Below are 72089 nucleotides of genomic sequence, written 5' to 3' on the forward strand. Positions count from 1 at the left end.
TAAAAGCTGTGCTAGAGGGATGCTCTGGGTGATGTTGGCACCTGAATGGATGAGGGGTATTCAAATAGGACAAAGAGGGCCCTTATTGCTTAAGGAAGGCTAGATAAGGGCTGTCGGAAGGAAGACTCCCAGGAAATTGTGGAAGGCATGAGGGGCAGAGAGTGAGTGTACCCAGCCTCATCCTTGGGTGAGGGAGGTGGGAGCTCCCTGAGGCAAGGGATACAAGGGTTAACAGCACAAAAGCTCCAAAACAAAACACAGGGAGATAAGTACTGCTATGTTCACAAGAGAAGACACATTCCTACAGGGCTTTCTAAAATATGGATGTGCCAGAACTGCTAATCTTGCCCTCTATTCTCTCCAAATTAAGTAAAGAAATGATTAAAACTCTGAAGTCAGCTTTTTCCATTTTGTAAGTAGGCATCATCTGCCGTGGGGGGAAGCACTGTGCATTCCCCTTTCTGGTTCCTGTGAGGAAGGAGAGAATGATCCCTTCAAGCCAATTCAGAAATGCGCACAATTATCATTATGGGGGTACCTACCATAGGAAGAAACTTGCACGGGTTCTGAATGGATTCTCTCTGAGCCTCAGAACATGCAGACACCCCTTGGGTGCTCCTCAGCACAAGGCAGTTTGGGAGACCTGTGGAGAAGTGGTTTTGTGTATGTTCCCAGCAGGTTTGTGAGGGTGTGCATTGGAGCACAGAGATGAGTGCCTGCTTTTTCCTTGGAGATTAAAATAGGGGTGGTTCATGTGTGTTTGAAACCAACATAAGAGTATATATCAATGACACTTTAATACAAAAAAATATGGGTGGTTCACAATGTCAGAGAAAGAAGGGAAAACATGAGGCTGTGTACACACTCACCATTTGGTGGGCTGTATGGAGTGTTCCATAAACCCTGTGGATAGATGGGTTCCAGCTGTCATGTGTAACCCCACCAAGAAGGCTGCCTGCAGGGAACTCAGATCTATGTATAAGAGACAAAGGGACAGGCTGTTGAGGCAGAGATGAGAGCAAGTTGCTGGAGATTAGTCTTCATCAAAGGACTATGCAGAACTAGGTCCCTGTGCATGACAGAGAAGAATGCACAAAATGTGCTCTACAAGCCAGTCACTGATTGGACATCTGCCACCCAAGTGATGTCAGTGACTGATGACTGCAATCCCTCTTACCTAAGGGTTTTGCTCCTCCCATTACTTCTTTGGGCACCAACACATTGGAGATAAAAGGAAGACCAAGAAGAAATGGAATGTGATGGGGAGACGGTGCAGAAAGAAAAGAGATGATGTCCCCTTTGCCATTGTAAATTCCTGAGCCACTGGGCAGGCTTTTGTTGAGGACAGCCTCAACAAAAGAAGTTGTGAGATGAAAATGTTAATTTAGAATGGGTGAGGACTTATTACTTATGAAATGTAAGACAATTACAAGAAAACTTCTGGTCGTTAAAAATTTGTTATTAGAGTTTTACATAAATGCAGCATGGTATACAGATTTTAAATGAATATTTCTAAGAAGTATCACAAAGAGAAAGCATCAATGTTACCACCAGCCAGGGCAGAAATTGTATTTAAGAACCCAGAAACTCCTCACTGTACTCCTTCCCTTCAGACCAAAGGAAGCCAACTTCCTGATTTCTTACACATAGACAAGTGTTTATCTCTGTTAAATGGAATAATATTATATAAATATATGTACTTTTTGCATCTTTATTTTTTTTTAACTTGGTATTTTTGTGAGACTCATGCATATTGGATCTAGCAACAGTTTATTTTCTTGGCTGTATGTTAATCCATTGTGTGAATATGACACACCTTTTCATCCATTCTCCAATTATTGGCATTTGGCTTTTTTCTAGTTTGAAGGTTATCACAAACAATTTTGCTGTGAATATCCCTGTACATCTAAAAGTACACATGTGTATACTGTGTATATGTGTGAGATAAATATACCTAAGAATAAAATATTTTTCCTTTTTTTTTTTTAAGTATCATTGATATACAGTCTTCCATTGGTTTCAAATATACAACACTGTGGTTCATCAGTTACCCATACTATTAAATCCTTACCCCCTCTTAGTGAGGTCACTATCTATAAATGTACTAAAATGTTACAGAATCATTAACTATATTCTCCATGCTGTACTATCGTCCCCATTACCAACTTATATTGTGATTGTGAATTATTGTGCCCCTTAACCCCCTTCACCTCCCCACCACCAACCCCAGCCCCTCTGCCATGGTAGCCACTTGTCCCTTCTCAGTGTCTATGAGTCCACTGCTATTTTGTTCCTTCTGTTTTGCTTTGTTGCTAAACTCCATAAATGAGTGAAATCATTTGGAACTTGTCTTTCTCCACCTAGCTTATTTCACTGAGCATAATACCCTCTAGCTCCATCCATGTTGTGGCAAACAGTAGAATTTGTTTTCTTCTTATGGCTGAATAATATTCTATTATTTATATGTACCACATCTTCTTTATCCATTCATCTGTTGATGGACACTTAGGTTGCTTCCATGTCTTGGCTATTGTAAATTGTGCTGCAAAAAACATAGATGTGCATATGTCTTTTTGTATCTGGGATCTTGTTTTCTTTGGGTAAATTCCTAGGAGTGGAATTCCCAGGTCAAATGTTATTTCTAGTTTGAGTTTTTTGAGAAACCTCCATACTGCTTTCCAAAATGGTTGAACTAATTTATATTCCCACCAGCAGTGTAGGAGGGTGCCCCTTTCTCCACATCCTCATCAGCATTTGTTGTTTGTTATCTTTGGATGTTGGCCATCCTAACTGGTGTGAGGTGATATCTCACTGTAGTTTTAATTTGCATTTCCCTGATGATTAGCAAAGTGGAGCATCTTTTCATGTGCCTCCTGGCCATTTGTATTTCTTCTTTGGAGAGGTGTCTGTTCAGGTTCTCTGCCCATTATTTTATTTTATTTATTTATTTTTTAATTGGGTTATTTGTTTTATGAAGATGTGTCCAGGAAAAAGTTGCTCATGCTTATATTCAAGAGATTTTTGCCTATGTTATCTTCTAAGAGCTTTGTGGTTTCATGACTTACGTTCAGGTCTTTGATCCATTTTGAGTTTACTTTTGTATATGGAGTTAGACAGTGATCCAGTTTCATTCTCTTACATGTAGCTGTTCAGTTTTGCCAACACCAGGTGTGGAAGAGGCTGTTATTTCCCTATTGTATAGCCATGGCTCCTTTATCGTATTTAACCATATATGGTTGGGTTTATATCTGGGCTCTCTAGTCAGTTTCATTGGTCTATGGGTCTGTTCTTGTGCCAGTACCAAATTGTTTTCATTACTGTGGCTTTGTAGTAGGGCTTGAAGTCAGGGAGTGTAATCTCCCAAGCTTTGTTCTTCTTTCTCAGGATTGCTTTGGCTATTCAAGGTCTTTTGTGGTTCCATATGAATTTTAGAACTATTTTTTCTAGTTCATTGAAGATTGCTCTTGGTATTTTGATATGGATTGCATTGAATCTGTAGATTGCTTTGGGCAGGATGGCCATTTTGACAATATTAATTATTCCTGCCCATGAACATGAGATAGATTTCCATTTATTGGTATCTTCTTTAATTTCTCTCATGAGTGCCATAGTTTTCAGAGTGAGGTCTTTTACCTCCTTGGTTAGGTTTATTTCTAGGTATTTTATTCTTTTTGATGCAATTACAAATGGAGTTGTTTTCCTGATTTCTCTTTCTGCTAGTTCATTGTTAGTATATAGGAATGAGACAGATTTCTGTGTATTTATTTTATTTTATTTTATTTTTTTTTTTTCAGTGGTCAATAATGTTTATTAAATTAATTTAGTCCTCATTTTTAAAGATCTATTTCACAATCTAGAAAAGAGAATTATATAAACAAGCAAAACAGAAGTCATTTTCTTCAACTCTTTTTGGGTTAATGGTTGTGTTAATGTTGGTTAAATATAGGAGTCATAAAAATAATTTTAACCTATATTGAACATTTTATTTCAACCTAAAACTTTTATATATAATGTATTCATCATTGTTTCATATAGAGTTGGGATCTTTAATGTAGTTATACAACCTGGAAATCCATATTATCTTTCTTTCATAAACAATATATTTAAAACACTATATAAAATTTCCATTATAATAATTATATTGATAGGGAAAAAACAAATAGCATATAGTTCCCTTACTGGGGGCAATGAAGACCTACTAATTGGCGAATGAGTTATGAGTGTCCAATTGGCTTGTAGAATTGGTCAGTATGTTTTTCAGAGGGAATAAATATTACTGGTAATTTAGCAAGTTTATTCAGTAGAACTTGAATAGAAATCTTTTTTTCTTGAGCCTCTTTATTGAGGTATGATTGACATAAAAATCTGCATATATTTACTGTATACAATTTGATAAGTTTGGGGACAAGTATACAACAGTGAAACCATCACCATCAAGGCCCAAACATATCCATCACCTCCCAAAGTTTCCTGACATCCCTTTTATTATTTTGTGAGTGTGTGTATAGCATAATATCTACCCTCTTAGCAAATTTTATGCATAAAATACAGAATTGCTATCTATAGGCCACCAACAGGTTATGAAAATGTGCTGAACATCAAAAATCTCCAAGAAAATGGAAATCCACAATGACATATCACCTCATACTTCTTAGGATACAGAGCCTTAAAAAAAAACCTAAAATAACAAATATTGGCAAGGATGTGGAGAAAAGGGAGACTTAATACACTGTTGGTGGCAATTTCAATTGGTACAGCACAGAAAAAATATGGAGCTTCCTCAAAAAATTAAAAATAGAATCACTATATGACCCAGCAATTCTACTTCTGGGTAGGATTTATTCAAATTAATTGAATTCAGGATCTCAAAGATGTATCTGCTTTCCCATGTTCATTGTACAGAAGTCTGTATACTTACAATTTTATTATATAGTTTTACAAAGTGGAAAAATGGGGGTGAGGAGGTAGAAAGAGACTCATCAATGATGGTAGGCAATAGTTGAAACATTTCCATTGTTGAGAAAAGCAGCACAGTAGAGTTGCAAGAATCCTGTGTTATGCAGTCAGGAAGCCTGAAAACTTTGTTCTGCTAGTAACTGTGTGTCTCAAGACAAGACACCATAGCTAAGGCATTAATTTCTTTATCTACAGAATAAAATGATGAACTAAGTATACTCAAAATTTTAAAGAACGGTACCCAGGATTAGGATTTAATGTTTTCTTGGCTGGTGGAGTCTGTTCAATTTGGACTTCAAGAGAAGCCACTGAAGGTTATTTTAAGAAATGGTTAGATTCTTTTATAAGATTAATCTGACATTTGCACAGAGGATACGTTAGAATAAGGAGAGGTTGAAGGTAGGGTCACCTGATAAAATGTACCTATCTACAGAAAAGAGAGATTCTGAAGGCACAGAAGAGTGCAGCTGGAAATGAGAAAGTATATTAAATGCAGCATCAGAGAAGTTACAGTTATGTTATATGGTACTGGTTTAAAAGTTGAAGATAGGTAGAAAGACCAAAGGTGACATCAGTAAATCAGGCTTGTGGCTGAAAGAAGGGTGGCATCACAAATAATTAGTTTTTTTTTCAATTTTGATCACATAGAAGTTTAAACAGAAAAATTTGTTGTCGGGGTCAAAGAAATGCTTGGTCAAGATTTTTCAAAGGAGGAGTCACCTTATATCCTTCATTATCAGGAGTAACTTCACTCCTCAACAGCAGAATCAGATTATAAAACAAACGAGGTAATTTGGTTTTGGACTTACTGATTTGAGGTGCTAATGAGTATATAGATTACTCAGGTAGGGAAACATGTTAGAAATGTTTCATGAGAGTATATGTCCTTTGAAAGCATGTTTTATTTATGTTTACACATAGTAGGTGTTAATAAATATTCACTGAGTGAATAATGAACAAATACATGTATAATTTTTTTTTTTTTTGAGAGGGCATCTCTCATATTTATTGATCAAATGGTTGTTAACAACAATAAAATTCAGTATAGGGGGGTCAACGCTCAATGTACAATCATTAATCCATCTCAAGCCTAATTCTCGTCAGTCTCCAATCTTCTGAAGCATAACGAACAAGTTCTTACATGGTGAACGAATTCTTACATAGTGAATAAATTCTTACATGGTGAACAGTACAAGGGCAGTCATCACAGAAACTTTCGGTTTTGATCATGCAATATGACCTATAAACAATCAGGTCAAATATGAATATTCATTTGATTTTTGTACTTGATTTATATGTTGATCCCACATTTCTCCTATTATTATTATTATTTTTATTTTTAATAAAATGCTGAAGTGGTAAGTAGATGCAAGATAAAGGTAGAAAACATAGTTTAGTGCTGTAAGAAGGCAAATGTAGATGATCAGATGATCAGGTGTGTGCCTATGGACTAAGTATTAATCCAGGCTAGACAAGGGCAGCAAGACATCCACGGATGCAGAAGATTTCTCTCAAAGCAGGGGGGGTGAGGTTCTGAGCCTCACCTCTGTTGATCCCCAAATTCTCACCTGATGGCCCCCATGCGACTGTGCCTGTCTTAGGTTGTTCCTCCCTTGAGGAATCTTACCCGTCTCTGGCTAACCAGTCATCTTCCGGGGCCATACAGGGAAATGTAAAGTTGGTAAGTGAGAGAGAAGCCATATTGTTTGCAAAGGTTAGCTTTTTACTTCTTTGCAGATTTATGCCCTGTGGCTTCTATGCCCAGCACTTGTCTCGAGGTATCTTTACCACCTGGAGGAATTATGATACTCGGTAAATTCGATCTGAGGCACGAATTCTATTTAAGGGTTGTAATTAGGAAGGAAGAAGAAAAGCTATAGATGTAGCATATGAAGGAAACTTGGGAGGATTGATTATTTCTTTGACATATCTTCTTGTATAGTACCTTAAGTATGTATAGGTTTTAAACTACTAACTAATTTGCACACACATATTAACATAATAGGAATACGGTGACATAAACAAAGCAAATCTATAATTACCATCCATCTCCAGTGAAGCCAAGAAAACCATTTAGGCACCCTAGGCATTTGTGAAAATTTATCTATGATATGATGGATATTGTCCAACTGTACTTGAACCATCAGACAAATTAAAGCAGCCCATTTCTGGGATCTGTTCACATCCCATATGTTCTTTTAACCATAGATAGTCTATAGTCATGAGATTTTGGAGTGCTACAACTTGCACCCCTCCCAACTCCTGGTTGAGTTCCAACAGTACAGATCCGGTCAAATTCGTTGTCTCACTGTATGCACATGCCAGCCTAGACATCTCCCTCCTCATTCTTATGGCAAGTCCAGGAGACGGTGGGCTGGATGCAGCCACAACCGCAGCATCGTCCGGATCCCTGTGGAGGCTTTTTGATGATCATCCCCCGGCACAAGTCCTCCAGAGAGTGCTGATGCCGGAAGCTCCTCCTCATATCGTACCTTAGTTCATTTTCTGGGTATCCAAGCTAGGCCTTGATCTTCTGCATAGAAACAAAGAGACCCTTTGCCCACACTTTGACATGCCCTCTATACCACTGTGTAGAACTCATTGGATGTCAGCACACAGTAACTGCTTTTTTTTTTTTTTTTTTTAATTAAGAGAAAGGAATATTATCAGAAAAGAGTACCTCCATAGCTGATCATCTGACACCCTTTAAGTGATCAACATTAAGGATATTTAAAGCATGCGTTGATCTTTGATTTACCAATAGTTTTATCCTGTTAAGGAGTAATCCCCCTTTTCTTTCTTTCTTTCTTTCTTTCTTTTTTTTTTTTTTTTTAAATTTTTAATCTACACTTACATGAAGAATACTATGTTAACTATGCTCTCCCCTATATCAGGTCCCCCCTAACAACCACATTACGGTTACTGTCCATCAGCTTAGCAAAATGTTGTAGAGTCACTACTTGTCCTCTCTGTGTTGTGCAGCCCACCCTCCCCTTGCTCCCTCCCCCCCATGCATGCTAATCTTAATACCCCCTTCTTCTTCCCCCCCCTTATCCCTCCCTGCCCACCCATCCTCCCAGTTCCTTTCCCTTTGGTACCTGTTAGTCCATTTTTGGGTTCTGTAATTCCACTGCTGTTTTGTTCCTTCACTTTTTCCTTTGTTCCTATACTCCTCAGATGAGTGACATCATTTGGTATTTCTCTTTCTCCGCTTGGCTTATTTCACTGAGCATAATACTCTCCAGCTCCATCCATGTTGCTGCAAATGGTTGGATTTTTCCACTTCTTATGGCTGAGTAGTATTCCATTGTGTATATGTACCACATCTTCTTTATCCATTCATCTACCGATGGACATTTAGGTTGCTTCCAATTCTTGGCTATTGTAAATAGTGCTGCGATAAACATAGGAGTGCATCTGTCTTTCTCAAACTTGATTGCTGCGTTCTTAGGGTAAATTCCTAGGAGTGGAATTCCTGGGTCAAATGGTAGGTCTGTTTTGAGCATTTTGATGCACCTCCATACTGCTTTCCACAATGGTTGAACTAATTTACATTCCCACCAGCAGTGTAGGAGGGTTCCCCTTTCTCCACAGCCTCGCCAACATTTGTTGTTGTTTGTCTTTTGGATGGCAGCTATCCTTACTGGTGTGAGGTGATACCTCATTGTAGTTTTAATTTGCATTTCTCTGATAATTAGCGATGTGGAGCATCTTTTCATGTGTCTCTTGGCCATCTGTATTTCTTTTTTGGAGAACTGTCTGTTCAGTTCCTCTGCCCATTTTTTAATTGGGTTATTTGTTTTTTGTTTCTTGAGGCGTGTGAGCTCTTTATATATTCTGGACGTCAAGCCTTTATCGGATCTGTCATTTTCAAATATATTCTCCCATACTGTAGGGTTCCTTTTTGTTCTATTGATGGTGTCTTTCGCTGTACAGAAGCTTTTCAGCTTAATGTAGTCCCACTTGCTCATTTTTGCTGTTGTTTTCCTTGCCCGGGGAGATATGTTCAAGAAGAGATCACTCATGTTTATGTCTAAGAGGTTTTTGCCTATGTTTTTTTCCAAGAGTTTAATGGTTTCATGACTTACATTCAGGTCTTTGATCCATTTTGAGTTTACCTTTGTATATGGGGTTAGACAATGGTCCAGTTTCATTCTCCTACATGTAGCTGTCCAGTTTTGCCAGCACCATCTGTTGAAGAGACTGTCATTTTGCCATTGTATGTCCATGGCTCCTTTATCAAATATTAATTGACCATATATGTTTGGGTTAATTTCTGGGGTCTCTAATCTGTTCCACTGGTCTGTGGCTCTGTTCTTGTGCCAGTACCAAATTGTCTTGATTACTATGGCTTTGTAGTAGAGCTTGAAGTTGGGGAGTGAGATCCCCCCTACTTTATTCTTCTTTTTCAGGATTGCTTTGGCTATTCGGGGTCTTTGGTGTTTCCATATGAATTTTTGAATTATTTGTTCCAATTCATTGAAGAATGTTGCTGGTAATTTGAGAGGGATTGCATCAAATCTGTATATTGCTTTGGGCAGGATGGCCATTTTGACGATATTAATTCTTCCTAGCCATGAGCATGGGATGAGTTTCCATTTATTAGTGTCCCCTTTAATTTCTCTTAAGAGTGACTTGTAGTTTTCAGAGTATAAGTCTTTCACTTCTTTGGTTAGGTTTATTCCTAGGTATTTTATTCTTTTTGATGCAATGGTGAATGGAATTGTTTTCCTGATTTCTCTTTCTATTGATTCGTTGTTAGTGTATAGGAAAGCTACAGATTTCTGTGTGTTAATTTTGTATCCTGCAACTTTGCTGTATTCCCATATCAGTTCTAGTAGTTTTGGAGTGGAGTCTTTAGGGTTTTTTATGTACAGTATCATATCATCTGCAAATAGTGACAGTTTAACTTCTTCTTTACCAATCTGGATTCCTTGTATTTCTTTGTTTTGTCTGATTGCCGTGGCTAGGACCTCCAGTACTATGTTAAATAACAGTGGGGACAGTGGGCATCCCTGTCTGGTTCCCGATCTCAGTGGAAATGCTTTCAGCTTCTCGCTGCTCAGTATAATGCTGGCTGTGGGTTTATCATATATGGCCTTTATTATGTTGAGGTACTTGCCCTCTATTCCCATTTTGCTGAGAGTTTTTATCATGAATGGATGTTGAATTTTGTCAAATGCTTTTTCAGCGTCTATGGAGATGATCATGTGGTTTTTGTCTTTCTTTTTGTTGATGTGGTGGATGATGTTGATGGATTTTCGAATGTTGTACCATCCTTGCATCCCTGGGATGAACCCCACTTGGTCATGGTGTATGATCCTTTTGATATACTGTTGAATTCTGTTTGCTAATATTTTATTGAGTATTTTTGCATCTACATTCATCAGGGATATTGGTCTGTAATTTTCTTTTTTGGTGGGGTCTTTGCCTGGTTTTGGTATTAGGGTGATGTTGGCTTCATAGAATGAGTTTGGGAGTATTCCCTCTTCTTCTATTTTGTGGAACACTTTAAGGAGAATGGGTATTATGTCTTCTCTGTGTGTCTGATAAAATTCCGAGGTAAATCCGTCCGTCCCTGGGGTTTTGTTCTTGGGTAGTTTTTTGATTACTGTTTCAATTTCTTTGCTTGTAATTGGTTTGTTTAACTTTTGTGTTTCTTCCTTGGTCAGTCTTGGGAGGTTGTATTTTTCTAGGAAGTTGTCCATTTCTTCCAGGTTTTCCAGCTTGTTGGCATATAGGTTTTCATAGTAGTCTTTAATAATTCTTTGTATTTCTGTGGAGTCTGTCGTGATTTTTCCATTCTCATTTCTGATTATGTTGATTTGTGTTGACTCTCTTTTTCTCTTAATAAGTTGGGCTAGAGGCTTATCTATTTTGTTTATTTTCTCAAAGAACCAGCTCTTGGTTTCGTTGATTTTTGCTATTGTTTTATTCTTCTCAATTTTGTTTATTTCTTCTCTGATCTTTATTATGTCCCTCTTTCTGCTGACTTTAGGCCTCATTTGTTCTTCTTTTTCCAGTTTTAATAATTGTGATGTTAGACTATTCATTTGGGATTGTTCTTCCTTCTTCAAGTGTGCCTGGATTGCTATATACTTTCCTCTTAAGACTGCTTTCGCTGCATCCCACAGAAGTTGGGGCTTAGTGTTGTTGTTGTCATTTGTTTCTATATATTCCTTGATCTCTATTTTGATTTCTTCATTGATCCATTGATTATTTAGTAGCATGTTGTTAAGCCTCCATGTGTTTGTGAGCCTTTTTGTTTTCTTTGTAGAATTTATTTCTACTTTCATACCTTTGTGGTCTGAAAAATTGGTTGGTAGAATTTCAATATTTTGGAATTTACTGAGGCTCTTTTTGTGAGCTAGTATGTGGTCTATTCTGGAGAATGTTCCATGTGCACTTGGGAAGAATGTATATCCTGTTGCTTTTGAATGTAGAGTTCTATAGATGTCTATTAGGTCCATCTGTTCTAGTGTGTTGTTCAGTGCCTGTGTGTCTTTACTTATTTTCTGCCCGGTGGATCTATCCTTTGGGGTGAGTGGTGTGTTGAAGTCTCCTACAATGAATGCATTGCAGTCTATTTCCCTCTTTAATTCTGTTAGTATTTGCTTCACATATGCTGGTGCTCCTGCATTGGGTGCATATATATTTTGAATGGTTATATCCTCTTGTTGGACTGAGCCCTTTATCATTATGTAGTGTCCTTCTTTATCTCTTGTTACTTTGTTTGTTTTGAAGTCTATTTTGTCTGATATTAGTACTGCAACCCCTGCTTTCTTCTCACTGTTGTTTGCCTGAAATATGTTTTTCCATCCCTTGACTTTTAGTCTATGCTTATCTTTGGGTTTAAGGTGAGTTTCTTGTAAGCAGCATATGGATGGGTCTTGCTTTTTTATCCATTCTATTACTCTATGTCTTTTGATTGGTGCATTAAGTCCATTTACATTTAGGGTGTCTAGTGAGAGATATGTACTTATTGCCATTTCAGGCTTTAGATTCGTGGTTACCAAAGGTTCAAGGTTAGCTTCTTTAGTATCTTACTGCCTAACTTAGCTCGCTTATTGAGCTGTTATATACACTGTCTGGAGATTCTTTTCTTCTCTCCCTTCTTATTCCTCCTCCTCCATTCTTCATATGTTGTGTGTTTTGTTCTGTGCTCTTTTTAGGGGTGCTCCCATCTAGAGCAGTCCCTGTAGGATGCCCTGTAGAGGTGGTTTGTGGGAAGCAAATTCCCTCAGCTTTTGCTTGTCTGGGAATTGTTTAATCCCACCATCATATTTAAATGATAGTCGTGCTGGATACAGTATCCTTGGTTCAAGGCCCTTCTGTTTCATTGCATTAAGTATATCATGCCATTCTCTTCTGGCCTGTAGGGTTTCTGTTGAGAAGTCTGATGTTAGCCTGATTGGTTTTCCTTTATAGGTGACCTTTTTCTCTCTAGCTGCCTTTAAAACTCTTTCCTTGTCCTTGATCCTTGCCATTTTAATTATTATGTGTCTTGGTGTTGTCCTCCTTGGATCCTTTCTGTTGGGGGTTCTGTGTAATTCTATGGTCTGTTCGATTATTTCCTCCCCCAGTTTGGGGAAGTTTTCAGCAATTATTTCTTCAAAGACACTTTCTATCCCTTTTCCTCTTTCTTCCTCTTCTGGTATCCCTATAATACGAATGTTTTTCCTTTTGTATTGGTCACATATTTCTCTTAGTGTTGTTTCATTCCTGGAGATCCTTTTATCTCTCTCTATGTCAGCTTCTATACGTTCCTGTTCTCTGGCTTCTATTCCTTCAATGGCCTCTTGCATCTTATCCATTCTGCTTATAAATCCTTCCAGGGATTGTTTCACTTCTGTGATCTCTTTCCTGACATCTGTGATCTCCTTCCGGACTTCATCCCACTGCTCTTGCATTTTTCTCTGCATCTCATCCCACTGCTCTTGCATTTTTCTCTGCATCTCATCCCATTGCTCTTGCATTTTTCTCTGCATCTCTGTCAGCATGTTCATGATTTTTATTTTGAATTCTTTTTCAGGAGGACTAGTTAGGTCTGTCTCCTTCTCAGGTGTTGTCTCTGTGATCTTTGTCTGCCTGTAGTTTTGCCTTTTCGTGGTGATAGAGATAGTTTGCAGAGCTGGTACAAGTGACCGCTGGAAGAGCTTCCCTTCTTGTTAGTTTGTAGCCTTTTCCTGGGAGAATAGCGACCTCTAGTTGCTTGTGCTGGACAGCTGTGCGCAGACAGGGCTTCTGCTTCCCGCCCAGTTGCTTTGGGGTTTATCTCCGCTGTTGCTGTGGGCTTGGCCTGGCTGGGGCTGTTCCTCCAAAATGGTGGAGCCCCGTTGGATGGGGAGTGGCCAGGAGGCTATTTATCTCCGTAAGGGGCCTCTGTGCTCCCTGCTGCCCAGGGGGTTAGAGTGCCCAGAGATCCCCAGATTCCCTGCCTCTGGTCTAAGTGACCTGTCCTGCCCCTTTAAGACTTCCAAAAAGCACTCTCCAAACCAAAACAACAACAGCAACAATGAGAGAGGGAACAGAAAGAAAGGAAAAAACAAGCGATTTTTTTTTTTTTTTTTTTCCTCAGGTGCCGGTCCCAGGCACCCGCTCACTGGTCCTGCTGCCCTGTCTCCCTAGCACCAGGGTCCCTGTCCTTTCAAGGTTTCCAAAAAGCACCCACCCACCGGTCCCGCAGGGAAGCAACGCGCGATATTCTTTGTCCTCAGGCACTGGTCCCAGGCACCCGCTCACCAGTCCCGCCGCCCTGCCTCCCTAACACCGGGGTCCCTGTCCCTTCAAGGCTTCCAAAAAGCACTCGCCAAAAAGAGAGAAAAAAAGGGGAAAAACACGCGATTTCTTCCGTCCTCACGTGCCGGTCTCAGGCACCCACCCACCAGTCCCACAGGGAAAAACGCCGGATATTCTTTGTCCTCAGGTGCTGGTCCCAGGCACCCGCTCACCAGTCCCGCCGCCCTGCCTCCCTAGCACCGGGGTCCCTGTCCCTTTTAGGCTTCCAAAAAGCACTCGCAGAAAAGAGAAAAAAAAAAGGGGAAAAACGCGCGATTTCCTCTGTCCTCAAGTGCCGGCCTCAGGCACCCGCCCACCGGTCCCGCAGGGAAAAACGTGGGATATTCTTTGTCCTCAGGCGCCGGTCCCAGGCACCCGCTCACCAGTCCCGCCACCCTGCCTCCCTAGCACTGGGGTCCCCGTCCCTTCAAGGCTTCCAAAAAGCGCTCGCCAAAAAGAGAAAAAAAAAAAAAAGGAAAAACGCGCGACCTCCTCCGTCCTCAGGCACCGGTCTCAGGCACCCGCCCGTCGGTCCCGCAGGGAGAAACGCGGGATATTCTTTGTCCTCCGGCGCCGTTCCCAGGCACCTACTCACCGGTCCCGCCACCCTGCCTCCCCAGCAACGGGGGCCCGTCCCTCTAAGGCTTCCAAAAAGTGCTCGCCAAATAAAAAAAAAAAAAACCGCTCCGGTTTCTCTCCACCCGCCGGAGCCGGGGGGAGGGGCGCTCGGGTCCCGCCGGGCCGGGGCTTGTATCTTACCCCCTTCGCAAGGCGCTGGTTCCTTGCAGGTGTGGATGTGGTCTGGATGTTGTCCTGTGTCCTGTGGTCTCTATTTTAGGAAGATTTTTCTTTGTTATATTTTCATAGCTCTATGTGTTTTTGGGAGGAGATTTCCACTGCTCTACTCACGCCACCATCCTGGCTCCGCCCCTCTGTGTATTTATTTTGTATCCTGCAACTTTGCTAAATTCAGTTATTAGTTCTAATAGTTTTTTTGGTGGAGTCTTTAGGGTTTTCTATGTATAACTAAGAATGAAATTTTGTATCTTAAGTTATATGTACATACACATACAACTTTAGAATATATAGCCAAATGGTTTCCCAAAGCACTTGTCCCAATTTATGCTCCTTCAAGCAGTGTGAAGGAGTTCTAGTTATTCATACCTTTACCTGCACTTCATATTTTCTTTTTTATGTTAACTATTCTGGTAGGTTAATAGTAGTATTCCATTGTGTATCTGACTGCATTTCTCTGATGAGTTATGAAGATAAGCACATATTATCAAAACTTTTGCCATTTGGACATCCTCTTTTGTGAAATCCCCATTATTTTCTCTTGTTTTGCTTGTCTTTTTCATATTTATTTGCATTAGTTCTGTGGCTGCCTTTTCACTCCTTCCTGGTGTTTTTGGTAAATAGAAGTTTGGAGTTTTAATGCTTGAGTAGAATGTTTTCTGTTTCTTATTTTTTATTTTTTTTATATGGATACTGCTTTTTTTGGGGAGGGGGGCTGGTCTTGTTTAAGGTACCATCATTTTCCCAAATTTATTCTAGAAGTTTAATTTTTTCCCTTAACATTTGAATCACAAATCCATATGAATTGACTTCTTTATGCATGAGACAGATAAATATCATATGTAATTTTTTCCTGACCTAACCTTTTTCATGGCTCACTGTGAGTTTAAATTACAGGAATGCCACTGAAGTGATTGAAAATCTATAGGATCTGTCAAAAATGTTCTCAAGCTGAGGAGAGGGAGATCCAACACAGCATAAAGTTACAGTTTGAGAAAAATAAAGCCATTTTGTTTTAACCTGCACAGGGTTCAATTTGCTAAGTATATCAAATTCTTTTTTAAAAGAAAAAAAAGAAGATACGGTGACTTCAGATGAAAGCAGTTTTATTGTGAGAGCTTCTGTGATATTGAGATAGATTTGCTCTTAAAGTTAATAGAAGATACTTCCCAGTGACAGCTAGGAAGGCCTTGATTCTGGCTGAGCCTGGAAGTCCCGATTTCATAGCCTTATAGCCAGCAGTAGTCTGTGATGTCCTGTAACTGCTTTAAAAAACTTGGTGATGGACTGCTGTGTCATTTCCTTTGAGAATGGATCCTGTGTTCAGCAAAAAGATCGCAGTTAGCACTGAACTCCCAGCTACTAAGCTCAAGTAAAATATCACCTACAGAGGAGAAGCCCCTGTAATTTCTGCAACAGTCACTTATTTTACATATGTACAGCTAGATCCTTGCAATTTGAAATGACCACTCTGTAAATTTTGTAAAGATAAGTCTGCCTGAGTTATTGGTGGGGTTGTAGCTGGGCAGCTGTGTCTGGGGAGATCTCTCCCTTTGCACTAGATGAAACCTCTACCTGGATAGGGGAGATTACTTGACTCTTATCAAGAAGGAATTTATGAACAGGTCTGACAAGTGTAGGTAAGGAAGGAATTTATTAAAGCGAGAGTAGTAGTGGATGGCAGCAGCTGCTTAGGCAGTAGAGGGCAAGGAAGAGCACAGGGAGGAAAGGGAAGCTCACTGAACTCCTGCTCTGGGTGGGGCAGATCTCTTGCCAACTCCTGAAGCCATGGTCACCTGGTGTCCAGTACCTGCTTGAATCTGCATGGCATCAGAACTAAGCTCCTACCACCCCAGGATTTGGGGGAGTTGCAGAGCACTGGATGGAGTGAGATCATGTTCTGAGAACTTCCCAAGGCAAAGAAAGGAGATTTTCTGGCATGCTACTAAAGAGCATGATCTACAGCTGTAGTCCCGGCTGGGTCATCCAGGGTAGAGGAACTTGCAAGCCCAATTCAGATATCTTAGTAGCCATTCTCTACTTACTTGTCTGAAGTGAAACAGAGAGAGTGAAGATGTGTGCTTCAGTGGAGAAAATTGAAATGAAATAGCGAAGTAACAAAGACACATACCACTGGGAAAAGACATTTCTTATTAATCTCCCAAGAGGTTTGTAAAAGCACAGGCACAAAATGCAGTAAATTGAGCAGCAAAAAGGCTTTACTTAAGGCAAAGTACACACTTGAAGGGGAGTGCAGGCAGCTTCAGAGAGGAGGCATGCTTAAAGGCTTAGGATTTGTGTCTTTTAAGGATTTCAAAAATGGGAAAAAGGGCCGGGGAGCATAGGTTTGACATGTTGTCTCACAACGTCTATCTTTGGTGAGAGACGTTATGTCACCATCCATAGTCAATCTTGTAGATATATTTTAAGATAAATTTACAACAAGGAATATATTAATCCTATTCTTTTCCAGTGTAATGGTTACCCTAAAGGGGTGAGGACATATCACTTATGACTGTTTGCCCTACCTTGAGATAGGTTCAGTTGGTGGCTAATTACCATAAAATATGTTAGGAATCTTATCTCCTAACTCCCTGGTTTTTAAAATGGAATCTTAGCCTTAAGGTGGAGTCCCTCCTATTCTATTTATATCTTGGCATTTTTCATCATAGGCAGGAAAATTTAATCATGATGCTTATCCATGTCCCTACACTACCTCAGGGTGACTTCATACCTACTTGTAAATATAAAATGAACTCTGTCCATTTGAATACAGTTTTCACCTATCTCCTTTTTATATATTCATCTGTGATCTGGTTCTCTTAGAGATAACTGTTTGCTGACTGTTCTTTCTCTGGATTTCTCCTATTTATGCAAGTCCATAGATTAATCTTCCTAGAGAGTCTAAGAGGACTCTGAGTTTTTGAACTGCCTCCCTTTCTTTCTCTCATCTTTTAGTCAACTCTTGACTTGGCTAGTCCCTGGACATTGTATATATTTTACTTTGTACACACAAAATGCATAGTTTTTGTATTTTTATTCATAAAATACTTATATTGCAATTACTGTCACATGCTATGTCCTCAGTGTTTTACAAATACAAATTTTTGACTTTTCATAACAAACTCTGTGAAGTTGGTACTATTATTATTGTCATTACGCAGAAAAGGAAACTGAGCCACAGACAGTTAAGTAACTTAGATGCAAAGCAGTATCTCTGTATTATTATTAACAATGATAATCAATAATAACTGAATTCAGAAGATGTGAGGGATTATGACAGTGGTTTATATATGCCATTTCATTTCATTCTTCTAAAACCTGAGAAAGATTTGTTCAGAAAACTTAAGCAAATCATCCAAGATTACACAATTAATAGGTGGTTTGGTTAGAACTGGAATACTTTTTCACAAACCTGAAGCCCAAACTTTGCCCACAATATTAATCTGCCCTTTCACCCACTTCTTGTAATGACATTGACAAGTGAATCAAAAATGGTAAGAGAAGCTATAAGACATAATGTAATTCAGAACCCCCTTGTCTGTCTAAGGATAGAACACCTTATTCTCATTTTACAGGTGAAGAATGAGAAAGAATATAGTTTAGTAATTTGCCCATTAGTACGTGGCAAGGCTGGGATTTGAAGCCAGGCTTTCTGTCTTCTGAGATCATGATACTGCCTTCTGGTGTCTTGATTTATGTTTCCCCAGAAGCACTTAACAAGGATTCTAGGGAAACCACAGCAAAACCCCCAAATGTAAGAATACAGACAAGTGAGACAGGAAAAAGAAACCAACAAAGTGCAAGTTAACTACTGGGGCACCTGGAGTCAAACCCCCTTGGGGAAGGTTGGGAAACAATCTCCTTAGTAACTGCTTGAAAGCAGCTGCTGGGAGACATTAAAACCCCAGCCCTTGTGTCCTGCTGTGTGCAGCTTTAACAGCCAGAGAGAGCCCTCAGGCAAAGAGATGCAGCTGCTGGCTGGACGAAGTTAGGCAGGAATATTCTGGAATGAGAAAGACTGAAGAGATATAGGGGGCAACGATAGTGTGTGAAACCTGGAACTGTGACATCACCACAGGAAGTTTTCCACAATTTCCCTGAGACCTAAGAAGAAGAATAAATATCTGATTAAGGGACTGGGTACATTCAGACTCCAGTTCAAATGGTTTAAATACCATGCAAATACTTTATTTTATTTCCTATGATAGTAGAGCATCTATAGGATAAAGTACATATTATTGAAAACAGTCATTTGAGTAATAATTTTAAAGAGTTAATGGAAGTGTTCAACAACAGACTTTAAAATGTTTGCCCACCTGTTCTTACATGTCTTAGTAAACTTTTCTTCCACACGATCCATAAATGCACTGTACACATCTCGCTGCCTTCTATGTCTCTTAAGGAAGATGATACGAAGGGTGTTAGTGAAAGCAAACGTATTGATTTTAATTGTTGTTTATCATTTTTTACTTGCTCTTTAATCATCTTTGCTTTAAAAGCTTGCCCTTTAAAAGCTTTGCTTTAAAAATATGTCAAATGCACATCTTGTTCTGGTTGGACATTCAGGCCTACTAGCAGCCCAGGGTAGAATTTGAGCTGTTGGGGAGAATTTTCGTCTATTCTTCAAGGCTCTTCTAGTTGGTCTAAGAATCAAACATGAGACAGCTTAACAGGAAGAAAAAAAAAAACAACTAAAATTTAATTATGTATGTATGGGGAATCCACAGACATGAGATTCCAAAGACAATCAGGGCCCATGAGGTTCCCATGTCATTCTGAATTAAGGAGAGGTGGGTGGTGGCCTGGGATTTCAAAGGAAGGCAGGTAGTTCACAGCAATGTGAAAGAGTACATGCTTGGTAGATGAATGTTTACTGGGCCACACAAACAACAGGACAGAGAGAATTTTAACCAACAGACTTTGCCACATTCCTCCCCATCTACAACATCTAGTTCGTATTATAATGTAGTTACCAACAGCCCTAACTCTCTTTCCAGAGCAGCCCCTCCATCTAAACTCTTTTTACACTGTTGGTGGGGGAAGGTCAATGTTTCTTTATGAATCTTTTGGGCCTGGATTGTTTTCAACTCAACATAATCTACATAGCAAAATGTCACAACTTGGAGCTGCCTTCCTTGACCCCTACAGAGTGATGGTAAAAGTGTATTTTCTCAGTATCTTTTTATAAGAGTATAACAAGGTCTTACCAGAATGCAATTCATTCAAAATGGGCTACTCCAGATAGGTGGGAGCAAATTTGAGGAAAATCCCTCACAGTATTCAGGCCTTAGTCCACCATATCAATTATCTTTGTAATAAGAAAATCCAAAATTCTAGATAATCCACTATTTGCATTTTTAAAAAAAGCAGAGATATGTATGCTTTAAAGATGGGAATGTCTTTCACTATATATATTAACAAATGAAAAACTCCCACCTTAAAACAATAGTTAACAACAGTGCTGGAAACATTTCCCAACAGCTGTATAGTCGAGTTTACCGTATAGGAAGCAGATTTAATGGGCCATGGTGCTTTTGGTAAAATTAGCTTTGAATCCCACTTGCATTCACGAAGCTTGTAGGTGATGAATCTTTCTGTATTGTTCTTTTGTTTATCATCCTTCAGCCACTGGTCCTTATGTACTAGAGATAAGAAGACAAATGAGAAGCTTAGCAGCTACATGGGGCTCTTTGTTCATGATGCCTGTCAGAATATGGTTATTGTTTTTTGGAGATCAAGACCCAGGAGTAAAAAATTTATAAATGTAAATCTAAAATGCAATTTTGTTTATCCTGTCTGGCAATTTTGCTGAAATTCATGTCCTTCAAACTCCAGTTCAAATCCCATCTTTATTTATTTCCCTGGAAACTGTTTTTAAAACTTCTCAATAGTGCTCTGTGACTTGAATGACATAGTTTGCATTCTGCTTCATATTTTACTTAAACATTTCTTCAAATTAGAGGCTGGGTCTTATACAGTATCCTTGGCATTTTCTTCCATAGTGATTTACCCATAGTGCATGTAAGGAAAGTTAACATGTGAACATATCTGCAGATAAATTATCTTAATTTTACAATTATAAAACCACTCCTCATTTTTAGAAAATAGAATTCAACCCTTTTCCCACTACCCAGAGACAACCAGTGTTAACATCTTTTTATTTTGTTTATAATTTATATCTAATTATAATATGCAAATATAGCATGCATGTGTTACTCTTTTCCAAAGAAGGAGGAATGCTGGATAATACAGATTAACTCTAGGCAAACACTATTCAAATGACACCATAATAATAATAATGATAAATGATAATAATAATGATGTTTGCATGTTTACCATGTGCTGGATATGTGCTCCATATACATTAACTGATTTACATATGGTATAACAGATTTAATGCTCACAATAATTCTATGATATAAATTAAATTATTATCATTCCCATTTACAGATGGGGAAACAAGGGACAGACAGTTTAGGCAATATGGGGCAGTGATGCCAAGATTCATGGTTATGCAGCTTGCTTCCAGAATCCATTCTCTTATGCACTAACTATTGGCTCTCCATACAGAACACATTGAGTTAATAATTCAAACTTCAATAATATATTAAGAGTTATGGATAACAAAGTAAATGTACTGTTGTCAATAAATAATGGCATTTAAAAACTTACTATATTATTAAACATGCTAAGTTATAAAAATATATTTTAGTTATATGTCTTTATAAGTATTAATACTTAGATATAATGCAGAAATATTATTTCTTGCCATATTCATAACTTTATGATAAAGACTTACCTGTACTTAAGTGTTGTGACTTAAATTTTAATCCAAAAGGGTCCCTTTCACAAGTTGTCACAAAGTTTGGTAAATTAGGTTGGTACTGAATATGTAAAGAGAATATAGTACTATTACTAATAAGTATTGTTTTTATTTCGAACATTGTATTTGGAATTTGATTTTTCCAGATATTAAATATATCACTGGCGAAGTGCAATTTAGGGGATTTTGTTACAGCCTTTAAAACTTAAATATGAAAAATTTAAAGACTAATCTAGGATTCAAGGTATTATATGACCAATTCATCGCGTGGTGGGTCAGAATACTTCAACTATCCTCATGTGAACAAATCAGAAATAATATTTTAAACAGGATGAAAATAACAGAATCCATTCAAAATTTGGCAACTGAATTTTAAATGCAGATGGAGTTTCATGTTCTATTTCTTGAACTGAATTTATTTCAAGAACATAGATAAAATATTGAACAAAGCTAAAATAATTTGCCAAGACTGGAATAGAGTAACAGTTGATTGTTTTTAGTAAACTATAAAATTAGGTAGTTTTTTTTATGATGGTTTAAATGAACAAATATGAACTGAAGTTGAATTTGTACACTTCCAGAAACTAATCAAATAAAATATTGCCAATGGCTCTGTTTGAAAGTTGAATCAATATGGCACCAAGGAATTACCTTGGAGTATAAAGCAGAAGTTAGGGTTCACTTCTAGAGAAGTGATTCTAGGAGTTCTGCCACAAGAAAACAAGAAAATATTAGAAATCCCAAAGGAAACTCTGGAAAAATACAAGATTTTTCACTCTTTAATCATAAATACAATACGAGGCCAAGCTAATCTCAGTACTTCGTCAATTGAGTTTTAAATTGTAATAATACTGACATCTGGTGGTCACATAATTTATATCACTCTACCTCCAATTCACTTTTATTTATAAAAACAAATTAATTCAACTAAAATAAAAATGTCCCCCATTCCTTGAACTTTACTTACCTAAGTCTCATAATTCTAAGTATAACTAGTGATTATTTAAATAAACCAATGACACCTGCTATTTAATTGACCTCTCTTCCTCTCCAAAAGGTAATATATTTCATTTACTACAAATAGAGGTGTTGAGATGCCTTGAACAAGTAAAGAGGGTTATGGATCAAAGCTTCTTTAATTTCCAAACTTTTATCCTAATAGCTCCTAAGAAGTAGCATTCACTGAATATCAACATATTCCAGACCCTGTTTTAAGTGCTTTGTAAATAATTGTCTTCTTTGTTGCTTAAAATAACTATATAAAATAGGTAGTACTGTCGTCCCGTGTTAAACGTAAGGAAAGGGGCTTAATAACTTGTCTAAAATTGTTAGAGAGTAAGAGAGAAGAGGATTAATCTGATCTATAGGCCATGCTCTTAATTGCTTTCCTATATTTTCCACTGCAATAAATTTTTTCTAGCTTTTGTTTTATCAGTCCTGGTGCCTCTCTGTTTGCCTAGCAAGAGTCATATTTCTGTGTTAAATTATAGACCTAAGTATAGGACATATTCATACTCTAGAGGAATTATATTTTGACTTCATTTGTATCTCCTTTAATATATATTCCCCGCCACTATTTTAACCTATAAATCTAATTCTTTCCCATATATTATATAAATTATTAACCATTAGAAAGATTATTAAAAGTAATATAATACCTCTCTTTACCAATTTTCATTCATTCATCCATTCAGTCTATGAATTGATTTAATTACTACTGGATCATAAACTCCTGGCAACTGGTCTGTTCTCCAAGCCCATCTAAATCCAACTGCTCATCTCAAAACTAAGAAAAGCCATCCCAGAGTTGGCCATTCCCCCTGGCAGGTAAAACCCCACAAGAAACATTAACCAGGGTATTACCTCTCTCCTCTGTCATTTATTGCTGATCTGAATTGAGAAACAAAGATGCAGCTTTATATATATTATATTTACATACCTTTTGCTCATGTAACAGTTTCCAGAATAAATAAATGAATAAGAATAATACATATTTCCCCTTATCTACTTCAAGTTATTTAGAATCAAATGCTTTCTGTACCTGTCGAAAGTCATGTGGTTTCGGATTGAGGTATATGCCATTCGGATATTTTCCACTCTCCACATACAATAGCTTTGCTTTATATGAATCCAGATGTGGGAATGTAGTTATAAATTTAGGAGATCTGGCCTGCTTGGGGTGATTGCTCATGCTAGGCAAGTGAAACATTGTTTCTGGAAAATTGCTTTTTTTTTTCCTCCTTTGTTCTTCCTTCACAGTCCTTGATGGTTTTTCTGGAAAGCTCAAAGATGTATACAGTTTATAACTGAAATCAGGAGGCTTTATTGCCCTCGTGTCAACTTTCATTTCAGGTTGGGGAGGCTGCAGGACACTTTTTTCCCATTTGGAGCTGAAATCCTGGGTGGGATACTGCCACCTTTTTGCCGTGTCCCTGCTTCGGCCTTTCTGGGACTCAAGGTACCTTAGGTGGAGGGTGTTTGCGCATGTAGGAACCTGCAACAGATGTGGAAATTGGTGAGGTTTGCCACTATAGCAATGGTGTATTGAATATTTTCTCTCCAGGCCAGGGTAATTATTGAAAAATTTATGAAGCAGGAAAAAAACCCTCAGAAATGACAGGCAGTGTGTGTGGAGGAGAAGGAGGGTATCTCAGGTGTTCCAAGTATTTCGGGAGCACCAGTGTCACAGCAGAAGCTGTGCTGGGGGCTAAGAATTCAAAATGATTAGCTTAAAATTCATGTCCTTACATAGATGAGGGGTTACTTGGGAGAAAAACATGGAGACAACAAACAAAACCTTTGTAATGTGACGGATATCACAGTAGTGTTATGAGGAGCAAGGAGAGTGGTCAGCTAACTCTACGTGGAAATACAAGTGACCTTAAACCGAAAGTTGTCAATTGGACTGATCTTTAGGTATAAATGGAATTATTCCACGTCATAAAGCAAGGAAACATTGTACCAAGACAGAGAAAGTATGTAAAATTTGCCGTAAGCAGTTTCTAGGATAGCTATGGCCACCTAAACCATGATAAGTGCATTGTAGTGACTGCTACTGGGATCTGTGGATAAGATTCATGGATTTGCTTTTTGCCTGGTCATTCTCAAGAAAATTGTTGGCACGTTTCTAAGACTGAATGACTTTTTCAGTATGTTACTGGATGGTGCCAATGAATTTGAAATCTCCTTGAAAGAGGGCTATTACCAACTAAAATATATTTGGCTAAGTGGAAATAATATAATAGTTCTGGTTCCTGGGAAATAAAGACCTGAAGTAAGATGAATATCCATGACCTGTGCTAGAATGTTGTGTTGTTTGATAAAAACATCAAATAGAGGATCTTTAAAATTCTAAATTTTATCAAAAAAAAAAAAAAAAAAAAAAATATGGATATTCTAAAGAGATTCAAAGAGCAAAAGACCAGTGATAATAACCATGGTTTTCTTTAGCGGCACTTCTCAAACTGGGAAGCCTATGCTTTTGCAAATTCATCTCATAAATAACCTATACAGCTAGCTGAAATGCAAAGCTGGATTCCTTTTAATTATTTTTTAAAAGGTGATATATTTCAAAATCTAAGTATATATACTCTTAAGCTAAATATTTAAGAAATACATTGCTTACAGTGAAAAAAATAAATGCAGTAAGCTACAGTAGTAAATGAAGAGAAACTACTTTGGAAATACACTGAAAATGTCAACCATGAAAAATTAATAATACATATTTTGTAAAGTAAACTGATGAACTGTTTTTCAAATTCTAATAACAATATGCATTTTTAATGACTATGGCACTATAGCAATGGTGTACTGAACATTTTCTCTCCAGGCCAAGGTAATCTTTGAAAGATTTATAAAGGAGAAAAAAAAGCTCAGAAATGAAAGAAAAGCAAGAAGCTCAGTGTGGCAGGAGCATAGCCTAGTATGTAAGGAAGCAGTGGAAATGGTATGCTATAAAAGCTAGAAAATCGGTTGGGGTTATATTAGCAAAGGTCTTTTATGTCATACCAAGGAGTTTTAATGAATCAAAAAGATGATGCAAAATTTCTTAACCAGCATAAGAAATACAAGAAGAAGAACAGTTTATTGGAAAAGATCATCATAATGAATAGTTTTAAACAAAATATACATGCATCATATAACTGGAAGTATAGAGACCTGTGGCCAAGTCAGCTTTTGCTGCAATAATGCTATATAACAAACTATTTACATACCCAGTGGCTTAAAATAAAAACTACTTTATTTTTGTCAAAGGATATGGTTAAGAAAGAATTGGGCTTGACTGCTAAGAGGTACAAGATTTCCTTTTGTGGTGGTGGCCGTGTTCTGGAATTAGATAGTGGTGATAGTTGCACAAGACTGTGAGTATGATAAAAACCACTAAATGTAGACTTTATTTTATTTAAATGTTACTCTTTAAAAGAGTAAATAGTGAAATTATGTGAATGTTATCTCATACACGTTGTAATACTTGTACACTATTAGTGAAATATAAATTGGTGTAACCACTGTGGAAAACAGTATGGAGTTTCCTCAAAAAATTCAAAATGGAACTGCCATATGATCCAGTAATCACACTTTTGGATATTATCCAAAATAATTGAAATCAGGATCTCAAAGAAATACCTGTGCTCTCATGTTCATTGCAGCATTATTCGCAGTAGTTAAAATATGGAAACAACCTAAATGTCCATTGATAGATGAATGGATTTAAAAAAATGTGTTATATTCACAAAGCGGAATATTAATTAGCTTTAAAAAAAGAAGGAAATTCTGCCATATGCAACAACATAGATGACCTTGGAGAACATTATGCTGAGTGAAAGAAGCCAGTCACAGAGAGACAAATGCTGCATGATCCCATTTATTTGAGGGATCTAAAATAGTAAAACTCCAGGAATCAGAGAGCAGAATGATGGTTGCCAGGATCTGGGGAAGGGGGAAAAGGGAAGTTGCTGTTCAATGGGTATAAAGTTTCAGTTACACAGATGAATAATCTGTATGGATCTCTAAGCAACATTGTGCTTGTACTAATAATACTGTATTGTGAACTTAAAAATGTGTTAATATGGTAAATCTCATGTTAAGTATTCATGCTACAGTATAACAAAAAATCACTACATAGAAACCAAAACAATGACTGATGCTTAATCTCTGATTGGGGAATTTAGAAACGCCCCCAAGTGTTCAAAATATGTTATCCTCTATTGCCAAATAATGGATTGAAAAATGAAACAGATTCCATGAATAAGGAGCCACTTACAATCTCTTTAAAGTTGCTATAAAATAAGTTAAATTTAATCATTAACATACCACAGTAATTAACAAAGAATGTGGAAATAAGGATGTAGGTTTACTATTCTCTAAGCAATGCTAAAAATATAAAGGGAAATAATTTAAATAACAAAATATCTTAATTTAATGTTTCTGTGTTATACAGTGAACAGTAGGAATGTCTTCATAGAATTTAAAAGGGTTTATAAGTAAAAGATATTTTTAAGAAGGGATGGTGGGCTGGAAGTTTGAAGGTTCGCAGCACCCTTCAAAGGTTCTTTGAGAGGGAAGAGTACCTTGACACATATTTGAGATTTTTATTTCCCTTATCATATCAGCCTATACTCAGGGGATTGATACATGACTTCTCATAAGCTGAGGCCATATAACGTATAAAATACATAATTAATTCTCCTTATTCTGATTTTATTTTCACCAAATCACCCTCAGATGATAATTTGGCTTCACATGTACAGTAATCTACTGGAAGATAATGAGTGAGAAAGAAAATATGAGTTAGTATGGTTTCTTTTGCATGTAAGTGAAAAAATTTGCATGTTTGGTTTTCCTGCTGGACTCTTCTGAACCTGGTTAATGTAACTTCCACCCTGACCCACCCAACTCACTAGGAGTTGATGAAAATCAAGTCCTTGACTGTCAGTTAATTTGTGCCAGGTACTCTGTCTTCTTTTATAACACTCTTGCCTCACCCAAGACCCTACACATTTCTGTAGAAACATATCTGTAAACTTCTGAGGAACACTAAAGTCTCATCCTTGACCAAAATTGTGGATATACCTATCGCCTACGGGGCTCAGAAATCTGGTTACATGAGTAGAGAAAGCATATGAGTGGACTGATTCATGGTCAGAGTTTTGTAACCTGTTGCAATGAAAAGACATCGAGGTTGAGGATGTCAGTGAATGAGACAGTGATGTTTTTAACCAGGACATACAGCTGGAAAGAAATTGATGCCTAAAGGATGATAAACTGGAAGAATAAGAATAGATCAAGACCACAGAAGTGTAACTGATATACAAAACAAGTATTACAGCAGTAAGAGAATAGACAGCTGGCAAACTAAAAGGCTGTGGTTGGAGACTGTAGTGCTGATCCAGACCTCTTTTTGACTAAGTAGCTGGAGTAGACACACGCTTATCAGTCACCTGGTTGCCACTGAGGCACTGTTTGTGTCTGTATGTCTCAACACTTCCTGGCTGCCAAAAAGTTTTACTGTGTCACATTTAAAATGGTAATAAATTCTTTTCAATTTTGTATGATGCTTTATTTTGTCATTCAGTTATAAATTTTTTATTCTTTTGTGTAATGTGTATGTATTATTCTTTTGCATAATGTGTATGTAAAATTCAGATTCTGTAGAGTATGAATCATACATTAGCCTGTGTCATTGTAGTCCGTAGGTACTCAGCAGAAAAAAAATCAACTGGACATCTAGAGGAATGACTCAAGCTTGTGATGATGATAACCCATCACCATCCTTATTTTACATAGAAAAAACTAAGGCATAGAAAAATACAAAGTTACAAGAAGTGTGGTTGAGAAATTAAGAAAAACTACCAATATTCTCATTCAGTCAAAGATTTAGTGGTAAATGTTGATATTATAGAAGCTATATTTTGCCCAAAATGTCTTATTGCAAATGGTTATATTTAAAAATATATAAAAGAATGGCTTAATCTGCATTCAGCAAACACAATTATTCCCCATCTATGAAATTTTACCTATTTCTTAAGAAGCAATTTAAATGCCATCTCAAATAAAAGTATTCCCAGATCTCCCTGTCAAAATTCATCCTTCTTTCTGAATAGAGCAATGGAAGCTGAAGCTATATTTTGCTTTGTACCTTGTACTAAACTTAATTATTTACAAAATCTGCCCCCAAATTAGGTTATAAAATTATTGAGACCATATTTTTATCTTTAAAAACCCCACACAGGGTTCTGCATGTTTTAGGTTGAACTATGTGAAATTGCTGTTATTCTACCATTTTCAACCATACAAAAATGAAAATTTTACACTTTAACAATAAAAGGAATAATAGGAATTCTGTTTGCCAAATTCTGAAATATACAGATATTCCCTTTTTGAAAAGCTGTATCTAAAGCCCCAAATATCTAATTATACTTTTTTTCTAAATAATGAAAAGCCTCTTCAAAATGGTGGCAATATAAAAAACAAACTTTCATATAAATTGTTTCCTCAAGTATTTTCTACTGGAAAGCCACAAAATATTTTTATCTGCTTTTATAATCTGCTAATAAATACATTTCTTTGGTTAGCAAACGTATGCAAATTGAAGCTGCTTTTGCTTCCATATCCGAATTTAATTTTATAGCATTAAGAATTGAGGAGATATATAAACAGATTGACTGACTGATTGATATAATAAGTATCACTTATTATATCAATATGTTGACACTTAAGTGACAATATATGTTGACACTTAAGTGCTGTCAACATAAGAAACAAACATTATAAAATAGTCTGTGAACTATTAAGTGAACTCCTTAAGCCACAAATAACCTGCACAATTACAGTGTATAAAGAATTCAGCACCTTCTTCCAGCTGGCCTTTCTCCTTGTTAATGTATTTTTTTTATCATTTCCCACTTACAATATTATATATAAAGCAATTATTTCTCTCATAAATGAATTTATCTCATATACCTTAACTTATAAAATGTTTAGATTCCAAAGAGCTAGATAAATTGACAAACCAGAATAATTCAAAATAAACACAAAAGCAGGAACATTCATTTAGAAAATTGGTAACCACTCACCATTTGAAACAGAGAGCTTTATTATAAAAATTTCTATGGCAGTGTGTCTCAGCAAATCTTTTCTGCAAAGCCAAGTGGGACTACACAGTTTATAAAGGAAACATTGAGCCTTTGCTTTACAAAAGAACCCAAAGTGTATTTTAGCTATACTCATCTAGGTTGCTAAGAAACTGAATTAATTTTCTAAAAGGCTCAAGTCATAGTAGAAAAAAAAGTGAAAGCAGGACCTCCAACTGTTGCCTAAAACCTAGCAACAAAACAGTCACTCCTGTGCTCTTTTTTTAAGCTTAGAAAAGCAGCATACTAGAAAGTTCATTACTCAGTAGTAAATATTGAGAGAGAGAGAGAGAGAGAGAGAGAGAGAGAGAGAGAGAGAGAGAGAGAGAGCGCAGAATAATTGCAGTCCAGTACAGTTTTACTAAATAATAAGTCTCAACAATTCTCCTTAGGTGTTTGTTTAGTAATCCCTTTTATAAGTCAATGTGAGTTTGATATTGGGTATAAACTTGATTTAAGAAGCAGTTTCAATTCTTTTATTGCCTCGGGCTTCAGAAGGTTTGAGGTTAATTTCCTCCATGTTCATGTTATAAGGCAAATGAAGATTACAAGTTCTTCCTAGCCTATGGTGTAACCTACTCCTATCTGCCATGTAATGTATGGAGAAAGCACTCTGTTTTCACTAATGAAATTGTACACTCACTGGTAATAAATCATTTGATGAGATTTTTTTAAGTTGCTGGTTACAGAAAATTTCAAACATACAAAAGTAGACAAAATTGTACAATGAATCTCATGTAACCATCATCCAGCTTAACTATCAATTTACAGACCAAATTGCTTTGAATTAATCTCCAACTTATCTCCCTGTATTCCTCATATTATTTTGATGCATCACATCATTTTATCAGTAATCACTTTGGAATGTTTCCCCTAAAAAATAAACATGCTTTTATTTTTAAAGCAGAAGTACAGTACCACTATAACATCTAGATATATGAACATCGGTTCATTGATACTGAATATTCAGCAAAATTCAAGTTTCCACTTACCTTACAAGTATCAGAATAGTTTTGTTTTTGCTTTCTTCTTTAAAGTTTGTTTAATTTGGGCTAGTTATTTATTCTCATTTGGCCCAAAATTTCCTGAACTGAGTGTAAATTTCTCTTTCATCAATTTTTCTATTGGCATATAAAATTTCCTGAGCAAGGATCCCTAATGGTTGGTGTCTTGACTATCTTAAACCTTCAGAATATTACATTTAAAGTGAAAGTTTGCCACTGGGTGGCAGTGCATTATTTATAATTTATCCCAGTTTATAAACTGAGATGAAAAGATAAATTTGCCTGTGCTGTTTGCCCCAGTGTTCAATTGTATTTTGTTTTTTTCCTCATGGAAGTAACAGTAAAGTTGAGCTTACTCAATTTCTTAGAGCTTGGGAAATAAAATTAACCTATCTCTACGCTATATGATTTTAGTTTTCTCTCTTGTTTTTCATAAAGATGCATATGATTCTTTATCAAAAGCATATGTTCAAGTGCCTATTTAGTTCACTATGTTTAGTTAACTAATATTTGTTGTTTGGGATGTCAAAATACATATAATGTGGCTCCAGATTTAAAAAAATAATAAATAATGGACTAGAAAAGATACAAACCTATAAGAATACATCACAAAATAAGGTACTAAATGCCAAGCAGTCAGTCCTAACAATTTCTCTTGTAGGAATTAATGAAGGGTAGATCTTGAAGTTTGAAAACATCAATGAAGATTTCTTAGAACAACTCAAATTAATTCTGATCCTTGACAACAGCAGAGTTCTTAATTAAAAGGAGAGGAAGGGAAGGTGATTTGGATGAGCGAAGATCATAAAAACTACTGGAATTATCTTTAATGCTTTCATGAGTGCCTTTGCAGGATATTCTGAGAAGGAAATATTATTTTATAGTTAAGTGACTAAAGTTATATTATTTTATAGTTAAGTGACTAAAGTTATATGTAGGACCATACAAAAACCTGCTCTTTGGTAGGTAATTTTGCATGTATAATAAGTTTTTACTCCATATGAATATCTGTGGGATGTGCAAGAATCTGTTGCTTAGCTCCCACATTTTGGGAAAATAACATGTTGTGGCAATAAAACCTTCAACACTCTTGATATTTATGTTTCCAGGTACAAAGAAATACATACACTTCTGAAAAAGTTACTTGAATGACATATGTTTATAAAAATGAATTAACTTAAAATTCATTGTAATGATAATCTTGTCATATAAGCACTAACTTCACCTTGAAATACTCCCTAAATTAATAAGAAAGTAAAGTAGGTTTTAAATTATGCTCAAAATAAGATACTAGATTGAAGGTGTTTCTTGGGCAGAGGAATAATATTAACTGATAACATAATGTAACTAAACAGTTCAGCTTCTATTTTATCTCCTTCTTTACCAAAGAGAACAGTTGCCATACTAAAAATGAGAAACATGAAAAGGAAAGAATTGAAGCTTGAGAGAGATGAAGAGATAATAAAATAACATAGTGATTTATATGAATGCAGGTCCACAAAACCCCGAGTTACATGTCAGAACAGTGAGAGAACCAACAGAATTGAAGTGGTACCTTTTGAAAATTTGTTGAGAGGATAAGGTTGTAGAAGGGTGGATACTGAAGATTAAACATGACTGAGGTTACCTTTGACACAATTGTACAAGATGGACCTCTTTGTAGTTACCCCCTGACACATCATGCAGTGTGGGTTAGGAAATGGATTTTATTGGGGCAACAAATGTACAACGAATATCAGGGAAAAAGAGGACTTGAATTTTCTGATCCCCCTCGTATCCTCTAGGTTGGTGACAAGGGCCTGGGCACACTGTTGGACACACAGTGAGTAAGCATTTTTGTTGAGAAGAATTCTTCCTTTTGTTTCTATCCTTTATAACAGAGCAAATCTGAGCAACTTTATCAGTGCAGATTAGGTCACAGAACAAAATGACTAACAAGTTATCGAGGCACCACCAGCCTTACTGTATTTGGATGCCGGCTCCTTATAGGAATGTCTGGGAAAGCCAGCTATTCAGCATCTGGGGACCTTGGGGACTTGTGTACTAGTGAAAACATGCTCTCTGGATGGAGTGTGATGTCTCAAAGAAGGGCTTATCTTATTCCATATTTACTCGCAAAGTCAAGCATCTACAAGGCACACAGTGTCACACAACTAAAATCAGGGTATCAGTGGTTTTTTTCAAAGGACCTAGGCAAGATGGCCAGCACTGCCTACTCAGCTCTGTCTTTCTACCACAACATTCAGCCGTTTGGTGCCTTCCTTCACTCCCATGCACAGGTGCTATTGTCTTTTCATTCCCTTGTTTTACCACCTCATTCTGTGTCTTGCCTTTTATAGTATTCAAAAATACTTGTCTACTCACTTTCATGCTGAATCAAAATGCCAACCCTTCTGCTCATTGTAAACTGAAGTAAACTGTTGCTCTTTTCTCAAATGACCAATATAGACTTTTAGTTCTATTTGTCCAGTTTCAGAAGAGTTAGAAAAATTTATTTCAGAAATAATATGCTAAAAAAGAAATCCTGCCATTTGCAACACCATGGATTGACCTAGAATGTATTATGCTAAGTGAAATAAGCTGAGTGGAGAAAGACAAATACTGTATGATTTCACTCATTAGTGGAATATAAGAACAAAGCAAAACAAAATAAACAAAACAGCAGTAGACTCATAGACACTGGGAAGTGACTGGTGGTTACCATGGGGGAGGGTTTTAGGTGGGTGAGTGGGGAGGCTGAGGGGGATAAAGAGGCACAAAATTCTCAATCATAATATAAGTTGGTCACAGGGATGTAGTACAGCATGGAGAATACAACCAATGACTCTGTAACATCTTCCTATGCTGACAGATAGTAAACTGCACTAGTGGGGATCAGGCTTTAATAATATGGGTAACTGTTGAAACACTGGGTTGTATACATGAAACCAGTATAAGATTGTATATCAACTATATTTCAATTTATAAAAAAAATAATCTGCATGCCTTCCACATAGTGACAATCGAAATTTTTTCTTGTCTTAATAAAATGTTTGGACCTAACTGATCTTTGCCATATGCTAGCCACTGTTCTAGGTGCTTTACACTTGTTAGTATCCTCAGTCTCACAACAACCTTTGGGACCAAGTGCTTATATTATCTCACTTGACAGGTAAGGAAGCTGACAGAGTCAAATGATTTGCCCAAGGTTATACAGCTAGTAAGCATCTGGGCCAGGGTGAAAACCCATCCAATTTGGCCTCAGAGGCCAAATTCTTAGCTTCTACAACACACTGACTAAATCAGTGGTTCTCAAACTGTGGTCCCCAAACCACCAGCATGAGTATCATTTGAGAACTTGTTAGAAATGCTGATTCTAAGCCCTACCCAAAATTTACTGTCAGAAACTCTGTCAGAACTCAGCAATTTGTGTTTTAACAAGCCCTCTAGCTGGTTCTGCTGTCTATTTAAATTTGAGAACCTCTACATTAGAAAATAGGCAAATGCTAGTGTAGATTCTAAAATGTATTGTATCTGGTAGCAAAGCATTGCTTTTTCTTTATGTAATTTTATAATTGATTATTATAGAAGCTTTAACATATTACTATGGTATGTTACAACACTCACGAATACTGGTAGAATACTTAGGAAAACTTAGTATATGTTTGAAAAGCAAAAACAAAATCTGTTAATGATTTTGAGATAATTTAAAATGACCGGTTTATTTTACTTCTGTGAAACTAAGTATTGAAAAAACTATAGTATATCATAATGGGGAAGTAAGATTTTTTTAAAAAAGGATGCAAGCATAGACTTAGCAACTTTTTAAATTAGTTAGTGAAACATATCACAACAACCAAGAGTCTCTGAGAATGCAAACTTAAGTTTGTAAGTTAAGAATCGTAACATAGAAAACTAGATCTATAAAGCCCCATTATTTCTAATTCCCATCAATTTCCATGGAGTACCATGTCCATTGTCTTTACCACCTCTGAAAATATATACCCTCAGGGAAATTGAAGAACAATTATTTGGCATGATATTGAAAGAGCAGTTTTGATATAACTTGAATTATGTGTTTTGAGCATGAAATCCTTTGTGCTCAGTGGGAATTGTAAGACAACTATTGTTATAATTTCCCCATATTATAATATTTAAATATTTTCTCTTTCTCTTTTTTTTTTTATATATAGCATGGGCTCATAGCACAGTGTTATAAGAATCCCATTAATGCCTCATTCCTTTCAACCTGAACCATGGAATCTGGGTATAATTTCTCATATGTCAGGTAGCCTCTGTATCGAGGAATCTGGGACAAAAATTGCAAAGTTTTTATGAAATACCATTATTTCCCACTGTCCCTTTTCTTTACCTCCCCTTACTGGCTCCCATCTTGAGATGTGTCCTATCCAAATCCAACACACAGAAAGCTAATTTTTTCAGAGTTTACATCCTTATTGAAATTGACCTCCTCCTTTCATTCCATGGAATCAGGGGCTAAGTAACTAATACAAAGCTAATCCTTATTATTATCAAGTGTACCTCCTTCTGATAACAACATATCAATATTTGGTGTCACTAAAAGTGTGAATGGCTCATTCATAAACCCAATTATGAGAAATTTGTTTTACCTCTGTTACTCTGGAAATTACTTATATGTAAATTATTGTTCATTTCCCTATCTATCCCTTCAGTAAAATACAGGAAGCTTGCTTTATAAAAGGGTAAGAGTTCTTAATAAGATTTTGCAGTTTTATTCTTTTTAAAAGTGTGGATATATATGTATGTGTACATGGGGAGGGAGCTTTTAATTTTCAAAAGATACAGTATTGAAATAGTGTCACACAGATGAGGTTAAGCTTAACAAGATTCAAGCTTCACTTGAAAAGTCTTCTCTCAAGTAACTCCAGTAGCTAAAACTAAAACTCTTCATTGATTAATTAAATATAAATTGTCTAGTGTTGAGAAGAGTAAGAGAGGGCTTTGTCTACTGAGGAAGAAGCCAGAAGAAATAGAATAAATATATATGTCCTCATACTCATTTTCAGGTTGGAATCTGCTCTGATGTGCCCAAGAACTATAGGCATAAAATCACGTGGACATCTCACTCTCACTGTGCCTAGATAATTTTTTCCCCTCTCTTTTTCTTGTCCTTTTTTCATTGAAATATAGTTGATATACACGATTTTATTGGTATCAAGTATACAACACATTAATTTGACAGTTATCTACATTTTAAAGCCTCATTCCTACTGGTGTAGTTATTGACTATATTCTCTACACTGCTTTCATCCCCATGATTCATTATATTATGATTCAGATTTCATGCCTCTTAATCCCCTTATTTCACCCACACATCCCAACCCTTCTCTCACAGTAACCACCAGTCATTTCTCAGTGTCTATGAGTCAACTGCTGTTTTGTTTTATTTTGTTTTTAGATTCCACATGTAAGTGAAATTACATGGTATTTGTCTTTTTCTTCCTGGTTTATTTCACTTAGTGTAGTACCCTCTAGGTCCATCCATGTTGTTGCAAATGGCAGGATTTCTTTCTTTTTTGTGGCCAAATAATATTCTATTGTGCATATGTACCACACCTTCTTCCTCCATTCACCTACTGATGGGTACTTAGGTTCCTTCCATATATTGGCTATTGTAAATAATTCAGCCATAAACATAGGAGTGCATATGTGTTTTTGAATCAGATATTTTGTATTCTTTGGGTAAATTCTTATAAGTGGAAGTACTGAGTCGTATGGTATTTCCATTTTTAGTTTTTTGAGGAATCTATGTGCCTACATAATTTACTCCAAGAATTTGCCTATTTTCTGAGTTGTATATTTTACTATACAAGACTGTACATATAGTCTTGTATAGTAAAAGACCTTATCCACATATATTACAAGTCTTCTTTGACATAAAATTATCTAGACTATAAAGGAAATATAAGTCAAATTCTTATTTGTGGATTTCAAGCTCCCAGTGACATAAAACGTCTTTATGGAATCTATGGGCATCCCTCCTTTTGTCCGAGTCCTGAAAAAATAAGACATAACAGAAACATACAGATTCATAATAATTATGGTGTCTGCTACCCCAAGTTGCTTTCAGAGAAATTTCCCTGCTCACAGCCCAGCTGAAAGGGCAGGAACAACCCTAGGCAGACAAGCGGCTTCACCTTCCAGATTGAATTTAGTTGGTTCAGACTTGAACCCCTAATCCAAAGTTAGCTAGTACCTAGTCTCAGCAGCAGTCCTACTACATGGCCTGACAATCTTGTATAATCAGATTCCCTCTAGAACAATTTAAATTGAAGGAAATACAGCAAATCACACAGACTGATAGGAATTAAAACATAGCAGACAACAAGAGAAAAATCATGCACTAGATTCAATGCAGAATGGTAGAATAAGTTGTATTTATGATGAAGTAGAAGTTATGTGTATGCAGAAGCTCCAATGAAAAAATATGATAGAGGGAAGATATACATAGACATCATTTGTTATCATGACTTTCATGATCTAAACTTGCTAAAAAGACTAATGGAAAGGAAACCGGAGAGAGTACTGGCTTTGGAGATAAAAGAACCAGATTTGAGTTCCAGTTACGCTGCTGAGTGTAGTTAAATGACATTAGGAATATGTAATGACATCTCAAACCTGCTTCTTGAAGTGTAAAATTGAGATAATTCTACTGCCAACTTTACAGTGTCCTGAGAATGAAATAGAATTGTTATGTGAAAATGTTTTGTAAAATCAAAAAATTCACACATACGTACCACACATACACATTTTTCCCCATTCTGTAACTTCTAATTCACTTTAATTACAATTTATTCACAATTGAAATACCTGTACATATTTTTATTTGTTTGTTTAAGAGCCAATAAGGGCTTCACAGATTCAAGCAGATCTCTTGAGATATAAAGTATTACAAAAAATATTTTTCTTCCCCAAAACAAAACTAGTCAAGATCCTTGAAATGAAAAACCCATTCAAATCTAGCATCGGAATTCAAATTTTTTACTTTAGATATTCAAGTTGTTTACTGCTACCATACCCCAATCAAGATTCCTAGTTTGGAGAGAGTTAAGGCACCATTTAAGGGGTTAAAACATCAGTTGGACGTTTTCCTATAAGAGCATTGTCAGAAAACTCCCTCACATTTTCTGTAGGCATGATTTTAACACTGCAATCAGTTGAAAAATATTTCTTACTGTTCTAAAAAACAGAGATTCTGGATTGTGTGTGTTTATCCTCATGCATACCATCTCTCTGCGCCTTATCATTTACCAACCTGACCTAGTAACTGAAATCCAAAGCAAGACTCTAAGCTGTATGTCTGGGTCCATTGTCATGGAATACATGCACTTTCAATATATAATTTGCATTTGAGCAATAATTGCACCAATGACTCAAAGAAATAGTTATATGCAACCAAACAGTGAAGTTATCATATTGCTCCAGATCTTAGACTAAATCAATGTGATTTTGCCTATCTAAACTGGATTATTCTCAGTGACCTGGGAAGACAGATAACAGAACTACATTAGTCAACCCAAAGAAGTCTTAGTAATTTTTTCTGATTTCTAACACAATTGTCACTCCAGCTCAAGTACAAGTAACTTAAATGGGTCACTGTCATATTTTTAAGTACATGAGCTAATCCATCCAACATCCAAATTAGTGCTTCACATGTGTTAGGGGTGGAAGATGAGTGGGAAAGTGCCAGAGAGCACACAAAATACATAAGTGAACAAAAGCAAAACACAAGTCTGTTGAATCCATGCCAAACAAATATAAAATATTTTACACTGGTCCTCCTCTTCCTGTCTTTTTGAGGCAGAGAAGTCTCCTGAACGGTTGTTGGAACTTGGAATTATTCAGATTATTATAACCAAATGGCCAGAGGGAAATGCTGCCATTATGTCCTTCACCACAAAGAAGCACTGACTTCCATAAGGAATATTGAATGTCATATTTGCCATGAAGGCAGCAAAATAAGAAATGAAAGAGCAAAAGAATATTATCACTGTTTTTAATGCATTTATATGGGCTTCTGTGTTGGCATTTCTAAAACCATGAAATCTGTTTTGCATCTGATGAGTGTGCTTGTAAAGAGAAATGGATAACTTAAAAGTTCACATCATAAATATGGCTAGAGGTTATACTAATGCTAAGTTGACAAGAGGCACTTCATTCATTTTCTTTATCTTGGGTTTAGTCCTTTTCAGCGTGCCATTCCTGAGGAGATTGTCATTCATGTTTTCAAGATAATCCACCTCAGTACACAGACCTGCAATGCTTATGGAGGTGAGCAGGCTTCCCAGAGGTAACCAAGGCATTAGCTTTGAGATCCTGAATTTTAGCCAAAAAAACAGGAAACCTGGTATCTTGAGGCTATAAAATACAGAAAGGCAGGTGGCAAACCAGAGACTGACAGAGCTAAAAAAACATCCAGAGGAACATTATGACTGCACCATGAATTTTTTCTCTGTAGAAGAGTGGAAAGAACACAGAGAAAATCTTTGTACCATTAACACCAACTGAAGACCAAACCTAGACATCCCTATACGTACAAAAATGAGTTGCACTGGTGTTAGCGTTCTGCTTTTGATCAGTTTCTTACAGTTGGTGATTGTAAGAAATCCATTTACTGTAATCCCTGTGATAAATTCTGCAGTCATGATGAAAACATGAGGAATAGCTGACAAGAAGGAAGCCATGTGTCTTATCACAAATCTTAGCTTTTCCTTCTGGATGATGTTAAATACCTCCTTCAGATGATCTTGCAGATAGGAGTATACAGCACTAAAAAGTCTGATCTTCTGCCAACTCCTGGATCATTACCAGAGTCTTACATGAGAATTTTCCCCTAAGAATGAAAATCAGAGGGATTACTTTTCGAATCTGGTGCCCTTCAAATGAAACTGGGAATGCAAATCTAAATATCTGAATGATGGTTAGGTTTTCCAATTATATTCTAGGAAAAATTGTCATATTGATGTTATTCATTTCTCCTACTCAGCTTTGCCAAAAACCTAATTACAAATAGGTTTTATTTAGGTTACTGTTTCCTGTTTGTATTTTGTTTTTTCCAAATGACAAATGCCACACCCTCAGAACAGACAACTATTTCTTATTATTGCCACAAATATCCAAATTCAGATGTGGCATTTTCCTCAGTACGCTTTTTTCCTGATAATAATTCTCAGACACTTTAATAACCTCCACCATCATCAACAACTCTATGAAAGGCAGTTTCTTATCCAGGCTTGAAAATCATTTTCTGGTATCTAACTTTGTATAACAGTTCTTCATTCCCCTAAATAATTTCTCATATTTTCAAAGTCTTCATAGTAGAATTCTTACCTGAGGGCCAGCAAACCACAGTGATAAAAATAATGCATAATTAATTCACATGCTGGCATCATCTAATGCTCATGCTGAAAGAGCATCATTTCAAGAGGTAAATAGTACAGAAACTTGTAGCTACCAGTGGAAGGCATAATTGCCTATGTGGTAAAATGAGCTTCCCTCCTTATTACACATTTTGACATAACCTTGCTTAACTTTAGTTACATCATATATAAAATGTAAAAAAATTATTACCACTTCAAAAATAAAATATTTGATCAAATTGTTTAGCCCATTGGCTAGGTCATAATAAGCAATAAATGTTAACAACAATTAACACTTAAATCTCTGTCTTCATGTTATGCTTATCCCAGCAAGAAAATAATGGTTTTGTTGAGAAAAATTTTCGACAAAACAGTTCAAGTACTTTCAATAAGAAATAAGACCCCTCTATATGTTTCATGCAAAAGACACACTTAGATATAAGAATATATACAGACTGAAAGTGAAGTGATAGGAAAAGATATTCCATGCAAATGGGAACCAAATAAACTTGAAGTAGCTATATTTATATCAGACAAAATAGACTTTAAAACAAAGACTATAAGAAACAAAAAAGGACTTTACATAGTGATAAAGGGGTCAATCCACCAATAGAATATATCATTTGTAAATATTAATGCACCCAACATAAAAGCACCTAAATATATAAATCAAATATTAACAGACCTAAAGGGAGAAATAGACACAATATAGTAATAGTAGGGGATTTTAATATCCCATTACATCAGGGGATCATCCAGACAGAATATCAATAAGAAAACATTGGCCTTACATGAATGACTTCTTAGAATAGCTAGACTTAACAGATATTTACAAAACATTCCATCTTAAAGCATAGAATACACATTCTTCTCAAGTGCACATGCAACATTTTCCAATATAGAACATATGTTAGGGCACAAAACAAGTCTTAATAAATTTAAAAAGTTTAAAATCATATCAAGCATCTTTTCTGACCACAATGATATGAAACTAGAACTAAATTACATGAAGAAAACAAGAATTCACAAATATGTGGAGATTAAACAACATGCTACTGACCAACCAGTGGGTCAAAGAGGAAAATCAAAAGAGAAATTTGAAAATTCCTTAAGACAAATGCAAATGAAAATGGAACATACGAAAATTTATAAGATGCAGATAAAAACAATTTAAGAGGGAAGTTCATAGCAATAAATGCCTACCTCAAGAAAAGTCTCAAATAAGCAACCTAACTTTATACCTCAAGGAGCTAGAGAAAGAAGAACAAATGAAGCCCAAAGAAGAAGGAAGGAAATAAAAATTAGAGCAGAAATAAATGAAGTAGAGACTAAAAAGACAACAGAAAAGATCGATGAAACTAAAAGCTTATTCTTTGAAAATATAAATAAGATTGACAAATGTTTAGCTATACTCATGAATAAAAGAGAGAGGACTCAAGTAAAATCAGACTGAAAGAGGAAATGTTACAATTAATACCACAGAAATATAAAGGACCATAAGAGACTACCATGACCAAATATATACCTACAAATTGGACAACCTAGAAGAAATGGATAAATTTCTAGAAACATACAATCTATCAGGAATCATAATGAAATGGAAAATCTGAACAGACCAGTTACTAGCAATCCAATTGTATCAGTAATCAAAAACCTCCCAACAAACAAGAGACCAATACCAGATGTTTTAGTGGTAAATTCTACCAGGCATTCAAGTAATTAATAACATTCATTCCCAAAATTTTCCAAAAACAGAGAGGGGATCTCTTCCGAGCTCATTTTTTATTGCAGCATTACATTGATACCAAAACTAGGTAGATACCACAAAAAAAAAAATCACAGGCCAATACCCCCGATGAACATAGATACAAAAATCATCAATAAAATATTAGCAAATCAAATTCAGCAATACATTAAAAGGATTAATTATACACCATGGTCAAGTAGGGTTTATTCCAGGAATGCAAGGATGGTTCAACATCCATAAATCAGTCAGTGTGATACACCATATTATCAAAATTAAGGATAAAAATCATACTATCTTCTCAATAGATGCAGAAAAAGTATTTGGCAAAATTCAACATTCATTTATGATAAAAACTCTCAACAAAGCAGGGAGCATACCTCAACATAATAAAGGCCATATGTGACAAATCCATAGTTAATATCATACTCAATGGTGAAAAGCTCAAAGCTTTTCCTCTAAGATGAGGTACAAGACAGAAATATCCACTCTCACCACTTTTATTCAAAATAGTATTGGAAGTGCTAACCAGAACAGTTAGTCAAGCAAAAGAAAGAAAAGGCTTCCAAATTAGAAAGGAAGAAGTAGAACTGTTACTATTTGCATATGACATGATATTATACAGAGAAAACCTTAAAGACTATCAAGAAATTGTTAAAATTAATAAACAGTTCAATAAATTTCAGGTTACAAAATCAGTACACGAAAATCTGCATTTCTTTACACTAATAACAAACTATTAGAAAGAGAGATTAAGAAAACCACCCCATTTACAATTGCATCAAGAAGAGTATATATCTAGGAATAAATTTAGCCAATGATGTAAATGACCTGAATATTGAAAGCTATAAGACATTAATCAAAGAAATTGAAGACAACATGGAAAGATACTCCATGCTCATGGATTAGTAAAAAATAACACTGTTAAAAAGTCCATATCTACAGCAATCTACAGATTCAATACAGTCCCTAGCTAAATGACAGTGATATTTTTTACAGTAATAGAAGAATTCTAAAATTTATAGGCAGCCACTAAAGACCCCGAGTAACAGAAGCGAACTTGAGAAAGAAGAACAAAGCTTGAGACATCACACTCCCTGATTTCAAACTGTATTAAAAAGCTATAGTAATTAAAACAGTATTGCCATAAAAGAGGTGTATAGGTTAATGGAACAGAATAAAAAGCTCAGAAATAAACCCTTTCAAATATAGTCAATTAACTTACGAAAATGGAGCTAAGTATACAATGCAGAAAGGACAGTCTCTTTGATAAATAGTTTTGGAAAATTGGACAGTCACATGGAAAATAATAAAACTGGGTCACTCTCTTATGCCATCTGTAAAAATAAATTCAAAATGGATTAAAGACTTAAATTTAGGACCCAAAGCCATAAAATTAAAAGGTAGGCATTAAGTTATTTGACATTGGTCTTAGCAATATTTTTTTTTAACCAGTTTCCTCAACTGGGCAACAAAAGCTAAAATGAAAAAGTGGGATTACATCCAACTAAAAAGTTTCTGTGCAGCAAAGAAAACCATCAAATAATGAAAAAGCAGTACACTGAATGGAAGAAAATATTTGCAAAGCATATATCTGATAAGTTAATACCAAAATATATAAAGAACTCATACAACTCAATAGCCAAAAATCCCCAACAATCTGATTAAAAACTGGGCAGGGGATCTGAATAGACATTATTCCAAAGAAGACCTGCAAATGGTCAACAGGTACATGCATGGATACTCAGCACATAAATCATCAGGGAACTGCAAATCAAAAACACAATGACATACCCCTTCAACTGTTAGAATGTTATTATCAAAAAGACAAGAAATAACAAATATTGACAAAGATGTGTAGAAAAGGGAATCCTTGTGCATTGTTTGGAATGTAAATTACTATAAGTACTATGAAAACACTACAGTGGTTCCTTAAAAAATTAAAAATAGAACTACCATATGATCCAACAATACCACTTCTGGGTATTTATTCCAAAAAAATGAAAACACTAACTTGAAAAGATATGTGCACCCCATGCTCACTGCAGCATTATTTACAATAGCCAAGATATGGAAGCAACCTAAATGTCCATTGATGGATGAATGGATAAAGAAATAGTGGTATGTGTGTGTGTGTGTGTGTGTGTGTGTGTGTGTGTGTGTGTGTTTCTGTATGTAGAATATTATTCAGCAGAAAGAAAAAATGAAATCTTGCTGTTTGTGACAACATGGATGGACTTCAAGGGTATTATGCTAGGTGAAATAAGTCAGACAGAAAAAGACAAATACTGTGTGATCTCTCTTATGTGAGGAATCTAAAAAAAATAAAAGGTCATACATATATATACAGAGAACTGATGATTCCAAGAGGTGAGAAGTGGAAGGTGGGAAAGGAAGAAGTGGGTGTGCTTCTTTTTTTTAGTTTAAATAATTTGAAAAAAATTTTTAATTAAAAAATGATAAGGAATTGAAAATATAAAAAGCAAAAAACTGGATTTGCCATCCACTGTCCACATCATCCGACATGTTTAAAGCATCACAATGTCATTGATAAAACATATATCTCCCAGCTCGTGAAACCAAATGTCAGAACTATTTATGTACTGTTCCCTTGCCAACTTTATGACCGTCCCCACCCATCTTCTATCCACCAAGGTATCGAAATGTAGCAAGATTTATTTCATCTCTGTCTCTTCTAAAGTTCTGGTCTCTTGACCCATACGTCAATTTTTCCTTTGGTTTCCTTATTGCCATCTTCCTTGTCTATTACACCATGACTTTACCCAGTGAATAGTATTTGCTTTGCCCCATAGCCTTCAGGAAGGAGGCTGTTCATCTTAATCCCAAACTCTAGACCATTATCATGACCCTGGGGTGAAGGGGAAAAATGGGATTTGTAGTTTACAGCTTAGTGTCCTAAGTTACCTGTCTGAGACTGTGTTATGTATGTCGAATAACTGCGTTTTGAAAGATCTGGTAATTGAGTTTTCAACTACAGTAGCCCTCCACTGAATCTTGTTCTTATATGATAAAGTATTTAATCAATCATAGTCTTCCATTTTACAAAAATCTGTTTTAATTATTATTTTGTTATGACAGTGTTTCACTAAATGAGCTTGTTGAATTAAAGATGCTTGAGTAAATGACAGACAACAATTAGGGAAATACAACCAGTCGTATGATATTTATATGACAAATTATTAATTGTGTATTGTTAGGGTGAAAATCTTGGCATGTATACCTACTATTGGGGTAATTTCTTTTTATTATGATAGATGTTAACTTCTTTTTGCCTATACTGTTACAAGGCATTATGGAACAGATATATAAGTATGCCTAAAATACATTGTATTCTAGTCAGCAATAGAAGCTTTTTATGTTTCAAATATCTTCACCATGATAACCAGTATTTGGGAAGACGACAACTGCATGATCTTCTTCATTCCCCATCATTCCTTTTCTAAAGTCCTTTCTCTTAATTTCACATTATAAACTAGGGTAATAAAAAATGGGCCAATATAAGGAAACTCTTGTTAACAAGAAAATTGAAAAATCGATTGTAATCAAGATTAATTTCTTTTCACCAGTATTAATTGTAAGTATATTTTATTTAAAAATTTTTTTAAATGTGCATATTCATAGGGTCTACCTGCGAATGCGTATATCCTACCTTAGAATGCAATATACGCATAAAGCCTCAAGAAAATGTGAAATCATACAAAAATTTTATAAGCATTTATTTTGAATCTAATTTCTTAGATAAGTACATAATTTGTAAGCAGGAACCTATCCCCTTTGAGTATCCAAGTACTTCAAAATTTTTTCTCAGTTAGTTTCAAACAACCTCTATTTGTCACATTCAAACAGGTGCAGCTGGTGGTGTGGCCTGTGGGTTATGTGATTCTGCTGTGAGATTTGAATTTACCCAGAACTTATTTCATTCTGAAATCCTGGAATCTAGCCTCATTTAGCTCTCTAACTACATCATTTAATTGAAGAGAAAGATTGTACTTTCCAAGAACTATTTTAAAGGTATAATTAACATTCAGCCATAATTTAGCTGGTTTGTATTTGCATTTGTTTTTTTCCTGTCAAACGTGGACTGTTTTGCATTTGCCCTTATTGAATTCCATTTTGAAAAGAAAATTTGAGTGAAGAGCTCTTTCTCGGATTTGGGAAAAGTCAATGATGAGTGAGACAGTGTTGAAGTTAATAATTCATAGGCTTGTTTAGAGATCTGGGAAAGGCAGTGGCAACATGGAGAGAGATGATTTTTTTTTTTTTTGAGAGGGCATCTCTCATATTTATTGATCAAATGGTTGTTAGCAACAATAAAATTCAGTATAGGGGGGTCAATGCTCAATGTACAATCATTAATCCATCTCAAGTCTAATTCTCGTCAGTCTCCAATCTTCTGAAGCATAACAAACAAGTTCTTACATGGTGAACAAATTCTTGCACAGTGAATAAATTCTTACATGGTGAAGAGTACAAGGGCATTCATCACAGAAACTTTCGGTTTTGATCATGCATTATGACCTATAAACAATCAGGTCAAATATGAATATTCGTTTGATTTTTGTACTTGATTTATATGTTGATCCCACATTTCTCCTATTATTATTATTATTATTATTTTTAATAAAATGCTGAAGTGGTAGGTAGATGCAAGATAAAGGTAGAAAACATAGTTTAGTACTGTAAGAGGGCAAATGTAGATGATCAGATGATCAGGTGTGTGCCTATGGACCAAGTATTAATCCAGGCTAGACAAGGGCAGCAAGACATCCACGGATGCAGAAGATTTCTCTCAAAGCAGGGGGGGTGAGGTTCTGAGCCTCACCTCTGTTGATCCCCAAATTCTCACCTGATGGCCCCCCTGCGACTGTGCCTGTCTTAGGTTGTTCCTCCCTTGAGGAATCTTACCCGTCTCTGGCTAACCAGCCATCTTCCGGGGCCATACAGGGAAATGTAAAGTTGGTAAGTGAGAGAGAAGCCATATTGTTTGAAAAGGTTAGCTTTTTACTTCTTTGCAGATTTATGCCCTGTGGCTTCTATGCCCAGCACTTGTCTCGAGGTATCTTTACCACCTGGAGGAATTATGATACTCGGTAAATTCGATATGAGGCACGAATTCTGTTTAAGGGTTGTAATTAGGAAGGAAGAAGAAAAGCTATAGATGTAGCATATGAAGGAAACATGGGAGGATTGATTATTTCTTTGACATATCTTCTTGTAGAGTACCTTAAGTATGTATAGGTTTTAAACTACTGACTAATTTGCACACACATATTAACATAATAGGAATACGGTGACATAAACAAAGCAAATCTATAATTACCATCCATCTCCAGTGAAGCCAAGAAAACCATTTAGGCACCCTAGGCATTTGTGAAAATTTATCTATGATATGATGGATATTGTCCAACTGTACTTGAACCATCAGACAAATTAAAGCAGCCCATTTCTGGGATCTGTTCACATCCCATATATTCTTTTAACCATAGATAGTCTATAGTCATGAGATTTTGGAGTGCTACAACTTGCACCCCTCCCAACTCCTGGTTGAGTTCCAACAGTACAGATCCAGTCAAATTCGTTGTCTCACTGTATGCACATGCCAGCCTAGACATCTCCCTCCTCATTCCAATGGCAAGTCCAGGAGACGGTGGGCTGGATGCAGCCACAACCGCAGCATCGTCCGGATCCCTGTGGAGGCTTTTTGATGATCATCCCCGGCACAAGTCCCCCAGAGAGTGCTGATGACGGAAGCTCCTCCTCATATCGTATTTTAGTTCATTTTCCGGGTATCCAAGCTAGGCCTTGATCTTCTGCGTAGAAACAAACAGACCCTTTGCCCACACTTTGACATGCCCTCTATACCACTGTGCAGAACTCATTGGAGGTCAGAACACAATAACTGCTTTTTCTTTTTTTTTTTAATTGAGAGAAAGGAATATTATCAGAAAAGAGTACCTCCATAGCTGATCATCTGACACCCTTTAAGTGATCAACATTAAGGATATTTAAAGCATGCGTTGATCTTTGATTTACCAATAGTTTTATCCTGTTAAGGAGTAATCTCCCTTTTCTTTCTTTCTTTCCTTTTTTTTTTTTTTTTTTTTTTTTAATTTTTAATCTACACTTACATGAAGAATACTATGTTTACTATGCTCTCCCCTATATCAGGTCCCCCCTAACAACCACATTACGGTTACTGTCCATCAGCTTAGCAAAATGTTGTAGAGTCACTACTTGTCCTCTCTGTGTTGTGCAGCCCACTCTCCCCTTTCTCCCTTCCCCCCATGCATGCTAATCTTAATACCCCCTTTCTTCTTCCCCCCCCTTATCCCTCCCTGCCCACCCATCCTCCCCAGTTCCTTTCCCTCTGGTACCTGTTAGTCCATTTTTGGGTTCTTTAATTCCGCTGCTGTTTTGTTCCTTCAGTTTTTCCTTTGTTCTTATACTCTTCAGATGAGTGAAATCATTTGGTATTTCTCTTTCTCCGCTTGGCTTATTTCACTGAGCATAATACTCTCCAGCTCCATCCATGTTGCTGCAAATGGTTGGATTTTTCCACTTCTTATGGCTGAGTAGTATTCCATTGTGTATATGTACCAAATCTTCTTTATCCATTCATCTACCGATGGACATTTAGGTTGCTTCCAATTCTTGGCTATTGTAAATAGTGCTGCGATAAACATAGGGGTGCATCTGTCTTTCTCAAACTTGATTGCTGCGTTCTTAGGGTAAATTCCTACGAGTGGAATTCCTGGGTCAAATGGTAGGTCTGTTTTGAGCATTTTGATGCACCTCCATACTGCTTTCCACAATGGTTGAACTAATTTACATTCCCACCAGCAGTGTAGGAGGGTTCCCCTTTCTCCACAGCCTCGCCAACATTTGTTGTTGTTTGTCTTTTGGATGGCAGCTATCCTTACTGGTGTGAGGTGATACCTCATTATAGTTTTAATTTGCATTTCTCTGATAATTAGCGATGTGGAGCATCTTTTCATGTGTCTCTTGGCCATCTGTATTTCTTTTTTGGAGAACTGTCTGTTCCGTTCCTCTGCCCATTTTTTAATTTGGTTATTTGTTTTTTGTTTGTTGAGGCGTGTGAGCTCTTTATATATTCTGGATGTCAAGCCTTTATAGGATCTGTCATTTTCAAATATATTCTCCCATACTGTAGGGTTCCTTTTTGTTCTATTGATGGTGTCTTTCGCTATACAGAAGCTTTTCAGTTTAATGTAGTCCCACTTGCTCATTTTTTGCTATTGTTTTCCTTGCCCGGGGAGATATGTTCAAGAAGAGGTCACTCATGTTTATGTCTAAGAGGTTTTTGCCTATGTTTTTTTCCAAGAGTTTAATGGTTTCATGACTTACATTCAGGTCTTTGATCCATTTTGAGTTTACCTTTGTATATGGGGTTAGACAATGGTCCAGTTTCATTCTCCTACATGTAGCTGTCCAGTTTTGCCAGCACCATCTGTTGAAGAGACTGTCATTTTGCCATTGTATGTCCATGGCTCCTTTATCAAATATTAATTGACCATATATGTTTGGGTTAATTTCTGGGGTCTCTAATCTGTTCCACTGGTCTGTGGCTCTGTTCTTGTGCCAGTACCAAATTGTCTTGATTACTATGGCTTTGTAGTAGAGCTTGAAGTTGGGGAGTGAGATCCCCCCTACTTTATTCTTCTTTTTCAGGATTGCTTTGGCTATTCGGGGTCTTTGGTGTTTCCATATGAATTTTTGAATTATTTGTTCCAATTCATTGAAGAATGTTGCTGGTAATTTGAGAGGGATTGCATCAAATCTGTGTATTGCTTTGGGCAGGATGGCCATTTTGACGATATTAATTCTTCCTAGCCATGAGCATGGGATGAGTTTCCATTTATTAGTGTCCCCTTTAATTTCTCTTAAGAGTAACTTGTAGTTTTCAGAGTATAAGTCTTTCACTTCTTTAATTAGGTTTATTCCTAGGTATTTTATTCTTTTTGATGCAATGGTGAATGGAATTGTTTTCCTGATTTCTCTTTCTATTGATTCGTTGTTAGTGTATAAGAAAGCTACAGATTTCTGTGTGTTAATTTTGTATCCTGCAACTTTGCTGTATTCCGATATCAGTTCTAGTAGTTTTGGAGTGGAGTCTTTAGGGTTTTTTATGTACAGTATCATATCATCTGCAAATAGTGACAGTTTAACTTCTTCTTTACCAATCTGGATTCCTTGTATTTCTTTGTTTTGTCTGATTGCAGTGGCTAGGACCTCCAGTACTATGTTAAATAACAGTGGGGAGAGTGGGCATCCCTGTCTGGTTCCCGATCTCAGAGGAAATGCTTTCAGCTTCTCGCTGTTCAGTATAATGCTGGCTGTGGGTTTATCATATATGGCCTTTATTATGTTGAGATACTTGCCCTCTATTCCCATTTTGCTGAGAGTTTTTATCATGAATGGATGTTGAATTTTGTCAAATGCTTTTTCAGCATCTATGGAGATGATCATGTGGTTTTTGTCTTTCTTTTTGTTCATGTGGTGGATGATGTTGATGGATTTTCAAATGTTGTACCATCCTTGCATCCCTGGGATGAACCCCACTTGGTCATGGTGTATGATCCTTTTGATATACTGTTGAATTCTGTTTGCTAATATTTTATTGAGTATTTTTGCATCTACATTCATCAGGGATATTGGTCTGTAATTTTCTTTTTTGGTGGGGTCTTTGCCTGGTTTTGGTATTAGGGTTATGTTGGCCTCATAGAATGAGTTTGGGAGTATTCCCTCTTCTTCTATTTTGTGGAACACTTTAAGGAGAATGGGTATTATGTCTTCTCTGTGTGTCTGATAAAATTCCGAGTTAAATCCGTCCGGCCCCGGGGTTTTGTTCTTGGGTAGTTTTTTGATTACTGTTTCAATTTCTTTGCTTGTAATTGGTTTGTTTAACTTTTGTGTTTCTTCCTTGGTCAGTCTTGGGAGGTTGTATTTTTCTAGGAAGTTGTCCATTTCTTCCAGGTTTTCCAGCTTTTTGGCATATAGGTTTTCATAGTAGTCTTTAATAATTCTTTGTATTTCTGTGGAGTCTGTCGTGATTTTTCCATTCTCATTTCTGATTATGTTGATTTGTGTTGACTCTCTTTTTCTCTTAATAAGTTGGGCTAGAGGCTTATCTATTTTGTTTATTTTCTCAAAGAACCAGCTCCTGGTTTCGTTGATTTTTGCTATTGTTTTATTCTTCTCAATTTTGTTTATTTCTTCTCTGATCTTTATTATGTCCCTCCTTCTGCTGACTTTAGGCCTAATTTGTTCTTCTTTTTCCAGTTTTAATAATTGTGATGTTACACTATTCATTTGGGATTGTTCTTCCTTCTTCAAGTGTGCCTGGATTGCTATATACTTTCCTCTTAAGACTGCTTTCGCTGCATCCCACAGAAGTTGGGGCTTAGTGTTGTTGTTGTCATTTGTTTCTATATATTCCTTGATCTCTATTTTGATTTGTTCATTGATCCATTGATTATTTAGTAGCATGTTGTTAAGCCTCCATGTGTTTGTGAGCCTTTTTGTTTTCTTTGTAGAATTTATTTCTACTTTCATACCTTTGTGGTCTGAAAAATTGGTTGGTAGAATTTCAATATTTTGGAATTTACTGAGGCTCTTTTTGTGAGCTAGTATGTGGTCTATTCTGGAGAATGTTCCATGTGCACTTGAGAAGAATGTATATCCTGTTGCTTTTGGATGTAGAGTTCTATAGATGTCTATTAGGTCCATCTGTTCTAGTGTGTTGTTCAGTGCCTGTGTGTCTTTACTTATTTTCTGCCCGGTGGATCTATCCTTTGGGGTGAGTGGTGTGTTGATGTCTCCTAAAATGAATGAATTGCAGTCTATTTCCCTCTTTAGTTCTGTTAGTATTTGCTTCACATATGCTGGTGCTCCTGTATTGGGTGCATATATATTTAGAACGGTTATATCCTCTTGTTGGACTGAGCCCTTTATCATTATGTAATATACTTCTTTATCTCTTATTACTTTCCTTGTTTTGAAGTCTATTTTGTCTGATATTAGTACTGCAACCCCTGCTTTCTTCTCACTGTTGTTTGCCTGAAATATGTTTTTCCATCCCTTGACTTTTAGTCTATGCTTATCTTTGGGTTTGAGGTGAGTTTCTTGTAAGCAGCATATAGATGGGTCTTGCTTTTTTATCCATTCTATTACTCTATGTCTTTTGATTGGTGCATTAAGTCCATTTACATTTAGGGTGACTATTGAGAGATATGTACTTATTGCCATTGCAGGCTTTAGACTCGTGGTTACCAAAGGTTCAAGGTTAGCTTCTTTAGTATCTTACTGCCTAACTTAGCTCACTTATTGAGCTGTTATATACACTGTCTGGAGATTCTTTTCTTCTCTCCCTTCTTATTCCTCCTCCTCCCTTCTTCATATGTTGTGTGTTTTGTTCTGTGCTCTTTTTAGGGGTGCTCCCATCTAGAGCAGTCCCTGTAGGATGCCCTGTAGTGGTGGTTTGTGGGAAGCAAATTCCCTCAGCTTTTGGTTGTGAAGCAAATTCCCTCAGCTTTTGCTTGTCTGGGAATTGTTTAATCCCGCCATCATATTTAAATGATAGTCGTGCTGAATACAGTATCCTTGTTTCAAGGCCCTTCTGTTTCATTGCATTAAGTATATCATGCCATTCTCTTCTGGCCTGTAGGGTTTCTGTCGAGAAGTCTGATGTTAGCCTGATGGGTTTTCCTTTATAGGTGACCTTTTTCTCTCTAGCTGCCTTTAAAACTCTTTCCTTGTCCTTGATCCTTGCCATTTTAATTACTATGTGTCTTGGTGTTGTCCTCCTTGGATCCTTTCTGTTGGGAGTTCTGTGTAATTCCATGGTCTGTTCGATTATTTCCTCCCCCAGTTTGGGAAAGTTTTCAGCAATTATTTCTTCAAAGAGACTTTCTATCCCTTTTCCTCTTTCTTCCTCTTCTGGTATCCCTATAATACGAATATTATTCCTTTTGTATTGGTCACATATTTCTCTTAGTGTTGTTTCATTCCTGGAGATCCTTTTATCTCTCTCTATGTCAGCTTCTATACGTTCCTGTTCTCTGGCTTCTATTCCTTCAATGGCCTCTTGCATCTTATCCATTCTGCTTATAAATCCTTCCAGGGATTGTTTCACTTCTGTGATCTCCTTCCTGACATCTGTGATCTCCTTCCGGACTTCATCCCACTGCTCTTGCATTTTTCTCTGCATCTCATCCCACTGCTCTTGCATTTTTCTCTGCATCTCATCCCATTGCTCTTGCATTTTTTTCTGCATCTCCGTCAGCATGTTCGTGACTTTTATTTTGAATTCTTTTTCAGGAGGACTGGTTAGGTCTGTCTCCCTCTCAGGTGTTGTCTCTGTGATCTTTATCTGCCTGTAGTTTTGCCTTTTCGTGGTGATAGAGATAGTTTGCAGATCTGGTACAAGTGACCGCTGGAAGAGCTTCCCTTCTTGTTGGTTTGTGGCCTTCTCCTGGGAGAATAGCGACGTCTAGTGGCTTGTGCTGGGCAGCTGTGTGCAGACAGGGCTTCTGCTTCCTGCCCAGTTGCTTTGGGGTTTATCTCCACTGTTGCTGTGGGCTTGGCCTGGCTGGGGCTGTTCCTCCAAAATGGTGGAGCCCCGTTGGAGGGGGAGCGGCCGGGAGGCTATTTATCTCCGTAAGGGGCCTCTGTGCTCCCTGCTGCCCAGGGGGTTAGAGTGCCCAGAGATCCCCAGATTCCCTGCCTCTGGTCTAAGTGACCTGTCCTGCCCCTTTAAGACTTCCAAAAAGCACTCTCCAAACCAAAACAACAACAGCAGCAATGAGAGAGGGAACAGAAAGGAAAAAAAAAAGGAAAAAACACGCGATTTTTTTTTTTTTGTCCTCAGGTGCCGGTCCCAGGCACCCGCTCACTGGTCCTGCTGCCCTGTCTCCCTAGCACCAGGGTCCCTGTCCTTTCAAGGCTTCCAAAAAGCACCCACCCACCTGTCCCTCAGGGAAGGAACGCTCAATATTCTTTGTCCTCAGGCGCTGATCCCAGGCACCCGCTCACCAGTCCCGCCGCCCTGCCTCCCTAGCACCGGGGTCCCTGTCCCTTTAAGGTTTCCAAAAAGCACTCGCCAAAAAGAGAGAAAAAAAGGGGAAAAACGCGCGATTTCCTCCGTCCTCAGGTGCCGGTCTCAGGCACCCGCCCACCAGTCCCACAGGGAAAAATGCGCGATATTCTTTGTCCTCAGGCACCGGTCCCAGGCACCCGCTCACCAGTCCCGCCTCCCTGCCTCCCTAGCACTGGGGTCCCTGTCCCTTTTAGGCTTCCAAAAAGCACTCACAAAAAAGAGAAAGAAAAAGGGAAAAACGAGCGTTTTCCTCTGTCCTCAAGTGCCGGTCTCAGGCACCCGCCCCCCAGTCCCGCAGGGAAAAACGTGGGATATTCTTTGTCCTCAGGCGACGGTCCCAGGCACCCGCTCACCAGTCCCGCCACCCTGCCTCCCTAGCACCGGAGTCCCTGACCCTTTAAGGCTTCCAAAAAGGGCTCGCCAAAAAGAGAAAAAAAAAAGGGGAAAAACACGTGATTTCCTCCGCCTCAAGCGCCGGTCTCAGGCACCCGCCCACCGGTCCCGCAGGGAGAAACGCGGGATATTCTTCGTCCTCAGGCGCCGGTCCCAGGCACCTGCTCACCGGTCCCGCCACCCTGCCTCCCTAGCAACGGGGGCCCGTCCCTTTAAGGCTTCCAAAAAGCACTTGCCAAAAAAAAACCGCTCCGGTTTCTTTCCACCCGCCTGGAGCCGGGGGGAGGGGCGCTCGGGTCCCGCCGGGCCGGGGCTTGTATCTTACCCCCTTCGCAAGGCGCTGGGTTCTTGCAGGTGTGGATGTGTTCTGGATGTTGTCCTGTGTCCTGTGGTCTCTATTTTAGGAAGATTTTTCTTTGGTATATTTTCATAGCTGTATGTGTTTTTGGGAGGAGATTTCCACTGCTCTACTCACGCCGCCATCCTGGCTCCGCCCCTCAGAGAGTTGATTTTTAAATTAAACAATCTTTGAACATTCTACATAAAAAATATTTATTTATTTTAAAAGAAATAACAATACCTCCGAAGAGACATCGAATATTTATAATTAATTTTATCAGTTCCAATTTATTTATTTTCCAGACATCACATGAATCTTGAGAACTAGTACACCTCCAGTGGAGTTTTTTGTTGGTTTATTTTGCTTTACTATGAACAGTATGGTAAGAATCACCTGACTCTAAGATGATGTTCCTAAATTGCTTCGAAAATTCGGATGAATTTTAAATATTGATAATATAACCAGGTGTTTCCCATCCACAGATATCAGCTTGTTTGGTTCTTATTGCTTATAACTGTGTAAATGTTTGAATTTTTTTTACACATGCACATTGAATTGCTACTACTTTCCAATGCTTAGGGTAGGTGCTTTACAGGTCACTAGAAAGATCAGAGCTGTTTTTATTCTTCCAGTTGAAAACATTTTTGTTTGTAATTTTTCCACTATCCTTGCCTTGGGTTTGAAGTTTGCAGAGAAAATCAGTTCTAAAAACTGAATTCTTTATTGGTTCAAATCAATCCATTGGATTGGCTTATTTCTGTGAAAAACACTCAAAATGTTTTTTGGCCTTTTGTGAAGCACTGGTACAAAATTTCACTTACAATCTGTCTTGTCATTATATGATCATAGGAGTAAAAGAAGCAGTTTTAAAGGACTTGTTCACACCCTGGCAACAGTTGGGCCACTGTCTCCTTGCGAGACGGGACTCCAGTCACCAGAGAAGCAGTGTTTCAAAGTCCATGCATTAGGTCTTCATGTGTTTTTTTTTTTTCTTTTTCTTTTTTTTAGGGGAAAGCGCAAAAACAGTCCCCCACTACCAGAAATGATGCAGTCGAGTTTCCCACATTTGGGGAAATCGCAGGGGTCCGCACGTCCGGAGTGCAATGGGTAAGCCTCGCCCTGGGAAAATCCCCCTTCATGATCATGGTATTTCCCCTGCCAGGTAAATATCTCTCTTCATGTCTTTTAATGTTCAATGTAGTTTTTCTTTTATGTTGGGTTGATTTCAGCATTCCAAAATGTTGTTTGTATGGCTTATGAGCTTGGAGGCAAAGTTTTGAATTTAGTCTCTGAGTTCTTTCCCCAAGTTTCTAGAATAATGTAAGTATAGGATGGGTGAAGGAGAATCCAAACAGGGTGAGCATCAGGCTCACATCCAAGCCACCAAAATTATTTCCATATTTGTTATATTGAATTCATGGACTTATTCTTTAAAAAAAAACAAATAGGCATCAAATTTAAATAATAGAAATTAAGGAAATTTGCTAGTTATATTTGGATTTGATAATAACATGTCAGTTAATTTACCATAATATTAGGAAATATTTATATAATTCTTAAAATATATTCTAGGCATTTTTACACATACTTACTATCATTTAATTCTTATTGAAAAACTATGAATTTTCTCATTTGTTAATGAGAGTGAAGTTCAAACCCTGAAGCTTCAGGATAGTGTAAAAAAGGATTTGAGTTTAGGTAGTCTGCCTCCATGTGGAGTCCACGTTATTGACCTGAACACTATGGTATATTCAGTTTGGAATACTTTGCTTCAGAAAAGCTGTTAGAGATCACATGTAAAGTCAACTAGAGAATCATGGTTTAATAGCCACATTCCTTCCCCTACCCCATATACATTAATAGGAAATAATTAAACATAATCCATTTGTTTAAGAGCACATCAGTAAATTGATGAAGCCATGGAGACCCTGTATTATTAGCCTACTGATTCCATTTGGATGCTGTGGGACTAAGGCAGCAAGTAAATAGAACCTAATAGTAAGTATTCAATAAATATTGTTATTGAATTTTCTGTGGAAAATGACACACAGCTCAGTTCATTGGAAAGTTATAGAACTAGGATTCATAAAAGCCTTATTAATTGATGTAAGAAAGAAGTCATGTTCATTGCAACCATCCCCATTTTATAGAGAAAGATACTTCGGAATCCTATAGATTAAGTGACTTATTCAAGGCTTAAAGAAGTAAAAACTGGCAGAAATTCTGTAGGTCATCTCAGTTTTCTGTTTTTTCATTTCTTCATAGGCAAAACAAGTATACATATAGGGGAAAAAAAGATGGATATCTACAATTTTGGTCGTGTCAGCATTTTCAGACTCATCTACCAAACCTTGAAGTGGTTGAGCTGCCTTTACATGAGTTATGTCCCATGCAGGACAGATTAAGAATAGGATTTCAGGATCCATTGATTAATATAGTGGATCAGTGTCCTGCTTACAAGCCAACTCTTCTCAACTCCACCCAACCCAACCAACATCATAATATTTATGTACTTCTGCTTTCAAGGATGTTAGCCAGGGCACCATCCAAACAGTCAGGAGGGTACAATTCTCAAATTACCAGGTCTGCCCAAGGTTACACACAGTGTGAGGATGGCTTTGCACCACCAGTTACTAGAGCCTGCACTTTTTTGCCAGAAAAGCCTGGATTGACCAAAATATCAACTCGTGCTGAATCACTTTGCTTTCTCGATGTTTCCTGTGTGCCAACCACAGATGGTCACTTTTTTTTTTTTAAGATAGTCACTTTCAATGTGGATGCCACCCAATTGGTTATTTTTTTATTTTTTATTTTTATTTATTTTTATTAAGGTATGATTTATATACACTCTTATGAAGGTTTCACATGAAAAAACAATGTGGTTACTACATTTACCCATATTATCAAGTTCCCACCCATACCCCAGTGCAGTCACTGTCCATCAGTGTAGTAAGATGCCACAGATCCACTATGTGCCTTCTCTGTGCTACACTGTTCTCCCCGTGATCCCCCACACCACGTGTACTAAACATAATACCCCTCAATCCCCTTCTCCCTCCCTCCCCAGCCGCCCTCCCACACCCCTCTCCTTTGGTAACCACTAGTTCGTTCTTGGAGTCTCTGAGTCTGCTGCCATTTTGTTTCTTCAGTTTTGCTTCATTGTTATACTCCACACATGAGGGAAATCACTTGGCATTTGTCTTTCTCCGCCTGGCTTATTTCACTGAGCATAATGTCCTCCAGCTCCATCCATGTTATTGCAAATGATAGGATTTGTTTCTTTCTTATGGCCGAATAGTATTCCATCATGTATATGTACCACATCTTCTTTATCCATTCATCTACTGATGGACACTTAGGTTGCTTCCATATCTTGGCTATTGTAAAAAGTGCTGTGATGAACATAGGGGTGCATATGTCTTTTTGAATCTGAGAAGTTGTATTCTTTAGGTAAATTCCAAGGAATGGGATTCCCAGTCAAATGGTATTTCTATTTTAGTTTTTTGAGAAACTTCCATATTGCTTTCCACGTGGCTGAACTAGCTTATAATCCCCCAATTGTTTATTATGGAGATGGTATCAATGGCAGAGGTAGTGTGAAAACTCTTCAGAAAATACAAAGAAAACTATCTAGTTCCTGTTTAAGTAATTAAGAAGATAAGCTTTTCTATTTGTTAACTTTGTTCCATTTAGTTCACTAATTTCTTTTAATTTATCATTTGTGTATATTATTCTCTTCTCATTTCAAAAAACTTAGCATGGATGTTTCTGACATTTTTGTTTTATGATGTTATTATTAAAAAATATTCTAAATACATATTATAAATATATTTTTTGAGTACCTATGGTGTTCTAGGGTCTATAGAAACAGTCTGTATCAATTGTCATATAATTCACAAGGCCACTGCCTTTGGCTGCTCTTTTTCCCATTATATGATGAGAAACTAGAACCTTAGAAGGCTGACTGGCTTCTCTGGCATGAAGCAAGTAAAGAGATAAAATAAGGATGTGAATAACATTGTGTTCTGTATTCTTTTCAGCCACAGTGGGCATATAGCACTGTAGGTTACTACTTCTGGCACATTTGCTCATTTGCATAAACTAGGTTTCTCTGTAATTCTTCCAGCTCTTGACACAGAAGTTGAGCATAACTTTAATTATGAAAGCAGTGTTTACTTCTTTTCACAATTATCAGCATTGTTTTCTCTGATGCAAATCAAATTTTTGCCTTTGACAGAATAGAAGCAATTTTTTTCTGTGTGTGTTTTAATATGTTTGAGACCAACTTAATCAATAGAGCTGCCAGAGTATTCCTTTGTTCTCAGTATTACCGAGGAGTTTTGTTTTCTTTTTCTTCTGTAGGAATAATAATAATAACCTTTAATATATTTTATAACATAAACTCCTTATTGGCAAATAAAAACAACCTCATGCATTTCATTTACCTCAGGAAGTATGAGATGTTGAATAGTTTGAATATATCAGATAGTTAGAGAAGATTAAGGAATACAAATCTATAAGCTTATGATGTGTTCCTGGCATTTTGCTCTTTGAATGACTGTTTCTGCCATTTACCAACAGTTACCTTATTAGCACCTGAAACTCACTGCCCTCTAAAAAAGACTGTAATCCCACTTATAGTTAGCTGCAATCTCCAAAATCAGGTTTTATTAAGAGAGTAATTATCACATATGGTACTTCTTTCTTACTCTATTAATCATTGTCTTCAGTTATTCTAGTAGTAAAACAAAAGAGAAAAAAATAATGTGATGGGTAAATATACAGATTATTTAGTAGTTTCAAAACTTTAAAATTTCATAGACTTTTACTTTCATTATGACTAAATCTACAGTAACATTATATACTGTATCAACGATTGAACCCTTTTCCCTTGATTTTTGCAGCAATTTGTAGACACTCATGTGGAAAAAGCAGGGAGTGTGTTGCCCCAAACATATGCAAATGTGAACCAGGTTACACCGGTTCTAACTGCCAAACTGGTAGGTATAGCACTCATTAGTTTCATAATGAATTCAATAATAATTGATATTTCTAAACCATGAGCTTTATTTTATACAGCTGTATGTCATCCTGATTGCAAAAACCATGGAAAATGTAAGTAAGCCTAACATTTATGAATGTACCCCACACATGGTAGAGCAACCTGTGATGAAGGTGATAATTCAAATTAATAATCAAAAATAGTCAAATTAAAACAATATTTTCTTTAAAACCTGATTTAAAGATAATTCGGTTTCACTGTGCATATACTAATCTACATCCACTAATGCTGGTGAGGGAGACTGAGTTTTTTTTAATGTTTATTAAAAATACTTTATTTGAAGATTTTAAAAGCTTAAATTTCTAAAATCAGAGATCCAAAGAGCAATAGCTTTTTCATCTTTGGTAAAATTATCTTTGGAAATAATTTTTTGGGGATTCAGTTGTAAGGTGCCATATCCCTACAAATATTCTAGCTTCAGACAAAGGACACCTGATTATTGAATGACTTGCCAAACATGGTTCCAAGGAAGTGTTAAATATCAAATAATTAGAAGATAATAAGAAGAAACCTAAAAAATAATTTTTTAAGGCATGTCAATAGCTGTGTAATTGTATTGCCTTGGCTGAACTCTTAAGAGGAGACTTTATGAAATGGCATTCTTAAAATACGTATTTTAAATAAATAAAACAAGTTTACTGTTATTTTTAAGATAATATTTTAGAAGGATATATTTTGGTACATGATATATATGATTATATAATAAACTAAGAGACACATTAAATTCTTCATGACAAGGCAAGGTACAAGTCAACAAATTAAAGTAAATGTAGAGTGAACTAAGAGAAACATTCAGTATCAATAGCATATGAAAATAATTATGGAAATTTAGAAAGGTTCTATTTGTAGGACAGGACTGCACAAGTCCAAGTCTCACTTTTCAGAAGAAACCTGAGATCTGATATTTCTGTCCAGCAAACCAAAATTTTTATGAATCAAAACATATTGATGAATGGTGGGTGTTTTAGTATGTGAATTCATGTAATCAATCCCACAAAAGTAAATTTCATGGTCAAACGAAACTGAGTTTATTACCATTGATGTTATAGGAAGGTATTATTTAGCTGTGATTCAGAAATGTAAACTGATTTTTCTTAACTGATGGCTGATTTAATAACACAATCTGTGTCTGCAGAACCTTACAGCCCACCTTGTCAACATGGTGGCACCTGCTTGGCTGGAAATCTGTGCACGTGTTCTTATGGTTTTGTAGGACCAAGGTGTGAAACAAGTAAATGAAGCTCTCTTGCTACCTAATATAATGAAATTGCTCCTTTGAATAGCTGATGGCCTTTATGTTGAGATAAACCCAAACTCTAAGTGAACAACATGTATCTGCCTCCCACTGGGAGCACCTGACGCTAAGTGCTAAGATAAAGAAGTTTGTTCTCACTGTGTTGTACATTTGCAACCAAAATAAGATTGTATATCAATGACACTACAATAAAAAAAAAATTTGTTCTTAGAAGCAGCTCTCTTCTTGACCCTATCCATGACCATTTCTTCAAGATAACAAGAACTCCAAACTCTTGATTTGCATATAAATTTTCCTCATTTATGACTATGATTACTTTCATAAGTAACTAATAATCTTCCCAAATAACCAACCTTTGTTCACCATTCAGCTCAATGGTTTTCTGCTTTTCCCGTCTATATTAGCAAAAACATACTTGCATGTGAGAATTGGAGGCCATATAAAGGCAAAAGATACGTTATCTTTCTCTTTCTTTCACACCAGATTCGTTAGAGGATGTGATTGGCAGTTATGAGCTAGCTATGTAATAATAGCCAATAATTTGATCAATTACAAGCCTAATTTCCTTTTATTTTATTTTTATCCTGGTTCCTTAGTGGTTTGTAACAAGCCTTGTGAAAATGTAGGTGAATATCTTACACCAGATGTTTGCCAGTACAAGCCTGACTTGGTTTGGACCCACCTTGTAGCACAGGTAAAATCAGAAATATCTTCAATGAGTATGTCAGTTAAAGAAATTTTAAATGTGCCAGTGTTCTGAAGACTTGCACCCAGAAACATAAAACTAATTTGATAAGATAGGTGTGCAATTTTTATTTCAGACAGATTATTAAAACCCTGTCTTCCATCTTGATTATTTTTCTTCTTGTATTGGACAATGGAGTATACTTCAGCTTTACTGTTATACAGTCCAGCCAATGCTTTTTTGCCTTTATATTTCCCTCATCTACTTACCATCTACGGTGGAGAAAAAACTGTCTGTATTGCATCTTTTAGATCTCTTTCAAGTTTTTTTTTATCATAACACAGCCCACTTCGTTAAACATTTAAGCAATTCTGGGTTAAATAGCATGATGTTATTCCATTTATTTTTCACAGTCTCAGGCTTATTTGTTTGACAGCAACATTTGCAATTTTATCTATGTTTAATCCACTGTCATCTAATGACTTTTTTCAACTTAAATTTAATTCAAACTTTATAGCTTGCCAACTATGTGTGAAGCATGACATAAGCTGAAACAAAGATCAATTTGATTTTGGCCCTGATTTCTAGTAGCCTCTCAGTAGTGGAGGAGACCCAGGATACATTATAAAAAAGACTATGATACATTTGGATTATAATAAGTAATGTAATACACACAGTTCCTTAGAAGCAGATAAAGAGAAGCTAATTCTGACAAGTGCAGTTTGGAAGAATACAATATTTGAGATAGACTTTGGAGAAAGGGTAAAATCTGATTGAAAGATAGAATTACGGGTGCCTTTCAAACTGGAATAAAAGTAAAGAAGCAAAGACAAAGAATGTTTTGAGTGTGCTAGGACTTGCTATAGGGTTCCTATTTGATTTGGGAGGGAGACTTATAGAGACTTAAAGGCATGTGGCCACATGTATTTGAATAGAGTACAGACCACCCACAGACCACCCTGTTTAGAGCTGTCGAAATGTCTTCTCCTAACTTTCAATCACTTTTCCAGCTTACCCAGGGCATTCTGAATTCTAATCAGAGCCTTCACGTTCTTAGCTTTGTATTATTTGTAAGCTTAATGAACAGACTTTCAAAGCTATTATCTAGTTATTTCATTCCTCTTATGCTTGGCAAAGTCTAATTAATTATAGGTTATGGGTTTTACTTGCAGTAAAAATAAAATATTTCATTATGTGCTGTTTTGTACTTCAGTGCAGCTTTCATTTTTTAAATAATAAACTTTTATGGTCTCTCTCCCTCCTGCTGTTCATTAGCTTTGTGTGACCCCGGTTGCCTCTACGGTGGTTCCTGTAATAAGCCAGATACTTGCCTCTGTCCATATGGATTCTTGGTGCCCAATGTTAGAATGGAAATTATTTTTTCTTTATAAATAAAAAGGCAAAGGGTAAGTTAGACATAAACAGAGATCTGAATAAACACAAGATACATTTCAAAGGGGAAGATGCTATTTTCTTCCTTTATATTTTGTGAGGTAGCAGTATTGGTCACCAAATGACCAGTCATAGAAATATATGTTATTGTGTAAAATGTTTATATTTATTCACCATATGTTAGGCTGATGACTTCAACTCTTGACTGTGCAGTTTTGTAGGACCAAAGTGTGGAGCAAATAAGCAAAGTTCTCTTACAGTCTATTACATGAAATGGTGTCATTTTGTTGCCTTCACAGCAAAATATTTGACTTATGTTCACGAGTATCTCATGATCTCTCTTGACTTTAGTTTCATTAAACATTTATGAAGAGCCAGCAATGCACAGCACTATGCAAGGTGATAGGGGGACATAAAGATGCACTGTTTTTCTCCTTCATGGCTTGCTATTTTAACACCCTGATATAGTTAATGATACAGATTTTTTCGGAATAATGGTTGTGTCCTGAGCCTGACAGTGTAGGCATGAATTAGTGTCATTTAAATACAATTTAAAATATATTTTCCACATCTTCATATTTTTGTGTTTATACAAAATACAGATTTTTAATAAAATGTCAGACTACATCATAACTTAATTCCTGAAATATATGCTTTCCTTGCCATGTTATGCCTGATTTGATCCCATTTCTTTCATTTGGAGGTTGACTAGGATTCTTAGGTTGCAGCTGAGGCAGAGAAGGAACCATCATTCTAACAGATATATGGGCATAGGAAAGGACTTCCTCTAATTCTCATGTCCTTTAAGGAACCAGGTTGTGAAGCAAAGTAAAGTAAGTTAAAGGAAATATTGAAAACTAAGAGACTATACCTAAACCCATGTTTACAAGTTATAGGATAGTTTTGAGTAGAGAATGTAAGGAGGGAAATAAAAAGCTTATGACTTGCCTGCTGCTTGTAGTAGATGTAAGGTACAGCAAGAGAAGTTCTCTAGAATTTGTATGCCACCCATACAACTGAGAAAGGAGGGAAATCTCTAATTATTAGGTGGAACTAAAAATTATCTATTGAACATATATCATGTTAGCAGGTTTTGTAATTAGCTAGTCACCACAACTTCTTAGCTGGCATGGATTTGGGAAATTCACTGAGAGTCTCCAGGCCTCAGACTTCTTGACTTTCAAGCCTGAACTAGACGATTGCCTTGAGGTACAAGGGAGACTACAGTAGAGCACTTGTGCATACAGTCAGCACATGGCAGCTACCATGAATTATAGTAGTATTGTCTTTAAGACATGCCGCAGAAGATGCAGAGGCAATAAAACATGATCTTTGTTCTTATTAGATCATATCCTCTTGTGAGCTAATATGAGCCCAAATGGTGAGGGCAAGATGGTATACATATCAAAGGCCATTCAGTAAAATTAGGCAGAACATGGTTAAAAGTAAATATGAGGATCATAGAACTGTGTGTTCTATAGGATTTCAAAATAGGAATGTAGATATTGAGCTGGAAATGTCATGAAAGAGTTAAGCTTCCCTATTAATAGGCAAGACTTAAAATGTGTGCTGGAGAGGTGATTAAATACATCTTTCAATTTTCTTCTCCTGGACTGTGGTAAACCCATTCCAGAGGGAGGATGAGGCCAGATTACTGGGCTCATTTAGGAGTTTAATGGAAGGTCTGTCTAAGGTTTAGACAATCTCATTCTTAAAGCTTCTTTTCCTGAAATGGGATTAGGGATGGGCATGACCAAGCCTGTTTAATGTCATTTTTCTCTGTACTTCTTTAATTATACATATCTTTTTGTATAAATGTAATATTTATCTCTACACTCAAGTTTTGTGGTAGTGGATGAGTATTGATTATAGCAAGGTTACTCCTCTTAAACAAGTCTTTTTTTGTTGTTTAATTTCTAACCATAGGTGTTTCCTGTGGTGTTTCTAATGGAAATAATTTTCTTTCCTAATAAATAGAAATGATCTAAAGTTCTATAAAGGTTAGGAAGCAGAAAATGTAAGAGCATTTTTCCATAATAAAAGGAACCAATAAAATAGCAGAGTAAGGAGACTTAGCATTAACCAGGAAGGTCTCAGTCTAAAATAATGGAAATTATCCATTCCCTAAGATCATTGTTATTTTGTTTTTAAACATAAAGTGTTACGTTATTTCCATGTTTAAATCCATTTGAAATCAGTTGAATTTTCCTTACAGTGTTTGAAATTAAAGAAATTACTGTTGAAGATGGGTCAAATTCGGACTGGGAATCAGTCTACAAAGCCCTGTTACCAAAACCAGTTAATTTGACATTCGTTTCTGGAATAAAAACTAACATTGATTTAATTGTTATTTTGGGAAAAATTAAATTTTAAAGTTTCCAGGCAGGTTCACCTATGTATTATTTTTGAATAAATAATTTAATTGTCATATCTGGAGGAAACATGAAGCAATAAAAATCCCCTCATAAAAAATGATAAATATTAATTTCAGAATTCCATGAAACAGAATCATATACCTAGAAGACACTAGTACAGCATATCCAAGATTATCCAGTAAGTGTTCCTAACAAAGCCAAGGGTTTATATGCCACATATAAAGCTTTGCCTTTATGGCCTCAGTAGGGATTCAAAAATTAACTTAAAAGTATTTTCTAAATATCATGTGACAAGTTATTATGATTTTCCTGATTTCCACAGGAACGCATACTTTTTTTTGAGTTAGGTTTTGACTTATTTTCCAGATCATTTCACATTATTCTTCAAAGTATGGTGAAACGTAAGATAAAGTTGATAACATATGCACTGTGACACCAAAGACTCCATATGTTACGAGAACTTCACCAATGCATTTCAAATTGTGCTAACCCACCAGCAGCTTAGATCTATCAACATTGTATTTTATGATTTAGAAAGACAGTTTTAATGACTTGCTGTTGTAATCTTTCATTTTAATAGCACATTTCTCTGCCTTATGGCCCCATACATAACAAACACCAAAGGCAATATGTAATATATAATAACTGAATATGTAATACTCACAGATTGCTGCCATGCATTCTTTTAGATACCTGTCACCCTCCCTGTATCAATGGTGGCCACTGCACAAGAAATAACATATGCACCTGTGAAGTGCACTCTGGTAGGAGATGCCAAAAAAATAAGACACCACTGAATATTTTTGCCAACTACAGGTAAAGCAAACACATTAAATAGCAGAACTACCGTTACGTAAGGACTGATATTTCATCATTCTACCTTAAGGTATCTGTGATCCCATGTGCGTGAATGGAGGAAAATGTGTGCGACCAAATATTTGCTCTTGTCCTCCTGGTTGGAAAGGGAAACAATGCAACACACATAAGAGGAATACTCTTAAAAGGCTAAAGTGCACACCATCATGAATAAAGCAAAATATAAGACAAAGAGCATTTTCCTTATTTTTGGTTTGTTTGGTTTTGTATTTGTTTATTTGTTCCTACATTAGACCATATCTTTTTGAAGCAGATAGAGTAAAATGCCAAATCCTCTGAACTCATTCTTTCAGGTTAGCAGAGGAAAAGAGTATAATGTCTTCTCCAGGCTGTCCACTACCATGGCCAGGATAACGGAAAAGTCTTTAAATCTTGGTCTCCTAGTGTTAAGTAGGGATCAGGGGAAGGTTTTAAAAAACTGATTCCTTGGCCCCAGCTCAGACCAACCAGCTCAGAATTCCCCCAGGTGGATGGCCACTGCTTTCAAGTAGGGCTAGTTTTTGAGATGATGACCGCTCTCCTCATTCAAATGTTTCTTTTTTTTCCTTTTTATAAAGTATTATTTAAAATTTGGAGCTATTATAATGAATCAGTCAAAGTTAAAAATGAGAAGCAACATAACTATCTAACAATTGGGAAATGTTAAATTACAATGCATTCAATCAATGCAACATTACACAACCATTAAAATCACATTTTCCAACAATCAGTAGTTCTTGATAAAATGCTAAGAGAAAAGATCCTTCTATCATTGACTTTTTCATAAGTACTGGCTTTTAACTGTTTCTCTTTGTTCCTTTAGTGAAAAAGTGTGTGGTTTATGAGGGAATTCAACTAATATATTAAATTTTTTATTTCTTTATGCTTCTATTTGCATCTGTCTGCTTTCCAACATGTAAAACTGGTGATGAACATGGTGCTCCCAGTATGTTATGGTCCTGCTGCATGGGAAGGAGGGCCGTGTTAAATACATAAGCCTGCAGAATTTGTTCTCTACTATCTGTTCGGAACCTGGATCTGTTGTAATTGTTAAAAAAAAAGTATAGCATTAGAAGAAATCCACAGGGAGAACAAAATACTAGCATGCTGATTCATTAAAAAGGTGTTTTTAGAAATATGGAAATCTTATCCATTTTTATGCCCATTTTAAAAGAAGAAAGTATGGTACATTAATATTTTGTGTTACATAGATAGTTCCAAATTATGTTCTGTGGGTTGCCAATGAAATTCTCTCAGATGGGCTGAAAAATGTTTTAATACACAATTTAAATATTTTTTCAAATTATAAGACACATATATATCTATCATGGAAATTATAGAAAATGTGAAAAAGTTTCTAAAAATTAATTACTCCAAATTCTATACCTAGAACTAATTTCTCTTAGGATTTTAGTATTTTAATATATGTCCACTCAGTTTTAGTTATTTTTTCATAGATGAGCTTTCAGGGTAGAGAGGAAAACCAAATTTTTTGCAATTTTGAAATTTGTGAAAACTTGAAATAACATGTTAAAGTATTAACAAATATTAACTTAATGGGGAAACCTGGAAATCCCCCCAAAATATTTTCAAATAATCCATAATGATTTATTTTCAAAACTGGTGATGCCAGTATTGTTAAGTCCGGGGAAAGGAAATCCTGGGACAAAATACCTCTAAAAATCAAAATCAGTCAAAGGGAGAAATAAAGTTTAAAACCCCTTTATTGCTCACAAACTGCAGTCCCAGGCTGTCTTTCTTTTCTGCTCAAGCAGCAACCACACCGGCCCTCCCCCTCACCTCTCAGGTCCAGATAAGCCCTCTGTTGCCCAGGTAATCACCCATTGATGTAGAGATGAACTTCTCCACCCCTGAGGAAAGATGCAAATGCACTAAAGCCATACTTCTTTCCACCTCTGAACGCCTGTTGATATGCAGATGTACTAAAGCCAGGCGAGATATTCTGGAAATATTACAATTTTACCCACAAGTATATTGTAAACTGAAATTACACAGTTGCAAAATGACCATGCCTTTTTAATAGAAAAACCTGCCCTGCTCTTCAATTTCTTATTGAACCATGCTTGTTTCTATGTATCAGAGATTCTGTATATAATTCTCATGAACTTTTAGATTTTATTTTATTAGTAATTGCTATTTAATTTATATGTTTCTCATCCTAGGAAAATATTATCAAAGAAGCCATGAAGTGTTAGTACTTACATAGGAAATATGTAATCAAAAATCAGTTATTCTCATTGGAAGTTTGATGTGATAAAATGCTAGAAAAAAACTGCTCATTTTGGAGAGAGGTCTATGTGGACCTTGAGAGAGAATGATAAGATGTTAAAATCACATTAATGTGGAAATAATGATCCAATACTTGTGTGCTGAGGTACTCTGAGCACAAGCTGAAGATTTTCACCCTGTTTTTGCACCTTGTAGCACCTTTGTATGAATTTTTCAAAGTCCCCTACCTCAAAATGCTTTATTTCCCACCATCAAGAAACTGTCCAAATACTGACATTATTTGAAAACACATCTGACTGCCATCTGCTGGAAAATTATTGTAATAACAATTCAAATCTATGACTGATGTGAATGTTGCTTTGTGCATTACACAACCTGCCCAACCATTCACAACAGCCCTGATGAAAGCACAGCCTTTCAGTGTTGCATTTATACAAACAGAATATTGTTCTTGAATGACAGGAGCTTCCAATATGAGCTACTGAAACAGATGTCTCTCCCATGAAAATAACTATTGTATATTATTTTAAATATGCTTATTTTCACTCAATATTATTTAAAAGCATTTTCCATGTCTTTAAAAAAAATAATTTTAAAATGTTATATTAAGTTCCATAATATAAATACTATAATTCACTTGGCTTTCCCCTTTATGTTGGGTATTTGAGTTATATACAGGTTTTAACTATTATAAACATTTTCTCTGTGTAAATGGGTAGGTAGATTGATAGACATATATAGATAGATGGTAGATAGATATTGGGATAGATATATTTTTAAAATGTCATTGGGAGAGATTTCAAGAAGAAATTTCTAATACAGACAGTGCAAAATCTTTAGGAAGTTTCTAATAAAGCTGTTTCACATTTAACTTGCAATCACATTATATGCAATTGTTTTCCCATACACTGACCAGTACTTAATTGTTTCTTTTAAATCTTTGCTAAATCGTTAAAAAGCAAATTATGACTATTCTTCTTATTAATTTTTGGAGTCAAATTGCTGAATGGCTTCAGACCACTGGAATAGAATATGTCACAAGCATTTGTGTTAAAAATGGTATTGTAAAAATTTGTATATTGCAGTGGTTTGCTGAAAGGAAAGGAGCGACACACAGCAGCAATTCACCGGAGAGTTCCGCTTTATTAGGGAAAGGTGCTGGGTTATATAGGAAGGGGCATGAATTGATTGAGGTGTCACTTCTACGGGGCTGGTGGCTGTTGGCTAGGTGCTGGGATTGGGAGGGGGGCGAGAGGTGATTGGGCTTCAGGTGGCGCCGGCGGGAACCAAGGACCCGGAAAAGAAGCCGGAAGTTTGCCATCTTACTGGTGGGGACCCTTCATTCCCCCCTTTCTCCTCTATGGGGTTGTGAACATTGCTTTCTCTCTGGCTGCTTCCTGCTGAACAGGGGCGGAGAAGGGAGTGAGGGCTTGAGGACTGGGAGGAAAGGGTTGATAGGACTCTCCACAGTAAGGATGAGTAGATGTGGACTTCTTCAGGTTTGGAAATCAATGAAGGTTCTTTGTAACTATAGGTTGGCCAAGAGGATATGGGTGTCAGGAGCTAGGCGTCTGCGGCCATTGTTTCCAGGAACAGTTTCCAGTGGAGAGAGGGGTCCATCTCAGCATGTGGTGAGGAGGTCACATGAGGGTGAGGGATCTTCTGTGGCCAGAAGCTGGTAGTTCCTGAGTAAAAGCTGGTTGAAAGCTTGATTAGAGATTTTTCCGACTTGGGATTTGATGAACTTTATTATACAGGGTAAGAAGAGACAGGCGAGAAGAATGATTATTATGGGGCCTGCAATGGGCTAGAGCCAGGTGAGGAGGGGGTTTGTTAGTATTGAAGAGAATGGGTTGGAATTGGAAGCAGAGTGGAGGCTGGAGGCAAGGTCGGTGAGTTTGGTAATGTCAGTTTCTACAATGCCAGATTCGTTGATGTAATAGCAGCACTATTCCCAGAGGAAGACGCAGGTGACGCCCTTCTCGGCCCCCCGGTTTTGAAGGGTGACTTTAGCTAGTGAAGTGACCTGTCTTTGGAGAGAGGCTAGGGAATCGGCAGTGGATGTCAGGGCTCCCTCAAGTTTGGCGTTGAGATCTCTAACTGCCTATAGAGAGTGACCCAAGGCTTCTCTCGAAAACCCTGCCCCAATGGCTGAGGTGATCAAAGAGCTACTGACCATGATGGGAAGGAAAGCGGCTCTTTTTGTGCGCGAGGGCAAGGGAGGTTGGAGCTCAAGAAATTCTGCCATGCTGTAAAGTGTTAACTGTGGGATTAGGGTGACGAGAATGCAGGGTGTATCGGAGTTGAGAGGCAGTGAGTTGAAAAGACTGCCATTACACTAAAAGAAGTGTCCCGGTTGCGTAAAAGTCTTAGAGCTGGAGGTAGGGGTGTAGATAGAGAGGCAGTGAAGTGCGCTGGAGGGGGGTGGAGTTGGGCCTACACAGTGGTGGATGGTGAGATTATCTGCGTATTCTGATTCCCATAGGGGTATGCCTGCCAGAGGGCAGAGGGGTTGTCTTTCTGCATGGAAGGAGTAGTTGGAAATATTAAGGGGCACGGCAGCCAGCAGTGGACGCTGTAGTGATGCACACAAGAAACAATTGGCTGTGTTAAGGGTGTGGTTGAGAAAGATGGTGGTGTCCTGAATGAACTGTAACGAAGAGTAGGAGAAATGAGAAGAGGGGCGGGGATAAGAAGATGAAGAGGCGCCGTCAAGAGTTTGGATAATGACTTTTTCGGAATGTCTGCTATCTGACGCAACTTGAGAGATCTGGGAATGAGAGGGAACATACTTTTGAGAGATATGAAGGGTGCCGTGGGGGGTCGAGGACCCCCCGTAGTAAACTGAGGCTGTGAATCTGGCAGCCCATCGAGAGTCCCAGGGATCTGGGATTGATAAGGAGAATGAGCCGTTGGGATATTTCATGAAACGGTTGGAGGAGTAATACTGTGGGTACTGGAAGTTACCCATGTAGTGAATGGCGCAAGACTAGTAGGGACATCTCCTGTAGGTGTCTGGCCATCGCCTGCAATAGGCTTGTTTTTGGTCATAGAGGAAGCAGAGGTAGGGAGAATAAGGGTAGCTGCTAGTGAACACTTCAGTGGAGGGAGGAAAGTGGAGGTATAAAGGCTCAGAGCAACTTTTCAGAGGGCAGTCTGGTGTGGCAATGAGGGCAGTAACTTTTGTTTGATGCTGTGTGTAAGTCTCTCTGACTTTGAATCGCCATACAAAGGAGGCTGGGTGGCGGGGAAGATAATAGGAATGAGGGAAAAAAGCGAGAGAGCAGTAAAGGAGGAAAAAGTCATGATTTGGGTATGGATGGCAAAGGGGGTGAATGGGATTTTGGAGGAAAGAGGACAGTAAGGTCAGGAGTCTGGAGGGAGGGAGAGTCTATAAACTTTTGTAGGTTAAGAGATCTTTTAGGTGATGTGGGGACAGAATGGTAAGGGGCGCCCTGAATGTCAGTTTATGAGCTTCTTTCTGCAAGAGCTGTCTAGCGGCTAATGCTCGTAGGCAGGGGGCCCATCCCCGAACTGTGGGGTCTAATTGCTTGGAGAGATAAGCTACTGGGGCAAAGGATGGGCCATAATATTGGCCTAGGACTCCTAGAGCTTGACTGGACCTCTCATGAATGTATAATGAGAAGGGCTTCGACAAATCAGGAAGATGGAGAGCTGGGGCTTCCACAAGGGCTTGACGGAGCTTAATGAAGGAGTGTTGGGGTGAGGAG

General features: G+C 36.9%; 2 protein-coding genes and 1 non-coding gene across 3 annotated transcripts; all 3 read right to left on the reverse strand.

Annotated features, from left to right (window-relative positions):
• Positions 1-15635: 15635 nt before the first annotated feature.
• C6H7orf78 (chromosome 6 C7orf78 homolog) lies at positions 15636-29511 on the reverse strand. The gene is made up of 6 exons (XM_017646366.3): positions 29431-29511; positions 23397-23849; positions 21332-21416; positions 20032-20174; positions 18849-18928; positions 15636-15846 (listed from the first exon to the last, which is right to left on the reverse strand). Exons 1-6 carry the CDS (start codon positions 29431-29433, stop codon positions 15825-15827), a joined length of 786 nt encoding a protein of 261 aa, XP_017501855.3. The 5' UTR covers positions 29434-29511; the 3' UTR covers positions 15636-15824.
• An 8842-nt stretch (positions 29512-38353) lies between these two features.
• Positions 38354-39196, reverse strand: LOC140850250 (taste receptor type 2 member 2-like). Its single transcript, XM_073239998.1, is given in 2 exon segments — positions 38354-38581; positions 38642-39196. Coding segments are annotated over 2 exon segments (783 nt in total).
• Positions 39197-55489: 16293 nt separating this feature from the next.
• On the reverse strand, positions 55490-55654 carry LOC118972669 (U1 spliceosomal RNA). Its single transcript, XR_005061742.2, has one exon. It is a non-coding gene; the product is annotated as a U1 spliceosomal RNA (small nuclear RNA).
• Positions 55655-72089: the final 16435 nt, after the last annotated feature.

This window comes from Manis javanica, chromosome 6, assembly GCF_040802235.1.
Source record: "Manis javanica isolate MJ-LG chromosome 6, MJ_LKY, whole genome shotgun sequence".
Lineage (NCBI taxonomy): Eukaryota > Metazoa > Chordata > Mammalia > Pholidota > Manidae > Manis > Manis javanica.

Coding starts and splice junctions, on each gene's coding strand:
- C6H7orf78 (XM_017646366.3), bottom strand. Junction 18,929..20,031: donor TTAAATCTGCTTCCTATACG/GTAAACTCGACT, acceptor ATCTTCCTTAAG/AGACATAGAAGGCAGCGAGA. Junction 15,847..18,848: donor ACTAAGACATGTAAGAACAG/GTGGGCAAACAT, acceptor TGCTGAACACAG/GATCCATTCTCAAAGGAAAT.